The sequence below is a fragment of the Triticum aestivum genome, chromosome 4A, assembly GCF_018294505.1.
Source record: "Triticum aestivum cultivar Chinese Spring chromosome 4A, IWGSC CS RefSeq v2.1, whole genome shotgun sequence".
In the NCBI taxonomy this organism is placed as follows: Eukaryota; Viridiplantae; Streptophyta; class Magnoliopsida; order Poales; family Poaceae; genus Triticum; species Triticum aestivum.
The window spans coordinates 123,615,886-123,687,974 of NC_057803.1; the positions used below are offsets into that span (position 1 = coordinate 123,615,886).

Below are 72,089 nucleotides of genomic sequence, written 5' to 3' on the forward strand. Positions count from 1 at the left end.
CAGGCATCCAGCAGCCGCCTCACCAGCCCGAAGTAGCTCCTAGGCAGAGCCTCTCCAGGCCAAAGCCGAACTACGAGGCCCTTTATGGCCTGTTCGGCCACCTTGTGGAGCTCGACCATTTGCTTTAGCTGGTCACTCAAAGGCACTGGGTGTCCGGCCTCAGCATACTGAGACCAAAACACCTTCTCCGTCGAGCTCCCCTCCTCGGATCGGTAGTAGGCGGCGGCATCAGACGCACTACGGGGCAAATCTGCAAATGCTCCTAGAGAGTTCCGGACTCGGGTAAGTAACAAGTAATTCACTTTCACGTGCTTGCTTTGCATAATGAATGCCTTACCCGCCGCTATCTTCTTCATCGCTTCAATTTCTTGGAGGGCTTTCTGGGCTTCGGCCTTGGCAGACTTCACACTTTCGAGGGTTGCCGCAAGCTCGGACGCTTGCGTCCTTGAGTCAAGCTCCAAACTCTCATGTTTTTTCACGAGAGCCTGGAGCTCTTTCTGCACCTCCTCCACCCGCGCCTCCTGCTTCCCTCTCTCTATGCGCTCCGCGACCACTCTATTTTAGGCCTCGGACAGCGCTTTCTTAAGGGTTGCCACCTCGATCGTGCCCCTATAATAGCACGTTGATCCTCTCATTTTTTGCAACCACATCTTCTCTATATACTTGCGCAAGGTATTACTTACCTTCCTTCTCCTCGAGTTGCCTCTTGGCATGGCCGAGCTCGTTCTCGGACCGCGCGAGGTTTTGCTTCAGCGTATCCACCTCCATAGTCAGTGCGGCGGAGGCCAGCAGCGAAGCCTGCATATGCATATTGACCTGATTATGTTAGACTCCTGCGAATGTTATTAGATCCTCTCTTCGGCTTTTCTTTCCGAACGCCGAACAGAGCATCAGGGGCTACTGTCTATGCGGTAATATTTTTACATATTCTTTACTTACCTCAAAGCCTGTTAGAAGGCTGGCACAGGCTTCAGTCAGTCCGCTCTTGGTGGACTGAACCTTCTAGATCACCACACTCATAATAGTGCGGTGCTCCTCGTCGATGGAGGTGCCGTTAAGCACCTCCAGCAAATTGTCCGGTGCCTCCGGTTGGACGGAGGTCGCCGGCTCGGTAGCTTGTGTGGGATCGAAAGTATGTCTAGAGGGGGGTGATTAGACTACTTGACCAAATAAAAACTTAACCTTTTCCCAATTTTAGTTCTTGGTAGATTTTAGCTAATTTAGGACAAGTCAAGCAATCATCACATAATTCAAGCAAGCATGCAAAGAGTATATAGGCAGCGGAAAGTAAAGCATGCAACTTGCAAGAATGTAAAGGGAAGGGTTTGGAGAATTCAAACGCAATTGGAGACAGGGATGTTTTTCCCGTGGTTCGGATAGGTGGTGCTATCCTACATCCACGTTGATGGAGACTTCAACCCACGAAGGGTAACTGTTGCGCGAGTCCACACAGGGCTCCACCCAAGGGTAATGGTTGCGCGAGTCCACACAGGGCTCCACCCACGAAGGGTCCACGAAGAAGCAACCACCCACAAAGGGTCCACGAAGAAGCAACCTTGTCTATCCCACCATGGCCATCGCCCACACAGGACTTGCCTCACTAGCGGTAGATCTTCACGAAGTAGGCGATCTCCTTGCCCTTACAAACTCCTTGGTTCAACTCCACAATCTTGTCGGAGGCTCCCAAGTGACACCTAGCCAATCTAGGAGACACCACTCTCCAAGAAGTAACAAATGGTGTGTAGGTAATGAACTCCTTGCTCTTGTGCTTCAAATGATAGTCTCCCCAACACTCAACTCTCTCTCATAGGATTTGGATTTGGTGGAAAGAAGATTTGAGTGGAAAGCAACTTGGGAAGGCTAGAGATCAAGATTCATATGGTAGGAATGGAATGTCTTGGTCTCAACACATGAGTAGGTGGTTCTCTCTCAGAACATATGAGTTGGAATGGTGTGTGTGTTCTGATGGCTCTCTCCTCGAATGAGAAGGAGGTGGAGGGGTATATATAGCCTCCACACAAAATCCAACCGTTACACAGTTTTCCAATCTCGGTGGGACCGAATCAATAAACTCGGTCGGACCGAAAATGTAAACCTAGTGACCGTTAGAGATTTTCGGTGGGACTGACATGCAACTCGGTAGGACCGATATGGTTAGGGTTTGGGCATAACGTAATCTCGGTGAGACCGATTACACAAACTCGGTGAGACCGAATTTGGTAATTAGCTAACCAGAGAGTTGGTCAGGCAAACTCGGTGGGACCGATTTGCTCTTTCGGTGAGACCGAGTGGAACTCGGTGAGACCGAAAAGTTACAAAGGGGAAACACTGAGTTTACATTGCAATCTCGGTGGGACCGATTCGCTCTTTCGGTGAGACCGAAAAGTTACGAAAGGGAAACAGAGAGTTTGCAACCCCATCTCGGTGAGACCGAGATCCCTATCGGTAGGACCGAATTGCTAGGGTTTGGCAGTGGCTAATGACAAGTGAAACTCGGTGGCGCCGGATAGGAAGAATCGGTAGGACCGAGTTTGGCTTAGGGTTTAGGTCATATGTGGATATGGGAAAGTAGTTGAGGGTTTTGGAGCATATCACTAAGCACATGAAGCAAGAGGCTCATTAAGCAACACCTCATCCCTCCTTGATAGTATTGGCTTTTCCTAAAGACTCAATGTGATCTTGGATCACTAAAATATAAAATGAAGAGTCTTGAGCTTTTGAGCTTGAGCCAATCCTTTGTCCTTAGCATTTTGAGGGTTCCACTTTCACATCCATGCCATGCCAATCATTGAGCTTTCCTGAAATAATCATCTTGGAATAGCATTATCTCAATGAGCTATATGTTGTTATGAATTACCAAAACCACCTAGGGATAGTTGCACTTTCAATCTCCCCCTTTTTGGTAATTGATGAAAACATATAGATCAAAGCTTCGACAAATGATAATAAGCAAGAAATATATCGTCGCTTTGAGAAGTATGTGATAAGTAAGAGCTCCCCCTAAATTTGTGCATATTTAAAATTTGCTTTGGACTGCAAATGCACAAAGAGTTAGAGTCATGGGTTACTCTTCCATGTCACATACATCTTGGTGGAGCGCTCAAAATGATAAGAATGAAATACATGCACTCATCACCAAGAAAAGTGAATGATCACACAAGATTGATAGTATAATAGCAATAAGCAAGCATTATGTGTAGCTTATGATCAAACACATGATCATCAATGTCTCACAAATAATGACGTAGTATCTCAAGCACTCAAAAGAAAACAAGTTCGAAAAACCACCAAATAAAGCAAGAGAGAAAAGCAACACTCTCTCGAAGCCTATGATCTATACATCTTCATCTTCTCCCCCTTTGGCAACAAGTTACCAAAAAGTTCCTAGAAAATGCATAGTGCTAAATCGACGCTCAGGCTTGATCTTCTGGTGGTGGTGGAGTCCGGATCACTCCAAGGACGAAGGCTTCGGTAGATGCTGAAGTAGACGCTGGAGTTGGAGCTGAAGTAGACGCTGGAGCTGAGGCTGTAGCTGGTGCTGAAGTGGTGGCTCTGGTGTCAGCAACCGGCACGGCAGATGACCTGGGGCCTCGTGGCACTCTGGAAAAGGCATGAGTGGTAGTCCTGCCTCTCCTCTCCTGCATGTCCTCCTGGAGCTGCTCCACTGCAGACTGAACTTCCGTTACCTTGACATCCAAGTCATAGAACTTCTGTTCCATGATTCTCTCTAGGCTCTGCTGATTCTGAGTGAGGGTGGCCAGACTTTGCTCAATCCTCAGCGTGGATGCAATCAAGTAACCAAGCTGCTCTTGTTTAGTCTTCAAGAAATACACAGATGCCTCCTCTTGAGTAGGCATCTTGGCAGCTTTCTCCTTCCTCGCCTTCTCCTTCTTTGCATATGCTTGGGCAGATGATGGCTCGTTCTCAGTCATGACAACTTGATTGTCCTCGAAATCTAGACGGATGGGCAGGTGTTCCTTGTCCAATAGATATATGCCCGTGCCCATCTTGGAGTTGATGAGCTCCTGAATTTGAGGGGCATATCCGCAGCTCCTCTTCTGATCTGCTGCAGTCCTCTTGATTGTTTCCACTATGAGGCTCATCACCTTGAACTTCTGAGGCACATCAAACACATGTAGCAAGTTGATAGCATGGCCTCTGATCATCTTGTGATCTCCAGACTTGGGCAGTAAGGTGTGCCTTAGTATCCAACTAATCATAGGCAGTCCTGATAGAAGGTAATGCACAGACCCAAATTTGAAGATGTCAAGAGCTTCATTGGGAATTTCCTTGTACATATTGGACATGGAGTTATGGTCCATCTTCTTCTTGGCATAGATATCCAAGTCATCATCTTGCTCCTCTGGGGCATTAATGATCTGTGCCCACTCAGCAACTGTGGATTGGTACCTCGTACCCTCAGACATCCATGTGATCCTCCCATCTGGATAAAAGTGTGCCGTGGAGTAGAACTGCATGATAAGCTCCTCGTTCCACTTTGTGAGCTTCTGTCCAACAAAGTCAGCTACTCCACAAGCTATGAAGCTGTCTTGCACTCCAGGATAGTGCTCCTCGTTTTCCTTGATATATTCTCAGTCGACCCATCTCATATCACATACAATGGGCTTCTTATCTAGCAGCACAGTCTCATAGAAATCTTGCTGCTCCTTGGTGTGAAATCTGTAGTCCACTGTTGTCCTTCTCCTTGAAGCATATGGGTCTGCTTCTCTCCATTTCCTCAGCCCTGAATCTCTCCAAAGCTTCATATCCTCAGCCACAGGATGAGCATCGTTGTGGTCTGGGATCTTGGGCTTTAGCTTTCTCAGGACATTCTCTTCCTCTTCTTCAGCAACAGTCTCAGGCACTGGGGCCTTGTTCTTCTCAGCTGCAGGAATGCTCCTTGTATTTCTCTTAGGCTTTGGCTTTGGAGCTGGCTTGGCCTTGGAAGCAGCTCCCCCTGATTTTATGGCATCTCCCATTAGCTTGGGTGCCTTGGGCGCTGGTGCAGCTGCCTCTTCTTCTTCTTCCTCTTCCATGATGGAAGCTTTGCCAAGCACTCTAGCCACAGTCTTCTTCACCCTTTCCTTTCTTTTCTTGCCCTCAGCTGCAACTGGCTCTATGGGCTTCTCAGTTGACATTCTGGCCTTTGACATTGGTTGCCTGCCTGCTGGCCTTTTGATTTTCAGACCTGGCTTAGTGCCTTGAGCTGGCTCAACTCTCTTGGAAGTGGCCTCTTCCTCTGCCACATAGTCCTCATCTTCGGAATCTGAAGTCCTCTTCTTCCTCTGTCTCGTGGCAGCCTTTGGCAAATTGCTAGGAGTGCTCCTGCTGCCTTCATCAGAAGAACTGGAGGGACTAGTGCCCTCACTCATCACCACTTGCTGCTCTGACATATTTTGGCTATCACTTTGATCAGACATGCTGCAAACTGACTGCTGACCCTGTGAATAGATTATAGAAGAGATAGAAGGATGAGCATCACAAAATGCAGAGATTTTTGCAAAAGAATGATCCAAAAACTTAGTTTTAGTTTCCCACTGAAATCATCTCGGATCTACCGATTTTCAAACTCGGTGATACCGAAGCAGTTTTGGAACCTAAACTAGTGAACTCGGTAGGACCGAGTCACAGTTCGGTGGCACCGAGACTGCTAGGGTTTCACTGAGTTCAAAAATCGGTCACACCGATAAGTAATTCTCGGTCAGACCGAGTCTCACTTGTGCAATGGCATAAGCCAAATCGGTGGGACCGAGTTTTTCAACTCGGTGGGTCCGAGATAGTTTCGGCGGAAACCTAAACCTAGAATTTTCGAATCAAACCTAATCTATGAGCGTTTTGACTGGATAGGAGTGTTTCAATCGTGGCTAGAATCAATATGATCACAATGTGCTAGGAATCAGATTGGGGAATAGCACAAAGATCAAGTCCATACCCTAGTTCGGCGGGGACTTGCTACGGCGGCAACGGCGGGGCAGAATTCCCGTTGACGGCGACGGAGACCAGCGACTGGAGGCTGCTGGCGGCGAGAAGACGATCGGAGACCACGAGGGCAGAGCAGGCTATCGCGCGGGCGAAGGGGTTCGGAGAAATTTCCAAAAATTTTCCCGTGACTATATATAGCCCGACCCTGTCGGTGTGACCGAGTGGAACAACTCGGTGGCACCGAGATTCATAACTGCAAGCAGTTACTGAAACTCGGTGTGACCGAAATGTTCAAATCGGTTGCACCGAGATCGAAAACCTAGATCAACTTAATGATCTCGGTAGGACCGAAAGTGGAGTATCGGTCAGACCGAGAATCATAAAGAGGTTTTGGAATTTTAAGTCTATGACGAATCGGGGACTCCGAGCGCTCCTCACACAGAGTGGTTCGAATCTGACTTGATCAAATTTTGTGATGCAGCATGAATAGAGTTTGAGACGAGAAAAGCATAGATAGCTAGAGGAGGTTCTTAGGCATTCTTGTCCATCCACTTGGCAAAAGAAGATAAAACCAAACAATCAAAACAACAAGTGGATGTCCTCGAATGAGTAAAATATGCAACCAGCATGCTCACACAATAAGATGGCAAATGAAATATGTGGCAAGGCATGCACAACCAATTCTAGCATCTATCAAGCAATTTGCGATGACTAGGTCATCTATATATGAGTATATTGACTTAGGAGTCAAGTGAGAACACTTGATCATAGGTCATACTCATCGTTTAAGCTCAAGTGGGGTTACCACTTTTACATAAAGCATTGTTTTGTTCACATCTTTAGAGTTGCTTTAGCTCAAGTCTTAGAGTAAAGCTCCCCCTAGATGTGATATCCCCCCTAAGAGGGATGAACTAACCTTGGGTTTTGTCGATGATGACTTCATGTAGATATTGAAGATGTGGATGCTCAATGTTGATGTAGATCTCTTGGAGCTATCCATTTGAGTGAATTGCACTTTCAATACCTACATGGGTTAGTCCCACAAGGAACAAACAAGGATATCCATAGACATAGAGTGATGCACACAAAGATGATGTCCATGAAAACTTTTAGGTTACCTTGTCCCTTGTCTTACCAACAAGAGGGTTTGTGACTCCTTGAACTAGTGCAAGATGTGGAAGTTGATTGCACTTGTTCTTGCCAAAATGATAAGAGTGAAGTATGTTGGCGGAGTCACCCTCAAGAACTCTCTAGTTCTTCTTCTTTTGGATCCACACCATCTTGATGGGAATCCTTGGAGTTGTAGTCGTACTTGATGAAGTGGAACTTGAAGTAGTCTTGGGAATCCACTTGACTAAGGTCTTTGGAGCTTCTTCAAATGCATCAATTTCCTCTTGAAGCTTGTCCTTGCCTTTTTGCTTGTAGTCTTGTGGTGGAAGATCATCTTGAGCTTGTGTCCCCTTGAAAGAAGTATACTTCTCTTGTTGAGGGACAAACTTTGTCTTGGGGTATTGATCTTCTTCCCACTCAACTCCATTGGCATTGAACTTTCGTTCAAAACCAATACCTTGATTATTCCGGTGCATTCCTTGCTTGCGCACAATTTCCTCGAATTGCTTACTCCCGGCAAGGCTTTTGTACACTCCTTTCTCTATAATTCCCTTCAATAAGCTATTTTCTTGCTCAAGTGTAACTTGGCTAAGAGAATCATTAGTGGAATCAAGAGAACTACTAGAAGCAACAATATTGGATTTAGCATGATCATTGTTACTACTAGAGGAAGAATCTTTCTTGTTACTAGACTTGACTTGAGGCATGTAAGTGGATAGGAGTAAATGCTTGGCAATGTAAGAAGAACTTTTCTTGCGGAGATCATCATTGATTGCCTTTAAGAACTCATGCTCTTGCTCAAGATTGAGCTTTTCAAAGCGTAATTTCTCATGAGCTCTTAAAAGTTCTCGATGATCTTCGAAGATGGTTTCATGAGCTAACTTAAGAGTGTTTAGTTCTTTAGTTAGGGCCTCAATCTTCTCCTTATCATTGTCATTCGTTTTATCTTGATTAGCATGTTTAATTGGCATTTCATCATAGTATTCATCACTAGAGTTGTCACCAAGCAAATCATCACCTAACAAGTCATCTTCATCACTATTGAAATCAACATACTCGGGGTGTGTTACCTTAGGACCTTTGGCCATGAAGCATCTTCCAATTCCTTCATTTGGTGAGTCAAATATGTCGTAGGAGTTGGTTGACACAAGTGCTAGACCGGCAACACCTTCATCTTGAGTATCTTCGGAGTCGGAGTAATAACTTCTCTCGGAGTGGCTGTCGGAGTCGGAGCCGGATACCCATTCACCAACATGAGCTTGATGTCTTCGTCTTGTGTAGCTCCTTGATGATTTTTCCTTCCTTTCCGAATCCTTGCTTCTCCGTGAGTATCTTCGTTCATAACGATCATCTCTACTCCTTCTCTCTCTTGGTGGTGATCCTTTGCTTCTTCTTTTTGGAGAATCTTCTCTTCTCTTGTAGGGAGCCGTACACTCATTGGAATAGTGTCCGGGTCTTCCACAATTGTAGCAGTTTCGCTCTCGACTAGAAGATCTTTTGTCATTGTAGGACCTTGACTTGGAGCTTCTATCTTTGCTTCTACTCTTGTAGAACTTGTTGAAGTTCTTCACCATTAAGCTCAATTCTTCATTGAAGTCTTGTTTCTCACTTGATGATGTAGGGGCTTCACATGAGGCTTTATAGGCACCACTTGATTTGTTGTGAAGTTCCTCTTTATCCTTAAGTGACATCTCATGAGCAACAATTCTTCCAATCACCTCCGTTGGCTTGAGATCTTTGTAATTGGGCATCATTTGGATCAATGTGCACACGGTATCATATTTTCCATCCAAGGCTCTTAGAATCTTCTTGATGATGAATTTATCGGTCATCTCTTCACTTCCTAAGCCGGCAATCTCATTTGTGATGAGAGCAAGCCTAGAGTACATTTCAGCGACACCTTCACCATCCTTCATCTTGAACTTGTCAAGTTGGCTTTGAAGCACATCCAACTTGGATTCCTTGACGGAGTCGGTACCTTCGTGCATATCAATCAAAGTGTCCCAAATTTCCTTCGCATTCTCAAGGCGGCTGATTTTGTTGAATTCTTCGGGGCACAATCCGTTGAAGAGAATATCACAAGCTTGAGCATTGTATTGCAACATCTTCAACTCATCCGCGGTAGCTTCACGGTTCGGTTCTCTCCCATCAAAGAAGTCACCTTGCAAACCAACACACACAATAGCCCAAACGGCGGGGTTATGTCCAAGAATATGCATTTTCATTTTATGCTTCCAACTAGCAAAATTAGTACCATCAAAGTAAGGACCTCTACGGTGATAATTTCCCTCGCTAGACGCCATACTCTCCTAGGTTGTGAAACCAAGGCTATGACCACCAAAAGCTATGGAGATCAAAGCAAATGGAGACCAAAGCTCTGATACCACTTGTAGGATCGAAAGTATGTCTAGAGGGGGGGTGATTAGACTACTTGACCAAATAAAAACTTAACCTTTTCCCAATTTTAGTTCTTGGCAGATTTTAGCTAATTTAGGACAAGTCAAGCAATCATCACATAATTCAAGCAAGCATGCAAAGAGTATATAGGCAGCGGAAAGTAAAGCATGCAACTTGCAAGAATGTAAAGGGAAGGGTTTGGAGAATTCAAACGCAATTGGAGACACGGATGTTTTTCCCGTGGTTCGGATAGGTGGTGCTATCCTACATCCACGTTGATGGAGACTTCAACCCACGAAGGGTAACGGTTGCGCGAGTCCACACAGGGCTCCACCCAAGGGTAACGGTTGCGCGAGTCCACACAGGGCTCCACCCACGAAGGGTCCACGAAGAAGCAACCACCCACAAAGGGTCCACGAAGAAGCAACCTTGTCTATCCCACCATGGCCATCGCCCACACAGGACTTGCCTCACTAGCGGTAGATCTTCACGAAGTAGGCGATCTCCTTGCCCTTACAAACTCCTTGGTTCAACTCCACAATCTTGTCGGAGGCTCCCAAGTGACACCTAGCCAATCTAGGAGACACCACTCTCCAAGAAGTAACAAATGGTGTGTAGGTAATGAACTCCTTGCTCTTGTGCTTCAAATGATAGTCTCCCCAACACTCAACTCTCTCTCATAGGATTTGGATTTGGTGGAAAGAAGATTTGAGTGGAAAGCAACTTGGGAAGGCTAGAGATCAAGATTCATATGGTAGGAATGGAATGTCTTGGTCTCAACACATGAGTAGGTGGTTCTCTCTCAGAACATATGAGTTGGAATGGTGTGTGTGTTCTGATGGCTCTCTCCTCGAATGAGAAGAAGGTGGAGGGGTATATATAGCCTCCACACAAAATCCAACCGTTACACAGTTTTCCAATCTCGGTGGGACCGAATCAATAAACTCGGTCGGACCGAAAATGTAAACCTAGTGACCGTTAGAGATTTTCGGTGGGACTGACATGCAACTCGGTAGGACCGATATGGTTAGGGTTTGGGCATAACGTAATCTCGGTGAGACCGATTACACAAACTCGGTGAGACCGAATTTGGTAATTAGCTAACCAGAGAGTTGGTCAGGCAAACTCGGTGGGACCGATTTGCTCTTTCGGTGAGACCGAGTGGAACTCGGTGAGACCGAAAAGTTACAAAGGGGAAACACTGAGTTTACATTGCAATCTCGGTGGGACCGATTCGCTCTTTCGGTGAGACCGAAAAGTTACGAAAGGGAAACAGAGAGTTTGCAACCCCATCTCGGTGAGACCGAGATCCCTATCGGTAGGACCGAATTGCTAGGGTTTGGCAGTGGCTAATGACAAGTGAAACTCGGTGGCGCCGGATAGGAAGAATCGGTAGGACCGAGTTTGGCTTAGGGTTTAGGTCATATGTGGATATGGGAAAGTAGTTGAGGGTTTTGGAGCATATCACTAAGCACATGAAGCAAGAGGCTCATTAAGCAACACCTCATCCCTCCTTGATAGTATTGGCTTTTCCTAAAGACTCAATGTGATCTTGGATCACTAAAATATAAAATGAAGAGTCTTGAGCTTTTGAGCTTGAGCCAATCCTTTGTCCTTAGCATTTTGAGGGTTCCACTTTCACATCCATGCCATGCCAATCATTGAGCTTTCCTGAAATAATCATCTTGGAATAGCATTAGCTCAATGAGCTATATGTTGTTATGAATTACCAAAACCACCTAGGGATAGTTGCAACTTTTCAGGCTTGCCCCTTCTTACGACGGAACCATTAAAGGTTGCGGTGTCCGATCAAGGAGCGTACGGGCTCCGGAGGTCTATCTTTCGTTAGGTCCAACTGCCTTACGGCGCCTCCGGCCAGTCTCCTAGATTGGAACCTGTGGGGACGCCACCGCGGCGTCTCCTTAGATGGTAGAGTAGTAGCCGTTGTCTGCGAATTCACATTCCGACGTCCACGAGTCCTCGATGACACTCGAGGCGTGTCGGGGCTGGACTCATAACACATCTAAACATGTAAGATCAAAAGCTGTGAAGGGCGAATACTATGAATCACTCTGTACACGATTCTTACAGCAATGCTGCCAGGGGCTTGCGTGGGGCGTCCTCGGATTCGCCTCATCGTCCGCTGGCTGGAGATGCCGTGAGAGGGCTCTTCCCCTTCTTGGACCCTCGGCCTCCCCAGTTGGGCGCCTTCCTTTTCTTCCCTCCCCCCACTGGAGGGGGAGAGGTCTCTTCTTCTCCTCGTCGTCTTCATGGGAGGAGTGCGCCTTAGAGTCGTTGGATGATGAATCTGAAACCTCCTGGCACCGGGCACTCTTTCGAGTCCTCGTGGCCTTCTTCTTGGCCTTCTTCTCCGGCACCACATAGGGGTGCCAGAACCAGCAGCTTCGCTAAGCGAGCGTCCACTGGGCCTTTAGGCAAAGGAGCCGGACGGTTGATCTGTCCGGACGTCTCCTGCCAATCCTGTCAAAGGTAAGGGAGCTTAGATCCCGCATGGAGTCAAACTATGAAAAACTAATACCCTGTAAAAGGTAAAAACAGCTTACCGGACGAGCGTGACGCTGCATGCTGAATCCGCGATCCTCAGTAGCGGATGCGGGGGCCTCGGCGCCCTTGAAAAGCACCTTCCAGGCATCTTCGTACATCATGTCGAAGAGCCTGCTCAGAGTTCGGTGCCGCACCGAGTCGAACTCCCACGGGTTGAAAGCCCGTTGTTGACACAGGTGGATCCGGCGGATGAGCATAACCTGGACTACGTTGACAAGTTTGAGCTTCATGTCCACCAGGGTTTGGACGCATGTTTGGAGTCCGGTCAGCTCTCCTTTTATACCCCACGACAGGCTCGTCTCTTTCCAGGAGGTGAGCCGTGTAGGGGGTCCGGATCGAAACTCGGGGGCTGCGACCCATTCAGGGTCGCGCGGCTCAGTGATGTAAAACCACCCTGATTGCCACCCCTTTAGGGTCTCCATGAAGGAGCCCTCGAGCCATAGGACGTTGGGCATCTTGCCCACCATGGCGCCTCCGCACTTCGCCTGGGTGCGGCGCACCACCTTCGGCTTGACATTGAAAGTCTTGAGCCATAGGCCGAAATGGGGGCGGATGCAGAAGAAAGCCTCACACACGACGATAAACGTCGAGATGTTGAGGACAAAGTTCAGGGCCAGATCGTGGAAATCCAGGCCATAGTAGAACATGAGCCCTCGGACAAATGGCTGGAGACAGAAGCCCAGTCCGCGAAGGAAATGGGGGAGGAACACCACCCTCTCATGGGGCCTAGGGGTGGGGATGATCTGCCCCTATTCGGGAAGCCGGTGCGCAATGTCGTTAGACAAGTATCCGGCCTTCCTTAGTTTTTTAATGTGTCCCTCCGTGACGGAGGAGACCATCCACTTGCCTCCCGCTCCGGACATGGATGGAGAAGGTTGAGGTAGGGTGTGCGGACTTGGGCGTTGGAGCTCGAGTGCGTGGAAATGGATAGACAAAGGAGGAAGAAGGCGTGGATGAAAAGGTGGATCCTTATCCCCTTATATGGGCAGACGCGACTATGCGTCCCCACCAGCCTGGTAAAACTCGCTTATCTCCCCAGCACGGTAATCAATGGCGCGGTTGGGTTACCCACGCCATATTGATGAGAATCCCGGAATAAGGGGACACGATCTCTGCTTTGACAAGACGTGCCAAGGAAACTGCCTCGCTAAACGCACTGAGGTGGGACAGTAAAACGATTCGAATAAAGACTTGGCCGTGGTGTGATGTCACGCTACGGAATACGTCAGCAGATTAGATTTGTGTAAATATTATTCTCTCTATGGCAATATGTGGAAACTTATTTTGCAGAGCCGGACACTACCTTTGTGTTCAAAATATTCTATGAAGTACTTGGAGGAGGAACCCGCCTTGCAATGCCGAAGACAATCTGCACACCGGTTCAGGGGCTACTGTGGGAGTCCTGGATTAGGGGGTGTCCGGATAGCTGGACTATACCTTTGGCCGGACTCCTGGACTATGAAGATACAAGATTGAAGACTTCGTCCCGTGTCCGGAAGGGACTTTCCTTGGCGTGGAAGGCAAGCTTGGCGATACGGATATGTAGATCTCCTACCATTGTAACCGACTCTGTGTAACCCTAGCCCTCTTCGATGTCTATATAAACCGGAGGGTTTTAGTCCGTAGGACAACATACAATCATACCATAGGCTAGCTTCTAGGGTTTAGCCTCTCTGATCTCGTGCTAGATCTACTCTTGTACTACTCATATCATCAATATTAATCAGGCAGGACGTAGGGTTTTACCTCCATCGAGAGGGCCCGAACCTGGGTAAAAACATCACGTCCCTCGTCTCCTATTACCATCCGCCTAGACGCACACTTTGGTACCCCCTACCCAAGATCCGCCGGTTTTGACACCGAAAGCTATCACCAGATTCGAATTCGTGAGCAAGATATCCCCAAGATGGCATTCAGAACAAGCTATGGTTCATATGAATACACTGTCATGTCTTTTGGCCTCGTCAGCGCTCCTCCGACATTCTCTCGCATGATGAACTTCATATTCAACCCCTACACAAATGACTTCGTCTTGGTCTACCTCCATGACATTTTGGTCTTTTCCAAGAACAAGGAAGATCATGCCAAGCACTTGCGTTTGGTGCTGGATAAGCTCAGAGAACATCAGTTCTATGCCAAGTTTTCAAAGTGCGAGTTTTGGCTCGATGAGGTTCTCTACCTTGGGCATATCATTTCTGCCAAGCGCATAGCGGTGAATCCTGAGAAGGTGTCTGCAATTGTGAATTGGGAACCACCTCAGAACGTGAAGCAACTCCGCAGCTTCCTTGGTCTCGCAAGCTACTGTCGAAGGTTCGTTGAGAACTTCTCAAAGATCGTGAAGCCTCTTTCCAACCTTCTCCAGAAACACGTCAAGTACGTTTGGTCTCCTGAATGTGACATCACTTTCAACACCTTGAAAGAGAAATTAGTCACTGCTCCAGTTCTGACTCCTCCTGATGAATCCAAACCGTTCGAGGTCTTCTGTGATGCCTCTCTTCAAGGTCTTGGTGCAGTGTTGATGCAAGAGAAGAAAGTTGTGGCTTATACCTCTCGCCAGTTGAAGCCCAATGAAAAGAACTACCCCACTCATGACCTCGAGTTGGCGGCAGTTGTGCATGCTCTTTTGACTTGGAGACATCTCTTATTGGGAAGAAAAGTGGACATCTTCACTGACCACAAGAGTCTCAAGTACATCTTCACTCAGCCTAATCTCAACCTCAGGCAGACTCGTTGGGTCGAAATGATTCAAGAGTATAATCTGAGTGTCGAATATACTCCAAGAAAGGCCAATGTAATTGCTGACGCATTGAGCAGGAAGGCTTACTGCAACAGTCTGATTCTCAAGCCTTACCAACCCGAGCTTTGTGAAGCTTTCCGCAAACTCAATCTGCAAGTTGTTCCTCAAGGTTTCCTCGCCAACCTTCAAGTCTCTCCCACTTTGGAAGATTAGATTCACGAGGCTCAACTTCTTGATGCTATGGTGAAGAAGGTGAAGATTGGGATTGCCAAGAGTCAACCTAAGTACAAGTGCTATCGCCTTGATGACAAGGATACTCTATTCTTCGAGGATCGCATTGGTGTGCCTAAAGGTGACCTTTGTAAAGTCATTATGAACGAGGCTCACAATTCACTCCTCTCTATCCACCCTGGAAGTACAAAGATGTACCCGGACCTCAAGCAGGCGTATTGGTGGACTCGAATGAAGCGTGAGATTGCTCAGTTCGTGAATGAATGTGATGTCTGTAGAAGAGTGAAGGCAGAACACCAACGACCAGCTGGTATCCTCCAACCTCTTGTCATTCCAGAATGGAAGTTTGACCACATTGAGATGGACTTCGTGACGGGATTTCCAAAGCCCAAGTGTGGCAATGATGCTATATTCGTTGTCATCGACAAACTCACTAGAGTGGCTCATTTCCTTCCTATCAAAGAGTCTATCACAGCAGCTCAATTGGCAGAGCTATATACCTCTCGGGTTTTCTCTCTGCACGGCATTCCATAGTTGATTTCTTCATATCATGGCAACATCTTCACCTCCAAGTTTTGGGATTCTTTTCAGAAGGCCATGGGCACCAACATCCGTTTCAGCACAGCTTTCCATCCCCAAACTAGCGGCCAAGTCGAGCGTGTCAATCAGATCCTTGAAGATATGCTCAGGGCTTGCGTTATCTCCTTCGGTATGAAGTGGGAAGATTGTCTTCCATATGCCGAGTTCTCCTACAACAACAGCTTCCAAGCGAGTTCGGGCAAGGCCCCATATGAAATTCTCTATGGCAGGAAGTGCCGTACTCCTCTTAACTGGTCAGAGACTGGTGAACGTCAACTTCTTGGAAATGACTTGATCACAGAGGCAGAAGAGATGTGCAAAGTCATTCGTGATAACCTCAAAGAAGCGCAATCGCGCCAGAAGAGCTACTATGATAGTAAGCATCATGATTTGGCTTTCGAGATCGGAGACCATGTTTACCTCCGCGTTTCTCCAAAGAAAGGTACTTGTCGCTTCTGTATCCAAGGGAAGCTTGCCCCTAGATACGTGGGTCCTTTCAAGATCGTCAGCAAGAGAGGCGATCTCGCCTATCAACTTGAGCTTCCCTCCAACTTCGCAAACGTGCACGACGTGTTCCATGTCTCTCAGCTCCGCAAGTTCTTTAAGACCCCTGACTGCACTGTCAACTTCGAAGACATTGATCTCCAAGAAGACCTTTCTTATCGTGAGCATCCAGTTGCTATTCTTGAAGAAACTGAGCGCAAGACTCGCAACAAGTCAATCAAATTCCTCAGAGTCAAGTGGTCACATCATTCTGACCGTGAAGCCACCTGGGAACGCGAGGATCACCTCCATTCTGAGTACCCGGAGTTTTTCTAGTCCTAGATCTCGGGACGAGATCCTTTCATAATGGTGGAGTGTTGTAACACCACGGATGTAATTTACCTTATCTGTACTCCAACTCTTGCCGTTTCCGGCACTAAGTTATTTCATTTCGTCCTTGTCGGGTTTTTGTCTCCGTGTGTTGTTGTCTTTGTCATGCATCTCATATCATGTCATCATGTGCATTGCATTCGCATACGTGTTCGTCTCATGCATCCAAGCATTTTCCCCGTTGTCCGTTTTGCATTCCGGCGCTCCTATGTCACCCGGTGCCCCTTTCTACCTCTTTTCGTGTGTGGGGGTTAAACATTTCCGGATTGGACCTAGACTTGCCATGCAGCCTTGGTTTACTACCGGTAGATCGCCTGTCAAGTTTCGTGTCATTTGGTCTTCGTTTGATACTCCAACGGTTAACCGAGGGACCGAAAAGGCCTCGTGTGTGTTGCAGCCCAACACCCTTCCAATTTGGCCCAAAATCCACCGAAAACCCCTCCATTGTCTAGAGCATTCGATCACGATCGCGCGGCCGAAAACCGCACTCCATTTGGAGCTTCCTAGCTCCCTCTACCTCTATATATAGATCCCTTCCCCGAAATCCGGACGAAACCCTAGTCTCCTCCCTCTCCACGCGCCGCCGGACGAGAACCCGGCCGGCCGGACACGTCCGCCCAGCCCCGCCGCCGCCATGTGTCACCACCTTATTCGCCGCCTCCCAGTCCCTAGATCGTTGCGCCGCCCGGGCCCGGGAAGCCCATCACCGGCCCCCGAGGCCCATCCGGGTCGCGCGCCACCGGCCGCTTCGTCGCCCACGCCCCGCCGCCTCCTTCCGCCGTCTCCGCCGCCAAGATCGTCGGCGGCCGCCGCCGACCTCGCTGCCTCGTCGCCGGCAGGCTCCGGGAAGCCGCCGCCACCTCGACTCGCTCCTCCGACGCCGCCCCGGACCGCCGCCTCCTCCGGTGCCACCCTCGCCGCCCGCCGACGCCGGCAAGCTCCGGCCCAGCGACCTCTCCTCCCTCCTCCTCGACTCCGGCAACCTGCTCCGACGTGAGAGCTACAGTGCGTCGGGCTAGATCTAGATCTGTTTTCAACTCGGTTGACTTTTCATCCCGTAACCCTAATTTTTAGGCCTTTTCATCATGCCATAACTCTGCATCCATAGCTCTGATTCGTGCGTGTAGCATATCAAAATGTTCGTCTCGTCAAGTACATCATTTTCATTTGAGCTCATCTTGATGCCCGAAATGCTGTTGGAAGAGGGCTATGTGGTGAATTTGCCAGATCTGTTTCAGCAAATAGCCTTTTGTCATTTTTGCCATGATTAATGTGTGCATGCTATGATCCTGAGCTCTACATGTGTTTTGTTATATGTCATGTCATCTTTACAGAGGTGCTTGCCATGTATTTTTTGATATTTTTGGTGACTAGCACAAGCTTGCAAAGTAGCGTAATCAGTAATGCTGATTTCAGGGACTTAGAATTTCACTAAGTCCTTGTCCTGATTTTGTTGTTATGCCATATGTTCATGTTGTTTCCTAGTGATCCGTGCCTCTTTTGAGGATGATCAGTAGGGATGTTTTATGAAAATAGTGGTGCTCTATCCATCCATGTCTTTGTTTGCATTTATGTAGCAACCTAGCTTGAGTCAATCGAGCTCTACTTTTGCTATAAAACGATCCTGGCAGATTGTTGACATATTTAGCGATTTTGCCGAGGATGTTGCTATTGATCCGTGCATGCTATGATGCTATTCTTGCCATGTATAGCTCCTATACCATGTCTTCTTGATGGGTGTATTCTTAGTTTGTCATGCCATGCTCTGTAGTGAGTGCATCAAGCTCGTAAACATGCCTACTCGTTAATTGTTTTGCATGCTCCAGTTTTTCACTAAGTATGAATCTGTTTTTGTTTTTGCCATGTTCACATGCTTGCAATTTTCTTTTCTGATCCCTTTTGGCTCAAGGTCACTAAGGGACTTTTGTTAAGTGCTTTGAGTAGCTTCATGCCATGCTTTGATTTGCCATGTTAAGATCCTATAGCTTGTAGTTTTCATGCTCTAAAGTGTGCTTCCTGGTGATAAATTCCAGACTTGTGTTAATTTCACTAAGTCTGAAACCTGTTATCATTTGCTCTTTTGCCATGCTTGTTTGAACCTGTTAATGGATGAATTAGCCGTAGCTCAGTGTTCATCTTTTGTCAAGCATCATGAGTGGATCCCTGTCATGTATTTTTTTTGTCATGTTTGAGTGCTGTAGCATATTTATCTTGATGCATTTAGTTGGTCACTTGCTGATTATCGCAGACCGGTGCCATATTTGTTTTGCTTGCCATTTCCAAACCGTGCATCCGATTCCGGTGATCTTTATATCGATTTCAACCGAAATCACCTCACCTTTCCAGTGGAACTCTTGGATTTCCATGTTGAGGTCAGGTTCAATCATTCCTTATCAAATCTTGCATATGCATCATATACCGCATCCCGCATATTGTACCATGTTTGCATCATGTTGTTTGAGCATTGCACATGGTTGATTGTGTTCCTTTGTGCTTGTTGTTCTTGTTTGGGTAGATATGGGAGACGAGTTCGTGAACGAGGAGCCCGTTGAGTTCGCTTGTGAGGATCAAGTCAACTCTGACAACTTTGCAGGTAAGATGACCATACCCTTGAAATCACTTCCATCTTTGCTTGCTAGATGCTCGCTCTTTTGTTATGCCTATGCTACGATACCTACCACTTGCTTATCATGCCTCCCAAATTACCATGTCAAACCTCTAACCCACCATGTCCTAGCAAATCGTTATTTGGCTATGTTACCGCTTTGCTTAGCCCCTCGTATAGTGTTGCTAGTTGCAGGTGAAGATTGGAGATCGTTCCTTGTTGGAATATTTGTTTATTGTTGGGATATCACCATATTATCTTGTTTATATTAAAGCATCTATATACTTGGTACAGGGTGGAAGGCGCGGCCTTTTGCCTAGTGTTTTGTTCCACTCTTGCCGCCCTAGTTTCCGTCATATCGGTGTTATGTTCCCGGATTTTGTCTTCCTTACACGGTTGGGTTATAATGGGAACCCCTTGACAGTTCGCCTTGAATAAAACTCCTCTAGCAATGCCCAACCTTGGTTTTACCATTTTCCACCTAGCCTCTTTTCCCTTGGGTTTCCGGAGCCCAAGGGTCATCTTTATTTAACCCCCCCCCCCCCACCCGGGGCCAGTGCTCCTCTGAGTGTTGGTCCAAACTAGAGCCCTGTGCAGTGCCCCCTCGAGGAAACTCGAGGTTTGGTTTTAGTTGTATGGAGCGCTCATCTGAGTGTGCCCTGAAAACGAGATATGTGCAGCTCCTATCGGGATTTGTCGGCACATTCGGGCAGTGTTGCTGGACTTGTTTTACCATTGTCAAGGATGTCTTGTAACCGGGATGCCGAGTCTGATCGGATTGTCTTGGGAGAAGGAATATCCTTCGTTGACCGTGAGAGCTTGTGATGGGCTAAGTTGGGACTCCCCTGCAGGGATTTGAACTTTCGAAAGCCGTGCCCGCGGTTATGGGCAGATGGGAATTTGTTAATGTCCGGTTGTAGATAACATGAAACTTAACTTAATTAAAATGCACCAACCGCGTGTGTTACCGTGATGGTCTCTTCTCGGCGGAGTCCGGGAAGTGAACACGGTGTTGGAGTAATGCTTGATGTAGGTTGTACTAGGATCACTTCTTGATCATAGTTGTTCGACCGTGCTTTTGCGTTCTCTTCTCGCTCTCATTTGCTTATGTTAGCCACCATATATGCTAGTCGCTTGCTGCAGCTCCACATCATACCTTGTCTTACCTATAAGCTTAAATAGTCTTGGTCGCGAGGGTGCGAGTTTGCTAAGTCCCCGTGACTCACAGATTACTTCCAAACCAGATGCATGGACCGATGATACCGCTCCAGACGATGTGCTTGAGCTCAAATGGGAGTTCGATGAAGACTCTCGCCGTTACTATGTGTCTTTCCCAGATGATCAGTAGTGGTGCCCAGTTGGGGCGATCAGGGACTTTGTCGCGTGTGGGGGTTGATCTTTATTTTGGTACCGTAGTCGGACCATGAGTGTATTGGATGAATGTAATGTTATTCATGTATTTGTGTGACGTGGAGAGTGTAAGCCAACTACGTACCTTTTCCCCTTTTATCTATTTACATGGGTTGTTGTGAAGATTACCTTACTTGTGACATTGCTTTCAATGCGGTTATGCCTCTAAGTCGTGCTTCGACACGTAGGAGATAGCCGCATCGAGGGCGTTACAATACCGTAACATATATAATAAATGTTATACTACTTTGTGTCATGCATGGCCATAAATACGGTCATCTATGATATATACTACTCTATGATACTATATATGCACTATGAAGGTACGTATGTAGTATCATACACTAGTATCATATGCATGATACTATATATAGTATATGATACTCCCCACTATATAAGGCAGGCCATAGTGGTGGTATCATAGCCGACAATATCATGCACTCGGAAATAGCAAGTATGTTGATGTGACAAAGAATTAAATATATAGAGAGAGGGTTAGAGTAACATATAGGTAGATACCATATCATGTTAAATGCGATGCTAATTTGTGTCATGCATGGCAATAAATATGATCTATGATACTATACTCTATGTATTATACTATGCGCTATATTAAGGACAGTATAACTGCACCTAAAGCAAGCCCTCTCAGCGCTTCACATTTCTGACCATCGGATTTCTTGCCCAGATCATCCTCAGTCGTCTGATGCGTCTGCCCTCGAGCGTGGGTTGTTCCTAGGCCGGATATCCTGAGGGGCCGCTATTCCCGAAGCCGAATCGGAGCCTTCTCATTAGTCCATGCAAATTAACATACGATCACGGACGGACAGTCATGATCGGCGTTAGGTATTTCCTCCGGTTCCACAAGTTTCAGTTTCACTCCCCCTCCCAACCGTGTATTACGCATCTCCCGTGGCGGCGCCACACATGACCATCTCCATCTCCTCCACCCGTCGGAGTTGTTGCTGTTTGAAGAGACACAACGGCTGCGCTACTGCCCGAGGGCCCCGCGGCCGAGCCCACTTCGCTCTCCACCTTCCTCCCTGTGCCGCCGTCTCAACATGCGCCTAAGCGATATTGTCGTGCAGACCACCGCAAGTCATTGTCCTACCATCGACTGCCTCACCGTGCGCACCCGGAACAAACCCTACCCTCGAATCCTCCACGAGTACGCATGCACCACCACACCGGCCCCAAGCCCGTTCAGCGCCTCCCGCGCATAGCCTGGATCCCGGTTCCTCCTGGGGCCAACGGGTACAAGGAGGGCCACTACAAGGATGGCACTGAACCGTCCAACTCTGCTGCTGCGAGGGCGGCGGCTAGGTTCCCAGTAGTCACGAACCTAGCGTCTACAAGTCGGACAACAGTGGGCACGATGCTTCCAGCAGGCTCATTTTCTCAACCAAACTCTCTTCCCGGTTAAGTTATCATATCCCTTATTTCATAAAACATTCCAGGCATTGATTTCCTTAACAGTTTACATGTCATGTGTTTGATACAATGGACATGATGAACTATTGTGCTAAATGGTCTTTAATTTCCCTGTGTGAGAGCATCTCTAACAACCGCACAAAAATTTCGCACCCAATAAAAGTTATAGCGCGCCACTATACCACTTTTAATGCGTTGGGACCAACATTGCTTTAGCAGACGCCCAAAAACACGCGCCCAAGAAAGCACGGAGTGCAAATTTCGAAGCGCCCGCAATCCTGAGCCCAAAATATGCTATGCGCGATAGCGTTTTTCAGCGCGTGCCCAAAATTTTTTTGTGGGCGCAATATTTTACAGCACCTATTGGAGCTGTTCAGCACCCAAAATACGATATTTTTTAGCGCACTCGACGAAAGAAAGGGAGACTTGGTGAAGTCAGAGGTGGTTTTCCTTCCCTAAATTCATGGAAGGACTTTTTGAAGTTTGAGTGAGGAGGGAAAGTAAGGAAAGTGGGAAAGGTTCGATACAAAGGAAATGGTTGCGAGGCTTAACGATTTAGAATATAGTTGTTGAGGTGGCACCTTGGAGCTCTTTTTAGGCGCCTGTTGGAGATGCTCCGAGGGGTACACCATTGACTCACTATACTTATGCAATTAACCTCCATAGTTCATTCTTCAAATAATGTTCATTTGAAACTTACCATATATCAGGTAGAAAATGTGTTGGTTCAAGATCATGGGGAGTGTTTACCATCATGATTTCCTTCCTCATATGCCATGGACAATCAGGAACTACTTTTTTGTTGTTTCTAGTATTGTTGCTACAGGTGTACGTATAGGATTTCTTCCATGGAGCAGGGAGTCATTTCGCTAGCCGGAGTCCAGCAGTTCGTGGAACCGGGCAGTTGATGAATGAGGCCTTATAGTATGGAAAACATGTTGGTTGTTGTAATCAAATAATTACTCATGTGGAATGTCTTGTTTTCCTTTCACCACACAAGTTTCTTCTAAGTCAGGAAATGATACTAGATTAGAGATCGTTTCCCTTTTGTCAAGTATAGATATTGGATCACATTTCATTTGGGAGTTTTGTTTTGCATCATTTGTTTGAGTGAGCTTCATTTCTAACATGGTGTTGTAATTGATAAAACACAGTTTTTTATGTGTACAGCATCTTATAAGACTACAACATTACAATTGGAAAATCTGCAATGACTAGCGAATTGCAATTTCCTTTTCTATGTACAAACATTCATGTTGCTCAAACGGTGTTTGGTCACTTCTTTGATAGTGCACAAAAAAAATCCTTTTTTAGTTAGTCCCTTGTTGATGAAAATTTTATCTAACACTTTGTGTAGACCAGGTTATTCCTGTGATCTTGAACTTATCGGTTCTTCTATTTCACCAGTTGCACTTCTGAGCATATAGATCAACATTATGCGAATATGTAGCTGTTAATTTAACTCTATTTTACGAGAAAACTTTGACTTTGTGTGCATTATTTAATGTGAAAGTAAAATTTGTTCATTAGAATTCATAAATATGTAAGGTCTGCTAGAACTTTCTTTTTATTAGTCCTCATCACTTGTCCATAGATGAAGCACAAGGATAGATGAAGTGAGACATGTTGTTGTTGGATAAGATTTATTACTTTCTTAAACAAATAACATGGTGATATATGGGGCATGAAGAATAGATCCAATTACTAGATGGATCTTAAGGTATATGATGACACTAAAGAGAACAAGCCCAGTTCTGCATCCTCGTTGCCGATCGTGTAAGCTATTCTATGCTCGAAGTACTACTCCAAAAATCATAGATCCGTAGTAACAAAATTATTGGTATGAATTCATCATAAGTCTTTGTTTGCCTTGTCCAATAATTTTAAGTATTGAGAACTATTTTTGTTTTATGCTCTAGGATGTACAAGCCGTGTATTTTTATTTGTGTGCTAAATCCAATTTTTATTGTTTATGCTACAGCCACTGTCGAAGCTAGGGTAATGGAGATGGTGTGCCAACATAGGCAAGAGCGATAGCCTTTTTACTCTACGACCTTCTTTCTTTTTCCTTTCCTTTTCTAAATTGATTTTTTTGGAATATATGAGGCATTTGAATTAAGAGATGAAGGATTTAATTACGTTGCAAAAGGCGGTCTCAAGTTTAATTCACTAATTAGCCATCTTTTCTATTTAGAGTGAAGTTATACTACAATTGTTTGGTTACACACTTTAAGTTGATACTTGCTACAAGTATGTTTGACAATATGTTAATTAGACTGGCATCTTGAGTACTGTTTCTGGTTAATATGTATGAATTCGGTGAATTATAGGTGTCGTGTTGTGATTTGAACCACCACAGATTTATTTATTCGTTTAGACCTGGGTAGTGATCATGCCTCCAAATATTGGTAAAAATTCCTATCATTTGATTGAAAAAATTGATGGGCGCAGCAACACGCGCCATACTTCGACACATAACTCAACGCTTAACTTGAAGCGATGCAGTAATTAACTATACTTCTTAATAAGTCTTCGCACTAGACAAAGAAATAGAAGGCATGCATACTTAGGATTCTGTCGTCACATATCAATGCAAGTGCAAATTAAACCGGGGGCACACGAACCACGACGTGCAGGTACAGGTTGTTCTTCCGTCGGACAGTGAGGCCCATCTCCTCAGTCATGTCCAGCTCATCTGGTCTCACCCCTCCTGGGAGCTCCCAGTCGAAGTGGTAGAGAAGTGCGGCCAATACAATCTCGATCCTAGCCTGCGCAAACATCATTCTAGGGAACATCCTTCGACCTGCCCCAAATGGTATGTACTCAAAGTCTGTTCCTTTGAAATCAACCATGCCAGATTCAAATCTCTCTGCTTTGAAATCCTTAGGGTATTCCCAGTGCCTAGGGTCTCTTCCGATTTCCCATGTGTTCACCAACATCGTGGTGCCCTCGGGGACATCATACCCGAGGATTTTGCAAGTATCACTTGCCTCCCTAGGGAGAAGCAATGGTGCAGCTGAATGAAGCCTCATTGTCTCCTTGATGACGAGTCTGAGGTACTTGAGATTGATCAAGTCAGCCTCGATCACCTTCGGCTTTCCTTGGAGGTTCTTGCATACTTTGGCTTGTGCCTTCTGCATCACATTTGGGGACCTCATGAGCTCTGACATGGCCCATTGAAGAGTTATAGTTGATGTCTTGCTTCCGGCACCAAACAGATCCTGCAATTTGCCGATTTGATGAAATTTGGAATTGCTACGTATTCTAGGAAGTTTTGGATTGTCACCCATATGCAGTGAGATATCATGTAGCAAATCCTCGAATAATAGCGAGTATAAAATATAACAAGTCTTCGATTATGTGTGAACTCAAGAAAAATAAAATGAATTAAGAGACACTTGTGTCTTGCAAGCTACTCTCTCGTTTCGAAATACTTGACCCTTTTTGTTTTGTTGTAACTACTCCATCATTTTTAAGTACTTGAACTTTTTAATTATATGTTGGTCAATTGTTTTGGTTTGACTCAAATTATGAAACAATTTTAACATTGACAACAACATATTGATAATAAACAGAATCAATCACAAAATGAACTATCAAAAAATGTATAATTAGTTTTGTTTAATACTACATCAATTGCGAGGTGGCGTGGTGACTCGTGCTTAATCCCCAAATCATTCCAATTTAAAAAAACACGGCATATTTCTTACGGAACTCTGTGGCCAAAGTATAACTGCTAGAAGAGGGAAGGCAGAAGCAAAGAAATTGTTGCACTTACAAGTATAACTGCTTTGATCATTCCCATGGTAAGGGGCATGTCGAGGCCACATTCCTTGCGTATCCTCAAGAGCGCGTCCACAAGGTCCTCTCCTTCCTCCACGGCACCGCTTGCCGAGGTGGTGGTTGCCCTCTGCTCTCGTGTTGCTTGATCGCGTACTCCATGAGCTCGAAGCTCTTCTGGTGGTACTCCTCAGCCCGCCGTGTCATGCCACTGATGAATCTCTCTGAACCCGCTGGCGATCTTGACACCATCCTTGAGAGTCTGCAAGAACTCCTCATGCCTCCTGAATCTTTCCCCGATTGATACGTCTCCAACGTATCTATAATTTTTGATAGTTCCATGCTGTTATATTATCAATCTTGGATGTTTTATAATCATTTTATATCATTTTTTGGTACTAACCTAATGACATAGTGCCAAGTGCCAGTTCATGTTTTTCCGTGTTTTTTACATCGCAGAAAATCAATATCAGACAGAGTCCAGATGCCACGAAACTTTATGGTGATTTTTTATGGACCAGAAGGAACATGGTGGGACCTGGTTGCACCTGGGGGAGTCCCGAGGAGGGGACAACCCACCAGGGTGCGCCAGGAAGCCCAGGCATGCCCTGGTGGGTTGTGCCCACCTCAGGTGCCCCTCGGACTGCCTCTTTGGTCTATAAATAGCCCCAAAATACCGGAACCCTAGAAGCGTCGACGAAATATTCATCCAGCCGCCACAGAGTCCAGAACCACCAGATCCAATCTATACACCATCTCAGATGGGGTTCACCACCTCCACTGGTGCCTCTCCGATGATGTGTGAGTAGTTCTTTGTAGACCTTCAGGTCTGTAGTTAGTAGCTAGATGGCTTTCTCTCTCTCGCTGAATTCTCAATACAATGGTCTCTTGGAGATCCATATGATGTAACTCTTTTTGCGGTGTATTTGTTGGGATCTGATGAACTTTTAGTTTATGATCAGTCATATCTTTTTATATCCATGAAAGTTATTTGAGTTTCTTTGATCTCTTATATGCATGATCTCTTATAGCCTCGTATTTCTTCTCCGATATTTGGGTTTTGTTTTGCCAACGTGATCTATTTATCTTGCAATGGGAAGAGGTGCCCGCTAGTGGGTTCGATCTTACGGTGCTTGATCCCAGTGACAGAAAGGGAACCGACATGTATGTATCGTTGCTACTAAGGATAAAAAGATGGGATCTATATCTACGCAATAGATAAACAGATCTTGTCTACATCATGTCATCGTTCTTATTGCATTACTCCCTTTTTCCATGAACTTAATACACTAGAGGCATGTTGGATAGCGGTCGATGTGTGGAGTAATAGTAGTAGATGCAGGCAGGAGTCGGTCTACTAATCTTGGACGTGATGCCTATGTAATGATCATTGCCTGGATATCTTCATAATTATTTGAGGTTCTATCGATTGCCCAACAGTAATTTGTTCACCCACTATTTGCTATCTTTCTCGAGAGAAGCCACTAGTGAAACATACGCCCCCCGGGTCTTCTTTCTCATATATTTGCTTGCGATCTACTTTTCCTTTGCATTTTTATTCAGATCTGTTGAACCAAAAATACAAAAATATTTTCCTGCACTTTATATTATTTACGATCTATTATTTCAATCTACTACAAATTTTTGGCACCGTTACCCGAAAGGGATTGACAACCCCTTTAACATGTCGGGTTGCGAGGTGTTGTTATTTGTGTGCAGGTGCTATTTACGTTGTGTTGCGTGGTTCTCCTACTGGTTCGATAACCTTGGTTTCATCACTAAGGGAAATACCTACCTTTGATGTGCTACATCATCCCTTCCTCTTTGGGGAAATACCGACCTAATCCTAGCAGACAGGAGTTTTCTGGCGCTATAGTCAGGAAGCAATCAAAAGGAATTTCTGGCGTCGTTGCCGGGGAGGATCTTCAACATAACCAGGTTCCTAATAACAAATCTCATCTCCTCGCAATTTACATTATTTGCCATTTGCCTCTCGTTTTTGTCACACCCTGATTTTCATGCCACAACACTTAAGCTAATAAATCTTGATAAAGTGTGGTTTGACAAAAACTTTTGCATTATTTGGCTTTTATTTGGAGTTCGTTTTCTCTCTGTGTTTTCAAGTGTTCTTTAAAGTTAACACAACTCCACCTTCTATACTTCATCTCCTTGCCCCAAACTTCTGCCCAATGATCATGCCATGTGTATAGAGCAATATAGTATTTTCTTACAAAAATAATTTGGCCAAAAAGTATTTTCAAAAGTTAGTTTTCCAAAAACCCCTGGATTGAGGTTTGCACTGCAAGTACCTGATTTGGGGTATGAAAAATATTTCAAAAGGTATATTTGAAACCTATTAGATGTAGGATTCCCATAAACCCCAAAAATATAATTTTAAAAGTTATTTTCCTATTTTATTTAAAAGCTTTTTCTAAAGGCCAGAAATGGTCTTTAATAGGGAAAAATTATTTTATTATTTTAAAAATATTTGACAAAAATCAGGGAACCTCAGTGGACATATATTTTCCATATATAAGAGTTTCAACACATGGTCATGTTCAAAATATTGAACAAAACCTCCCAAAACCATTTCTGCCCATTTCAAGGATTTGAAATATTTCTACAGGAAATATTTCCATAAAAATCCAAGAAAAATCCAGCAAGTCACAAATGCATATTGTGATGATCTTGAAAATCCTCACTTCAATCAAGGTCATTATGGTCCACCAAAATGCCCCATAACCCTTTCTGTTCAGAACCTAATTTGAGCAAGTTTGTACTACCAACTTTCTCCCCTTAACCCCAACTTTTGTGAGCATGTTCACATGACCAAATGAGGCCACTACACCAAGTAGTGCATCAAGGAGAAGTGTTATGCTCAACTAGATCTACACAAGTCTATTTCTGCTCATTTCTAGGGTTTACAAAAGTTTCATTGGCAACTTTGCCCAAATCAGCTCCAGATTGGTAGAAGGCCCTAATTATATGTTTCCCTTCACCCTGTGGAGTCTCATGGCAGTAGGAAAAAAACAGCTGGCCCAAACCATCATCAAACACCTTCTGCCATTTTTCCAAAAACACCATTTTGACCCCTTCCACTAATCTCCTTGAGCTCAACTTTTTACCACAGCTCCTCCTAGTCTTCTCCTACCTGCAGTAACTCTCCCCTGGTCATTGCTCAATTATTGGAGGGGTAAAACCCCATTTTCTCTCTCTGGACAGCCCATTTCCCTCTCTCCCTCAACCTCTCTCCTCTCCTACTGGCTGTCCAGGGCATCCAAGGCCCTCTCCCCTTTGTTTACTCCTCCCTAAACAACATAGACACAAGTGGCCACGCCCTACAAGCCAAAGGCATGCCCTGACATGCAATTGGCGTGCTCCAGAACACGCTACGGTGCACACCCGCACTGTAGCCGCCCCCTTCCAACCGCCTCCGGCCACCTAGGGCCTCCCCCTCGTGTCCCCCGAGGTCACCTCGACGTCCGCAGCACGCTACACTGTTGTCCCCCTCCTCTCTCTCCCTCTCCGGCTCTCCTCGCGTGCGGACAGAGCACCGCCCGAGCGCGCCAGTCGCTGGCCGCGGCGGGGACCCGCTTTGACGCATTCCCCGCTCCCTCTCTTCTCCCCCTGGGCGTAGTCCACCTCCACGAAGTCCCTAGACTCGGCGCAGCACCTTCCCAAGGCCCGTAGCGACGAGCACGAGCTCGCTGGCGCACGATCCCATGGTGCACCATCGCCCCGCTATAAAAGGCCACCCCCGGGCCCTTTCTGGCCTCTGTTCGCTCTCTCTCCCTCCCAGCGACCCCCTGGACCAACCCTCCCCTCCTCGCGCTCTCCATCCGCCACCATGGCCGGAGCCTTGCTGTCGGCCTCCGCCTAAATTCGCACCCACCACTCCTCCTCCTCCCCTCTAGACCGCACTAGAGCACCTACACCGTCACCGCGAGCCCCTCCCGTGCTTCTCCCCCTCCTCCCCGTGGCTGTTCCATCAAGCTGCATCACCACCGTCAGCCTCGTCCACCGCGGTCGACGCCTTGCTCAACCCGGTGCCCCTAGGCGACCGTGCCACCCACGGTTGGACGTGGCTGGGTCCCCTGAGCACGCCGGTGGGCAGAACATCGCCGGAGACGCCCTGTAGCGCCGGCGACCGGCGTCGAGAACCTCCTCTGTCTCCTGTCACACCCGCGCGGGAGGTGGAGGACGAACCTGACAGGAGGGCCCCGCCTCGTTAAGTGGACACGGGCTCTGCCCGCTGACGCCTTCGCTCGGGGAAGGCGTATTTCCCCCGAGTACGCCTCCTGCGTCGACCGCCCGCGCGTAGCCGTGCAGCTGGGCCGGCCCATGCCTATCTCTCGCCCAGTGCACAGAATAAGGGTATAGTCTTTTTCTTATTTTCTTTTCCCAGATAATTGGTAAAATCTCCCAAATATTCATATTACCTCCAAATTTGATGATTCAAATTTCTAGTAGTTTCTAAAATCATGCCCTATCTCATGGTGCTATTTGCACATTTTCCACAAGTATCTATTTCACAAATATTTATCAAAATCCTATTTTTTTCCATTTCTGTGATAAACTTTAGAAAATCACAGAGAGCCCATTTTTGATCCAAATTCCATGATTCAAAATCCTATATGTCTATAAGTTCAAAACTTAGTTTTTGAACATTTTTACTAATACTTTCTGCATCACCTCAAATAATGGTCTATTTCTTCATATATAGCCAACTTTGCAAATTCATAGAGAAATCATTTGAACTCCAAAACCAGTGAAACCAACTCCTAGATGCTTCCAAAATCATGCCTTGTTAAATGGCTATCCTTGCTCATTTTTCAAAATAATATTTTTGTACACCTCTTGCAAATCCGTAAACCCCTTGATTCCATCATATCCAAATGTTTAGAAATATCCACTGACCCAATTCCAATGAAACCACTCTGTTTAATTTTCATATAACCAGAGATGTCCTAGAAAAGTCAAATTAATATTTTTAGAGCACTTTCATTTCCTGCCTTGTTGTGTTGCTTATTATGGTTGCTTTCGACGATAGTTGACAAAGTAGACGAAATGCTTGGAGTTGGACCAGAGATATTTGAAGACCTCGAAGACTTTGTTAAAACAGGCAAGCAGCCCTTTGACCATATTTATGAATCCCTTTTTATGCGTGTCATATAGCACTTTATTAGTGTTGCATCGGAATCATGATGAGATGGTAACCACTTTGATGGGTTGCCTCTGTTACCTCCTCGTTGATACTTGCATTGTGCATGACCCTACCTCCTTATGAGGGTTATGCCGGTGGGAGTAGATAGGATGCTAAGTAGTGCTACGCAAAAGGGATGGGAATATGCATGGTGATGGAGACAAAGTATTTTCAAAGGACTTTTCGAAAACCCCGTCGGGTGCCACTTATGCCCGAGGGAGATGATGAGTTGGGTAACCACTTGATGACGAAGTGGTGTACCGAGGCAAGTGTGTGTGTTGTTTTTCAAAACGGATTGGTTTAAGTTGCGACCGTTATTCCAACCTTACATGCGCAACCACTCTACCCTTGTATGGGAAAGGGCGTTATTGATTACCTAGGCCGATACTAGCTTGGAGCCCGCATTACTAGTGACGGGGGAGAGTTGGTGCTCTCTCTCGGGACGGGGTCGTGCCAGGTAGGGCGGCCAAGAACATTTTTATGGGGCACCGGACACACCATTGGTACCCCGTGCCAGTGGTATGTGATGAATATGGGAGCGAGGCTCCACAATTTTAAGTTGTGAAATGTTGGGCACGGGGGTTACTACCAATCGAGTGGACTCCATGTTAGTGTCGTCTAGGGAAATATAGTGATCGGGTGCTTACCCGGGTACTTGAGGTACCGTGGGTCGTGGATGACACAGAAGTTCCCCGGATCTTGTGGGTAAAGTGTGCAACCTCTGCAGAGTGTAAAACTATTCGAATAGCCGTGTCCACGGTCAAGGACAGTTGGGTAACCGCTCTTGGGCTACGTCCACTTGTTTACAAACCAGTGTGTGTGGGAAGAACTACTTGGGTCAAGTCAAAGGACTTGACATGGATGAGTTGGGTTGGAGCCCACTCCCTTTGTGTTGATATATGTAACCTGTCCTCTTGGTTACTTGAATTCTCCTGATGCATGTCTTACAAGTTGTTGAACATGTCATTGCACTCAAAAACTAGCTTTCCGCAAAAAAAATTTACCTATATCATGCATTGTTGTATCTTGAACCGAAACATGGGTTTCTTGCGAGTACATTCAAAGTACTCATTGGCTTGCCACTGGTTATTTTATTGGCCAGGCATGAAAGAACATGATATGAAGAAGAGTACCTCGGTGACGAACATGCGATCTAGGACGCTTCCCAGTCAGAATGACTGTAGGGTTAAGGCAGATGGCATGGGTCCAAGTTATCGACAAAGACTTCCGCTGCGATGTTATACTCAAGACTTGACCATAATGGTCCTACTTGTGTAATACGGTATGTATGGATGTAAGACTCTTGTTATTCAGCTTCTGTGTGTTCAGTGAGCATTGATCTCTGGGATCACTGTACACGTGCATTCGGTGATCACGACTTATGAGTCGGGGTCCCCACAGAGCTGGTATCAGAGCCATCCTAACTGTAGGAAGCCTTAGTTAGCATGGTCGTTAGTTAGGGTAAAACTATTTCCAAAACTACTACTTGTTTTCAAAACTATCTATACTTCTCTTCCCTTCTTAGTTTTTAGAGAACTAAGGTATACTTTCCCTATCGATCTCTTCCCCTTCAAAACCTTTGGTCGCTAGAACCCTTATGCCTCTAACCACTGGATTCCTTGTAATCCTCGTGGATAATCTAGAAGGAAGATGCCTTGCCAGACATTCACCCACATCTCTTGAACACAAGATTGGCGACATCACAACAAGACGATACCAACAGAAGATACATCCTTAAGGAATGAGGACCTGTAGACCCAGGAGATGGTGACACCCTTGACACTGCCCCAAGATGATGCAACCTTAGCCTACGATGATCAGGGCATAGAATATGCAAGACCATGATAGACATCGCTAATAGAGCAATCATGTCCTTACCGTTGTTGTATCGGCAACCACCGGTGGATGAGAACCTTGCCATTTGGCCCGCCTCACTATCGTGAGTAGGAAAATGGTTCTCTTCATCCCCCACTCTTGGTGTCGATGTTTTCATCAACATAACCGACGTGTTGGACCTCTACTATGCCTTGTTAATATCATTGCATAAGGGATTACCTACCTGGTACCGTCGACGCCTTAGAAGGCAAAAGGGGTCGTCATGATTAAGAAGACAACAGAAGACCGAGTCAATGCCAGCTACGAGGAGCCACCATCACCCCATCACTTCGAAAGGCGAGAAGTTGTTGAAGAATCTTCAGGCTCAACCCAGATCATTTCATCGAACAACTACAAGAGACGTAGCAACACCTGAGGAAAACTCAGAAGACTGCACGAGGCACAAGGCATGGTTACTGAGTCTGAGAACCCCTAGGGTAGGATGAGTCGTGTACCCCTATGCACAGTCGAGTACGTATGATGGTTCGAATAGAACCATGATTGTGTCTTGCTTGTTTTTATTTGTTTGTGTTTTGATATAGGTCGCACTTTTGCCCTAGGCAACAAGTATGCGACTATATCACCTTCCTTACCTTGTTTCTTTTGTTTGGCCCTTTTTGCCACCCGTTGTTTGCACCTGCACTATAGAACCCCCCTTTAGGCATCCCCCTTTATGCTACTTATCCCTCTCATCTCTCTCCTCAACTGAAGACATGTAGGATCGAAAGTATGTCTATAGGGAGGGTGATTAGACTACTTGACCAAATAAAAACTTAACCTTTTCCCAATTTTAGTTCTTGGCAGATTTTAGCTAATTTAGGACAAGTCAAGCAATCATCACATAATTCAAGCAAGCATGCACAGAGTATATAGGCAGCGGAAAGTAAAGCATGCAACTTGCAAGAATGTAAAGGGAAGGGTTTGGAGAATTCAAACGCTATTGGAGACACGGATGTTTTTCCCGTGGTTCGAATAGGTGGTGCTATCCTACATCCACGTTGATGGAGACTTCAACCCACGAAGGGTAACGGTTGCGCGAGTCCACACAGGGCTCCACCCAAGGGTAACGGTTGCGCGAGTCCACACAGGGCTCCACCCACGAAGGGTCCACGAAGAAGCAACCACCCACAAAGGGTCCACGAAGAAGCAACCTTGTCTATCCCACCATGGCCATCGCCCACACAGGACTTGCCTCACTAGCGGTAGATCTTCACGAAGTAGGCGATCTCCTTGCCCTTACAAACTCCTTGGTTCAACTCCACAATCTTGTCGGAGGCTCCCAAGTGACACCTAGCCAATCTAGGAGACACCACTCTCCAAGAAGTAACAAATGGTGTGTAGGTAATGAACTCCTTGCTCTTGTGCTTCAAATGATAGTCTCCCCAACACTCAACTCTCTCTCATAGGATTTGGATTTGGTGGAAAGAAGATTTGAGTGGAAAGCAACTTGGGAAGGCTAGAGATCAAGATTCATATGGTAGGAATGGAATGTCTTGGTCTCAACACATGAGTAGGTGGTTCTCTCTCAGAACATATGAGTTGGAATGGTGTGTGTGTTCTGATGGCTCTCACATCGAATGAGAAGAAGGTGGAGGGGTATATATAGCCTCCACACAAAATCCAACCGTTACACAGTTTTCCAATCTCGGTGGGACCGAATCAATAAACTCGGTCGGACCGAAAATGTAAACCTAGTGACCGTTAGAGATTTTCGGTGGGACTGACATGCAACTCGGTAGGACCGATATGGTTAGGGTTTGGGCATAACGTAATCTCGGTGAGACCGATTACACAAACTCGGTGAGACCGAATTTGGTAATTAGCTAACCAGAGAGTTGGTCAGGCAAACTCGGTGGGACCGATTTGCTCTTTCGGTGAGACCGAGTGGAACTCGGTGAGACCGAAAAGTTACAAAGGGGAAACACTGAGTTTACATTGCAATCTCGGTGGGACCGATTCGCTCTTTCGGTGAGACCGAAAAGTTACGAAAGGGAAACAGAGAGTTTGCAACCCCATCTCGGTGAGACCGAGATCCCTATCGGTAGGACCGAATTGCTAGGGTTTGGCAGTGGCTAATGACAAGTGAAACTCGGTGGCGCCGGATAGGAAGAATCGGTAGGACCGAGTTTGGCTTAGGGTTTAGGTCATATGTGGATATGGGAAAGTAGTTGAGGGTTTTGGAGCATATCACTAAGCACATGAAGCAAGAGGCTCATTAAGCAACACCTCATCCCTCCTTGATAGTATTGGCTTTTCCTAAAGACTCAATGTGATCTTGGATCACTAAAATATAAAATGAAGAGTCTTGAGCTTTTGAGCTTGAGCCAATCCTTTGTCCTTAGCATTTTGAGGGTTCCACTTTCACATCCATGCCATGCCAATCATTGAGCTTTCCTGAAATAATCATCTTGGAATAGCATTAGCTCAATGAGCTATATGTTGTTATGAATTACCAAAACCACCTAGGGATAGTTGCACTTTCAATCTCCCCCTTTTTGGTAATTGATGACAACATATAGATCAAAGCTTCGACAAATGATAATAAGCATGAAATATATCGTCGCTTTGAGAAGTATGTGATAAGTAAGAGCTCCCCCTAAATTTGTGCATATTTAAAATTTGCTTTGGACTGCAAATGCACAAAGAGTTAGAGTCATGGGTTACTCTTCCATGTCACATACATCTTGGTGGAGCGCTCAAAATGATAAGAATGAAATACATGCACTCATCACCAAGAAAAGTGAATGATCACACAAGATAGATAGGATAATAGCATTAAGCAAGCATTAAGTGTAGCTTATGATCAAACACATGATCATCAATGTCTCACAAATAATGACGTAGTATCTCAAGCACTCAAAAGCAAACAAGTTCGAAAAACCACCAAATAAAGCAAGAGAGAAAAGCAACACTCTCTCTCTCGAAGCCTATGATCTATACATCTTCTCCCCCTTTGGCAACAAGTTACCAAAAAGTTCCTAGAAAATGCATAGTGCTAAATCGACGCTCAGGCTTGATCTTCTGGTGGTGGTGGAGTCCGGATCACTCCAAGGACGAAGGCTTCGGTAGATGCTGAAGTAGACGCTGGAGTTGGAGCTGAAGTAGACGAAGGAGCTAAGACTGTAGCTGGTGCTGAAGTGATGGCTCTGGTGTCAGCAACTGGCACGGCAGGTGACCTCGGGCCTCATGGCACTCTGGAAAAGGCATGAGTGGTAGTCCTGCCTCTCCTCTCCTGCATGTCCTCCTGGAGCTGCTCCACTGCAGACTGAACTTCCGTTACTTTGACATCCAAGTCATAGAACTTTTGTTCCATGATTCTCTCTAGGCTCTACTGATTCTGAGTGAGGGTGGCCAGACTTTGCTCAATCCTTGGCATGGATGCAATCAAGTAACCAAGCTGCTCTTGTTTAGTCTTCAAGAAATACACAGATGCCTCCTCTTGAGTAGGCATCTTGGCAGCTTTCTCCTTCCTTGCCTTCTCCTTCTTTGCATATGCTTGGGCAGATGATGGCTCGTTCTCAGTCATGACAACTTGATTGTCCTTGAAATCTGGACGGATGGGCAGGTGTTCCTTGTCCAATAGATATATGCCCGTGCCCATCTTGGAGTTGATGAGCTCCTGAATTTGAGGGGCATATCCGCAGCTCCTCTTCTGATCTGCTGCAGTCCTCTTGATTGTTTCCACTATGAGGCTCATCACCTTGAACTTCTGAGGCACATCAAACACATGTAGCAAGTTGATAGCATGGCCTCTGATCATCTTGTGATCTCCAGACTTGGGCAGTAAGGTGTGCCTTAGTATCCAATTGATCGTAGGCAGTCCTGACAGAAGGTAACGCACAGACCCAAATTTGAAGGTGTCAAGAGCTTCATTGGGAATTTCCTTGTACATATTGGACATGGAGTTATGGTCCATCTTCTTCTTGGCATAGATATCCAAGTCATCATCTTGCTCCTTTGGGGCATTAATGATCTGTGCCCACTCAGCAACTGTGGATTGGTACCTCGTACCCTCAGACATCCATGTGATCCTCCCATCTAGATAAAAGTGTGTCGTGGAGTAGAACTGCATGATAAGCTCCTCGTTCCACTTTGTGAGCTTCTTCCCAACAAAGTCAGCTACTCCACAAGCTATGAAGCTGTCTTGCACTCCAGGATAGTGCTCCTCGTTTTCCTTGATATATTCCCAGTTGACCCATCTCATATCACATACAATGGGCTTCTTATCTAGCAGCACAGTCTCATAGAAATCTTGTTGCTCCTTGGTGTGAAATCAGTAGTCCACTGTTGTCCTTCTCCTTGAAGCATATGGGTCTGCTTCTCTCCATTTCCTCAGCCCTGAATCTCTCCTAAGCTTCATATCCTCAGCTACAGGATGAGCATCGTTGTGGTCTGGGATCTTGGGCTTTAGCTTTCTCAGGACATTCTCTTCCTCTTCTTCAGCAACAGTCTCAGGCACTGGGGCCTTGTTCTTCTCAGCTGCAGGAATGCTCCTTGTATTTCTCTTAAGCTTTGGCTTTGGAGCTGACTTGGCCTTGGAAGCAGCTCCCCCTGATTTTATGGCATCTCCCATTAGCTTGGGTGCCTTGGGCGCTGGTGCAGCTGCCTCTTCTTCTTCTTCCTCTTCCATGATGGAAGCTTTGCCAAGCACTCTAGCCACAGTCTTCTTCACCCTTTCCTTTCTTTTCTTGCCCTCAGCTGCAACTGGCTCTATGGGCTTCTCAGTTGACATTCTGGCCTTTGACATTGGTTGCCTGCCTACTGGCCTTTTGATTTTCAGACCTGGCTTAGTGCCTTGAGCTGGCTCAATTCTCTTGGAAGTGGCCTCTTCCTCTGCCACATAGTCCTCATCTTCAGAGTCTGAAGTTCTCTTCTTCCTCTGTCTCGTGGCAGCCTTTGGCAAATTGCTAGGAGTGCTCCTGCTGCCTTCATCAGAAGAACTTGAGGGACTAGTGCCCTCACTCATCACCACTTGCTACTCTGACATATTTTGGCTATCACTTTGATCAGACATGCTGCAAACTGACTGCTGACCCTGTGAATAGATTATAGAAGAGATAGAGTGGATGAGCATCACAAAATGCAGAGATTTTTGCAAAAGAATGATCCAAAAACTTAGTTTTAGTTTCTCACTGAAATCATCTCAGATCTACCGATTTTCAAACTCGGTGATACCGAAGCAGTTTTGGAACCTAAACTAGTGAACTCGGTAGGACCGAGTCACAGTTCGGTGGCACCGAGACTGCTAGGGTTTCACTGAGTTCAAAAATCGGTCACACCGATAAGTAATTCTCGGTCAGACCGAGTCTCACTTGTGCAATGGCATAAGCCAAATCGGTGGGACCGAGTTTTTCAACTCGGTGGGTCCGAGATAGTTTCGGCGGAAACCTAAACCTAGAATTTTCGAATCAAACCTAATCTATGAGCGTTTTGACTGGATATGAGTGTTTCAATCGTGGCTAGAATCAATATGATCACAATGTGCTAGGAATCAGATTGGGGAATAGCACAAGATCAAGTCCATACCCTAGTTCGGCGGGGACTTGCTACGGCGGCAACGGCGGGGCAGAATTCCCGTTGACGGCGACGGAGACCAGCGACTGGAGGCTGCTGGCGGCGAGAAGACGATCCGGAGACCACGAGGGCAGAGCAGGCTATCGCGCGGGCGAAGGGGTTCGGAGAAATTTCCAAAATTTTGCCCGTGACTATATATAGCCCGACCCTGTCGGTGTGACCGAGTGGAACAACTCGGTGGCACCGAGATTCATAACTGCAAGCAGTTACTGAAACTCGGTGTGACCGAAATGTTCAAATCGGTTGCACCGAGATCGAAAACCTAGATCAACTTAATGATCTCGGTAGGACCGAAAGTGGAGTATCGGTCAGACCGAGAATCATAAAGAGGTTTTGGAAGTTTAAGTCTATGACGAATCGGGGACTCCGAGCGCTCCTCACACAGAGTGGTTCGAATCTGACTTGATCAAATTTTGTGATGCAGCATGAATAGAGTTTGAGACGAGAAAAGCATAGATAGCTAGAGGAGGTTCTTAGGCATTCTTGTCCATCCACTTGGCAAAAGAAGATAAAACCAAACAATCAAAACAACAAGTGGATGTCCTCGAATGAGTAAAATATGCAACCAGCATGCTCACACAATAAGATGGCAAATGAAATATGTGGCAAGGCATGCACAACCAATTCTAGCATCTATCAAGCAATTTGCGATGACTAGGTCATCTATATATGAGTATATTGACTTAGGAGTCAAGTGAGAACACTTGATCATAGGTCATACTCATCGTTTAAGCTCAAGTGGGGTTACCACTTTTACATAAAGCATTGTTTTGTTCACATCTTTAGAGTTGCTTTAGCTCAAGTCTTAGAGTAAAGCTCCCCCTAGATGTGATATCCCCCCTAAGAGGGATGAACTAACCTTGGGTTTTGTCGATGATGACTTCATGTAGATATTGAAGATGTGGATGCTCAATGTTGATGTAGATCTCTTGGAGCTATCCATTTGAGTGAATTGCACTTTCAATACCTACATGGGTTAGTCCCACAAGGAACAAACAAGGATATCCATAGACATAGAGTGATGCACACAAAAGATGATGTCCATGAAAACTTTTAGGTTACCTTGTCCCTTGTCTTACCAACAAGAGGGTTTGTGACTCCTTGAACTAGTGCAAGATGTGGAAGTTGATTGCACTTGTTCTTGCCAAAATGATAAGAGTGAAGTATGTTGGCGGAGTCACCCTCAAGAACTCTCTAGTTCTTCTTCTTTTGGATCCACACCATCTTGATGGGAATCCTTGGAGTTGTAGTCGTACTTGATGAAGTGGAACTTGAAGTAGTCTTGGGAATCCACTTGACTAAGGTCTTTGGAGCTTCTTCAAATGCATCAATTTCCTCTTGAAGCTTGTCCTTGCCTTTTTGCTTGTAGTCTTGTGGTGGAAGATCATCTTGAGCTTGTGTCCCCTTGAAAGAAGTATACTTCTCTTGTTGAGGGACAAACTTTGTCTTGGGGTATTGATCTTCTTCCCACTCAACTCCATTGGAATTGAACTTTCGTTCAAAACCAACACCTTGATTCTTCCGGTGCCATCCTTGCTTGCGCACAATTTCCTCGAATTGCTTACTCCCGGCAAGGCTTTTGTACACTCCTTTCTCTATAATTCCCTTCAATAAGCTATTTTCTTGCTCAAGTGTAACTTGGCTAAGAGAATCATTAGTGGAATCAAGAGAACTACTAGAAGCAACAATATTGGATTTAGCATGATTATTGTTACTACTAGAGGAAGAATCTTTCTTGTTCTTGTTACTAGACTTGACTTGAGGCATGTAAGTGGATAAGAGTAAACGCTTGGCAATGTAAGAAGAACTTTTCTTGCGGAGATCATCATTGATTGCTTTTAAGAACTCATGCTCTTGCTCAAGATTGAGCTTTTCAAAGCGTAATTTCTCATGAGCTCTTAAAAGTTCTCGATGATCTTCGAAGATAGTTTCATGAGCTAACTTAAGAGTGTTTAGTTCTTTAGTTAGAGAATCAATCTTCTCCTTATCATTGTCATTCGTTTTATCTTGGTTAGCATGATTAATTGATGTTTCATCACAGTATTCATCAATAGAGTTGTCAACAAGTAAATCATCATCACCTAACAAGTCATCTTCATCACTATTGAAATCAACATACTCGGGGTGTGATACCTTTGGGCCTTTAGCCATGAATCATGTTCCAACTCCTTCATTTGGTGAGTCAAATATGTCGTAGGAGTTGGTTGTCACAAGTGCTAGACCGGCAACACCTTCATCTTGAGTATATTCGGAGTCAGAGTGATAGCTTCTCTCGGAGTGGTTGTCGGAGTCGGAGCCGGATACCCATTCACCAACATGAGCTTGATGTCTTCGTTTTGTGTAGCTCCTTGATGACGTGTCCTTTCTTTCTAAATCCTTGCTTCTCCATGAGGGTCTTCGTTCATAACGATCATCTCTACTCCTTCTTTCTCTTGGTGGTGATTCTTTGCTTCTTCTTTTTGGAGAATCTTCTCTTCTCTTGTAGGGAGCCGTACACTCATTGGAATAGTGTCCGGGTCTTCCACAATTGTAGCAGTTTCGCTCTCGACTAGAAGATCTTTTGTCATTGTAGGACCTTGACTTGGAGCTTCTCTCTTTGCTTCTACTCCTGTAGAACTTGTTGAAGTTCTTCACCATTAAGCTCAATTCTTCATTGAAGTCTTGTTTCTCACTTGATGATGTAGGGGCTTCACATGAGGCTTTATAGGCACCACTTGATTTGTTGTGAAGTTCCTCTTTATCCTTAAGTGACATCTCATGAGCAACAATTCTTCCAATCACCTCCGTTGGCTTGAGATCTTTGTAATTGGGCATCATTTGGATCAATGTGCACACGGTATCATATTTTCCATCCAAGGCTCTTAGAATCTTCTTGATGATGAATTTATCGGTCATCTCTTCACTTCCTAAGCCGGCAATCTCATTTGTGATGAGAGCAAGCCTAGAGTACATTTCAGCGACACCTTCACCATCCTTCATCTTGAACTTGTCAAGTTGGCTTTGAAGCACATCCAACTTGGATTCCTTGACGGAGTCGGTACCTTCGTGCATATCAATCAAAGTGTCCCAAATTTCCTTTGCATTCTCAAGGCGGCTGATTTTGTTGAATTCTTCGGGGCACAATCCGTTGAAGAGAATATCACAAGCTTGAGCATTGTATTGCAACATCTTCAACTCATCCGCGGTAGCTTCACGGTTTGGTTCTCTCCCATCAAAGAAGTCACCTTGCAAACCAACACACACAATAGCCCAAACGGCGGGGTTATGTCCAAGAATATGCATTTTCATTTTATGCTTCCAACTAGCAAAATTAGTACCATCAAAGTAAGGACCTCTACGGTGATAATTTCCCTCGCTAGACGCCATACTCTCCTAGGTTGTGAAACCAAGGCTATGACCACCAAAAGCTATGGAGATCAAAGCAAATGGAGACCAAAGCTCTGATACCACTTGTAGGATCGAAAGTATGTCTAGAGGGGGGGTGATTAGACTACTTGACCAAATAAAAACTTAACCTTTTCCCAATTTTAGTTCTTGGCAGATTTTAGCTAATTTAGGACAAGTCAAGCAATCATCACATAATTCAAGCAAGCATGCAAAGAGTATATAGGCAGCGGAAAGTAAAGCATGCAACTTGCAAGAATGTAAAGGGAAGGGTTTGGAGAATTCAAACGCTATTGGAGACACGGATGTTTTTCCCGTGGTTCGGATAGGTGGTGCTATCCTACATCCACGTTGATGGAGACTTCAACCCACGAAGGGTAACGGTTGCGCGAGTCCACACAGGGCTCCACCCAAGGGTAACGGTTGCGCGAGTCCACACAGGGCTCCACCCACGAAGGGTCCACGAAGAAGCAACCACCCACAAAGGGTCCACGAAGAAGCAACCTTGTCTATCCCACCATGGCCATCGCCCACACAGGACTTGCCTCACTAGCGGTAGATCTTCACGAAGTAGGCGATCTCCTTGCCCTTACAAACTCCTTGGTTCAACTCCACAATCTTGTCGGAGGCTCCCAAGTGACACCTAGCCAATCTAGGAGACACCACTCTCCAAGAAGTAACAAATGGTGTGTAGGTAATGAACTCCTTGCTCTTGTGCTTCAAATGATAGTCTCCCCAACACTCAACTCTCTCTCATAGGATTTGGATTTGGTGGAAAGAAGATTTGAGTGGAAAGCAACTTGGGAAGGCTAGAGATCAAGATTCATATGGTAGGAATGGAATATCTTGGTCTCAACACATGAGTAGGTGGTTCTCTCTCAGAACATATGAGTTGGAATGGTGTGTGTGTTCTGATGGCTCTCTCATCGAATGAGAAGAAGGTGGAGGGGTATATATAGCCTCCACACAAAATCCAACCGTTACACAGTTTTCCAATCTCGGTGGGACCGAATCAATAAACTCGGTCGGACCGAAAATGTAAACCTAGTGACCGTTAGAGATTTTCGGTGGGACTGACATGCAACTCGGTAGGACCGATATGGTTAGGGTTTGGGCATAACGTAATCTCGGTGAGACCGATTACACAAACTCGGTGAGACCGAATTTGGTAATTAGCTAACCAGAGAGTTGGTCAGGCAAACTCGGTGGGACCGATTTGCTCTTTCGGTGAGACCGAGTGGAACTCGGTGAGACCGAAAAGTTACAAAGGGGAAACACTGAGTTTACATTGCAATCTCGGTGGGACCGATTCGCTCTTTCGGTGAGACCGAAAAGTTACGAAAGGGAAACAGAGAGTTTGCAACCCCATCTCGGTGAGACCGAGATCCCTTATCGGTAGGACCGAATTGCTAGGGTTTGGCAGTGGCTAATGACAAGTGAAACTCGGTGGCGCCGGATAGGAAGAATCGGTAGGACCGAGTTTGGCTTAGGGTTTAGGTCATATGTGGATATGGGAAAGTAGTTGAGGGTTTTGGAGCATATCACTAAGCACATGAAGCAAGAGGCTCATTAAGCAACACCTCATCCCTCCTTGATAGTATTGGCTTTTCCTAAAGACTCAATGTGATCTTGGATCACTAAAATATAAAATGAAGAGTCTTGAGCTTTTGATCTTGAGCCAATCCTTTGTCCTTAGCATTTTGAGGGTTCCACTTTCACATCCATGCCATGCCAATCATTGAGCTTTCCTGAAATAATCATCTTGGAATAGCATTAGTTCAATGAGCTATATGTTGTTATGAATTACCAAAACCACCTAGGGATATTTGCACTTTCAAGACCAGCAAGACAAGATGCACAAAGGAGTCTACTTCGACGACCAACTAGCACTGAAGAACTTTTCTACAGCCTCCTCGACCAAGTAAAACCCCGTAGAGTCATGTTTAACCCCCCAGACTAGAAACCCATTCTTAGACCCTTCGAGACTTCACGAGATACCCCAGCTCGAGTCCTTAACCATGTGCTTAACCCATAGAATTGCAAGAGAACCAGTTAAGCCTCTATAACCTTGCACAGCACTGGGTTCATTATGGAACTAGTGGACATAGTGAACAAGCACATTATCATCCTAATATAGCACAAGAGTTGATGCTTTCGGTGGTATAAGGTTATTTGTTTAAAGGACTAGATAGAACAACCGGCATCTCAGGAACCGTGCTTAAGGATAAGGTGACAAACGTTCGCTCGCACACTAGATCCTTGAAACCCTTACGCCTTACCAAGCCACAACATGGTCGGATCCTGACCTTGGGCTTTGGCTCTAGATCGATAAGACCTTGGCCAATGCTCAACCGTGACCATCACCAATGCCTCAGCCCACCTTACGTACCCCATAGACTTCATGGAGTGCTTGGACAAGTTAGTTGCCATCCTTCCTTGATGACATACTTGTCTACCCGAAGATGGAAGAAGAGCCATTCGGCTAGTCAAGGAACATTTGAAGACCGCCATGTCAAGGAGGAAGAACTACACCAACCACCATCGTCAAGGAGTGAAATTTCTCATCAAAGACCAGGTGTATCTGCAAGCCACTTCTCTCAAAGGAACCAAGCATTTCCATGTCAAAGGGAAGCTCACACAAAGATTTATTGGCCCTCTCCAAGATCACTGCAAGGTGAAGAATAGACGGCTACCAGCTAGAGTTATCACCTGAGTCACCCACTTTGCACAACGTTTTTCCACACGACACCACTCCGGAAACGTTTCCAACTTCCTAACTAGCCCGACCTCTACAAGGACATCGATCACCGAGCCATCGACCTCCAACCCAATATGACCTACACGGGAGACCCCAATTGAAATCTGGATCAAGCAGGACGACGAACACGAAGCCACGCCATCGAGTACTTCAGGGTTCAGTGGAGCACCAAACGGAAGCAGAAGCAGTATGAGGACGTGAAGACTACCCCAAATCCAAGTTTCCGTATTCCTTTCCGCGCCTAGTCTGGGAATCTCGGGGACGAGATTCTTGTAAGGGGGGTAGGTCTGTCACACCCTGATTTTCATGCCACAACACTTAAGCTAATAAATCTTGATAAAGTGTGGTTTGACAAAAACTTTTGCATTATTTGGCTTTTATTTGGAGTTGGTTTTCTCTCTGTGTTTTCAAGTGCTCTTTAAAGTCAACACAACTCCACCTTCTATACTTCATCTCCTTGCCCCAAACTTCTGCCCAATGATCATGCCATGTGTATAGAGCAATATAGTATTTTCTTACAAAAATAATTTGGCCAAAAAGTATTTCCAAAAATTAGTTTTCCAAAAACCCCTGGATTGAGGTTTCCACTGCAAGTACCTGATTTGGGGTATGAAAAATATTTCAAAAGGTATATTTGAAACCTATTAGATATAGGATTCCCATAAACCCCAAAAATATAATTTTAAAAGTTATTTTCCTATTTTATTTAAAAGCTTTTTCTAAAGGCCAGAAATGGTCTTTAATAGGGAAAAATTATTTTATTATTTTAAAAATATTTGACAAAAATCAGGGAACCTCAGTGGACATATATTTTTCATATATAAGAGTTTCAACACATGGTCATGTTCAAAATATTGAACAAAACCTCCCAAAACCATTTCTGCCCATTTCAAGGATTTGAAATATTTCTACAGGAAATATTTCCATAAAAATCCAAGAAAAATCCAGTAAGTCACAAATGCATATTGTGATGATCTTGCAAAGCCTCACTTCAATCAAGGTCATTATGGTCCACCAAAATGCCCCATAACCCTTTCTGTTCAGAACCTAATTTGAGCAAGTTTGTACTACCAACTTTCTCCCCTTAACCCCAACTTTTGTGAGCATGTTCACATGACCAAATGAGGCCACTACACCAAGTAGTGCATCAAGGAGAAGTGTTATGCTCAACTAGATCTACACAAGTCTATTTCTGCTCATTTCTAAAGTTTACAAAAGTTGCATTGGCAACTTTGCCCAAATCAGCTCCAGATTGGTAGAAGGCCCTAATTATATGTTTTCCTTCAACCTGTGGAGTCTCATGGCAGTAGGAAATCATCTGTTGGCCCAAACCATCATCAAACACCTTCTGCCATTTTTCCAAAAACACCATTTTGACCCCTTCCACTAATCTCCTTGAGCTCAACTTTTTACCACAGCTCCTCCTAGTCTTCTCCTACCTGCAGTAACTCTCCCCTGGTCATTGCTCAATTATTGGAGGGGTAAAACCCCATTTTCTCTCTCTGGACAGCCCATTTCCCTCTCTCCCTCAACCTCTCTCCTCTCCTACTGGCTGTCCAGGGCATCCAAGGCCCTCTCCCCTTTGTTTACTCCTCCCTAAACAACATAGACACAAGTGGCCACGCACTACAAGCCAAAGGCATGCCCTGACATGCAATTGGCGTGCTCCAGAACACGCTACGGTGCACACCCGCACTGTAGCCGCCCCCTTCCAACCGCCTCCGGCCACCTAGGGCCTCCCCCTCGTGTCCCCCAAGGTCACCTCGACGTCCGCAGGTCGCTACACTATCGTCCCCCTCCTCTCTCTCCCCCTCCGACTCTCCTCGCATGCGGACAGAGCGCCGCCCGAGCACGCCAGTCGCTGGCCGCGGCGGGGACCCGCTTTGACGCATTCCCCGCTCCCTCTCTTCTCCCCCTGGGCGTAGTCCACCTCCACGAAGTCCCTAGACTCGGCGCAGCACCTTCCCAAGGCCCGTAGCGATGAGCACGAGCTCGCCGGCGCACGAGCCCACGGTGCACCATCGCCCCGCCATAAAAGGCCACCCCCGGGCCCTTTCTGGCCTCCGTTCGCTCTCTCTCCCTCCCAGCGACCCCCTGGACCAACCCACTCCCCTCCTCGTGCTCTCCATCCGCCACCATGGGCGGAGCCTTGCCGTCGGCCTCCGCCTAAATTCGCACCCACCACTCCTCCTCCTCCCCTCTAGACCGCACTAGAGCACCTACACCGTCACCGCGAGCCCCTCCCGTGCTTCTCCCCCTCCTCCCTGTGGCTGTTCCATCGAGCTGCATCACCACCGCCAGCCTCGTCCGCCGCAGTCGACGCCTTGCTTGACCCGGTGCCCCTGGGCGACCGTGCCACCCACGGTTGGACGCGGTCGGGTCCCCTGAGCACGCCGGTGGGCAGAACATCGCCGGAGATGCCCTGTAGCACCGGCGACCGGCGTCGAGAGCCTCCTCTATCTCCTGCCACACCCGCGCGGGAGGTGGAGGACGAACCTGATAGGAGGGCCCCACCTCGTTAAGTGGACACGGGCTCTGCCCGCTGACGCCTTCGCTCGAGGAAGGCGTATTTCCCTCGAGTACACCTCCTGCGTCGACCGCCCGCGCGTAGCCGTGCAGCTGGGCCGGCCCATGCCTATCTCTCGCCCAGTGCGTAGAATAAGGGTATAGTCTTTTTCTTATTTTGTTTTCCCAGATAATTTGTAAAATCTCCCAAATATTCATATTACCTCCAAATTTGATGATTCAAATTTCTAGTAGTTTCTAAAATCATGCCCTATCTCATGGTGCCATTTGCACATTTTTCCACAAGTGTCTATTTCACAAATATTTATCAAAATCCTATTTTTTCCATTTCTGTGATAAACTTTAGAAAATCACAGAGAGCCCATTTTTGATCCAAATTCCATGATTCAAAATCCTAGATGTCTATAAGTTCAAAACTTAGTTTTTGAACATTTTTACTAATACTTTCTGTATCACCTCAAATAATGGTCTATTTCTTCATATATAGCCAACTTTGCAAATTCATAGAGAAATCATTTGAACTCCAAAACCAGTGAAAGCAACTCCTAGATGCTTCTAAAATCATGCCTTGTTAAATGGGTATCCTTGCTCATTTTTCAAAATAATATTTCTGTACACCTCTTGCAAATCCGTAAACCCCTTGATTCCATCATATCCAAATGTTTAGAAATATCCACTGACCCAATTCCAATGAAACCACTCTGGTTAATTTTCATATAACCAGAGATGTCCTAGAAAAGTCAAATTAATATTTTTAGAGCACTTTAATTCCCTGCCTTGTTGTGTTGCTTATTATGGTTGCTTTCAACGATAGTTGACGAAGTAGACGAAATGCTTGGAGTTAGACCAGAGATATTTGAAGACCTCGAAGACTTTGTTAAAACAGGTAAGCTGCCCTTTAACCATATTTATGAATCCCTTTTTATGCGTGTCATATAGCACTTTATTAGTGTTGCATCGGAATCATGATGAGATGGTAACCACTTTGATGGGTTGCCTCTGTTACCTCCTCGTTGATACTTGCATTGTGCATGACCCTACCTCCTTATGAGGGTTATGCCGGTGGGAGTAGATAGGATGCTAAGTAGTGCTACGCAAAAGGGATGGGGATATGCATGGTGATGGAGACAAAGTATTTTCAAAGGACTTTTCGAAAACCCCGTCGGGTGCCACTTATGCCTGAGGGAGATGATGAGTTGGGTAACCACTTGATGACAAAGTGGTGTACCGAGGCAAGTGTGTGTGTTGTTTTTCAAAATGGATTGGTTTAAGTTGCGACCGTTATTCCAACCTTACATGCGCAACCACTCTACCCTTGTATGGGAAAGGGCATTATTGATTACCTAGGCCGATACTAGCTTGGAGCCCGCATTACTAGTGACGGGGGAGAGTTGGTGCTCTCTCTCGGGACGGGGTCGTGCCAAGTAGGGCGTCCAAGAACATTTTTATGGGGCACCGGACACACCGTTGGTACCCCGTGCTAGTGGTATGTGATGAATATGGGAGCGAGGCTCCATAATTTTAAGTTGTGAAATGTTGGGCACGGGGGTTACTACCAATCGAGTGGACTCCATGTTAGTGTCGTCTAGGGAAAGATAGTGATCGGGTGCTTACCCCGGGTACTTGAGGTACCGCGGGTTGTGGATGACACGGAAGTTCCCCGGATCTTGTGGGTAAAGTGTGCAACCTCTGCAGAGTGTAAAACTATTCGAATAGCCGTGTCCACGGTCAAGGACAGTTGGGTAACCTCTCTTGGGCTACGTCCACTTGTTTACAAACCAGTGTGTGTGGGAAGAACTACTTGGGTCAAGTCAAAGGACAGTTGGGTAACCGCTCTTGGGCTACGTCCACTTGTTTACAAACCAGTGTGTGTGGGAAGAACTACTTGGGTCAAGTCAAAGGACTTGACATGGATGAGTTGGGTTGGAGCCCACTCCCTTTGTGTTGATATCTGTAACCTGTCCTCTTGGTTACTTGAATTCTCCTGATGCATGTCTTACAAGTTGTTGAACATGTCATTGCACTCAAAAACTAGCTTTCCGCAAAAAAATTACCTATATCATGCATTGTTGTATCTTGAACCAAAACATGGGTTGCTTGCGAGTACATTCAAAGTACTCATTGGCTTGCCACTGGTATTTTATTGGCCAGGCATGAAAGAACATGATATGAAGAAGAGTACCTCGGTGACGAACATGCGAGCTAGGACGCTTCCCAGTCAGAATGCCTGTAGGGTTAAGGCAGATGGCATGGGTCCAAGTTATCGATGAAGATTTCCGCTGTGATGTTATACTCAAGACTTGACCATAATGGTCCTACTTGTGTAATACGGTATGTATGGATGTAAGACTCTTGTTATTCAGCTTCTGTGTGTTCAGTGAGCATTGATCTCTGGGATCACTGTACACGTGCATTCGGTGATCACGACTTATGAGTCGGGGTCCCCACAGTTTTCCTCTCCCCCACTTCACAAAAATTTGTCGTTTTATTCGTCCCTCTTTTTCCATTTGCCGTTTTCTTGCCGGATCTGTTTTTGCGTGCATCCTTGTTTGCTGTTATGGATAGTTCTTCCTCTATTGCTTGCACTCCCGGGGACGAGGTTCTCAACTTTAAACAAAGGGGAGGAGAAAATTTGAAAGATGTTTGCTATAGAATTTGCAATGCTCATAGTAGATCAGCCCGTAAGCAATCTACCGTTGTGCTTCTGCATTGTTTTTATGTTGGAATCACCACTTGGTATAGATTCATCCTTGATATGATAACCGGTAGAAATTTCTTAGTGAGTCCTCCTTGTGATACTCTTAATGCTATGGGAAATTTAGTGGGCTCACCACCTCTTATGGTTAATGAAACAATTTTGACTCTTGAGCATGTCATGGAAAGACTAGATGCTATAGAAAATAAAATGCTCACCGAAGATCATATGGAAATTATACATAAAAAGGTGCATAATTTTGCTACTAATTTTGGGTCAAAAGCGGGCGATATTTTGAAGTTGTTAAAAGAGAGGGGTACCTTATTCCATGAAAGAATAGAAGAAAGCCCGTCTTGGATCGATAAATTGGAAGAAATCTTTAGTAATCTAAGCACGGATTTCAACACCACTAAAATTATTGCGGAAACTCCCATAAATAGTAGGAGATCTAGGAACAAGGGTGCATCTTCTAGTAATAATGATAAGGGAGACCTTAAGATGATTAGCATCCATCCAGACTTTGTTAAAGTGATAAGAGATCCTTTTTGTAAGAATGAAATATTTAAATTTAATCCAAGGAGTATTGTTATTTAAGGTCTTTATGATAAATCTTTGACGGATTCTAAGTGTTTGATTGAAGAGTTGGACAAAGATGACAAAACTTAGATCCTTGCTTTATGCCTAGCTAAGGGCGTAAAACTATAGCACTTGTTGGGAGGCAACCCAATGAATAAATTTTATTTTTGCTTTTTACTTCCTGTTTTTGTGTGTTAGCACAATTATGCTACTGTTATGATTGTGTTTTTAATGTTTTAATTAGTGTTTGTGCCAAGTAAAGCCTTTAGGATCTTCTTGGGTGATAGTTGTTTGATCTTGCTAAAAAATAGAAACTTTTACGCTCATGAAATTAATTTTCAATTTTTACCAGGGAGCGATAAAATACCCATTCCACTTGGAGTAGATCAATATACAAATTGTTCAGGGCGTCCTAATTTTTCAGAATTTTTGGCGTAACCGAAGTATTTGAAATAGTCAGATTGCTACAGACTGTTCTGTTTTGACAGATTCTGTTTTCTTTGTGTTGTGTGCTTATTTTGATGGCTCTATGGTTTTCTTTGATGATTTTTTGCCATAGAAAAGTTGGAATATAGTAGATATAATACAAAAACAAAATATGAATTAGTTTGATACAATACTTATAGTAGTGATTTATTATTCTTATACTAATGGATCTCACGAAGGTTTTGTTGAGTTTTGTGTGATTGAAGTTTTCAAGTTTTGGGTTATCTTAAGACGGATGAAGGAAGGATGGAAGAGCCTAAGTTTGGGTATGGCCCAGCATCCCAAGCTATTATCTAAGAATGAGCAACCAACTAATCTTGGGGATGCCCCCGAGTGGCATCCCCGCTTTCTTCCAACGATCATCGGTATTTTACTTGAAACTATATTTTTATTCGTCACATGATATGTGTTTTTCTTGGAGCGTCTTGTATGATATGAGTCTGTGCTTGTTTTATTTTTTGTTTTAAGTCATCAATCCTTGCTGGACACACCTATTTGAGAGGGCCAAAATTATGTCATTACTTGTTAGAATTGCTCTCTATGCTTCACTTCAATCTTTTAGGAGCTAGGACTTGCTCTAGTGCTTCACTTATATCTTTTTGAGCACGATGTGCTTAGTATTTTTGAAGAAATGCTCTCTTGATTCACTTAGATTTATTTGAGAGTTAATAAATTTTTGAAGAAATTCTCTCTTGCTTCACTTAAATTATTTTGAGAGAAAGAAAATTTGTTATGCTCATGATCTTCACTTATATTTGTTTGAGCTTATGAAAAGCAACACAAGAAAATTAGTCCCAAAGTGATAGATATCCAAGAAGGATAAAGAAAAAGAAAAAAATGTCATGAAGATCATTGGACAAAATAAACTTGATTCTTAGTAATAGTTTCGAGATATGATGATGTGATATGTGAGTTATTTTGATGTGTAATTGTGCTCTAGTAGGAATATTGGTGTTAAGGTTTGTGATTCCCGAAGCATGCACATATAGTCTCTCGTTATGCTATGATGTTGGAGAATGATTTATTTTTTATTGTCTTCCTTAAGAGTGGCGGTCGGAGACAAGCGATGGTATTTTTTTACCAATCTATCCCCCTAGGGGCATGCGTAGTAGTACTTTGCTTCGAGGGCTAATAAACTTTTTCAATAAGTATATGAGTTCTTTATGACTAATGTGAGTCCATGGATTATACACACTCTTACCTTTTCGCAATTTGCTAGCCTCTACGGTACCGTGCATTGCCCTTTCTCACATCGAGATGTGGTGCAATCTCCGCAGGTGCATCCAAACCCCGTGATATGATACGCTCTATCACACATAAGCCTTATTATATCTTCCTCAAAACAACCACCATACCTACCTATTATGGCTTTTCCATGGCCATTCCGAGATATATTGCCATGCAACTTCCACCGCTTCCGTTTGATGACTTGAGCATTCATTATCATATTGCTTTGCATGATCATATAACTGACATAGTAGTTATGGCTCAGCCACCGTTCATCATTTTTCATACATGTTACGCTAGATCATTGCACATCCTGGTACATGCCAGAGGCATTCGTATAGAGTCATACTTTGTCATAGGTATCGAGTTGTAGTTTTTATTTCTTTTGAGTTATAAGTAAATAGAAGTGTGATGATCATCATTATTCATTTTTAGAGCAGTGCCCCAGTGAGGAAAGGATGATGGATACTATGATTCCCCCACAAGTCAGGATGAGGCTCCGGACAATGAGAAAAAAAGGGGGATGAAAAAGAAAAAAAAGAAAAATATATAAATAAACAAAGAGAGAAGGGGCATTGTTAATATCCTTTACCACACTTGTGCTTCAAAGTAGCACCATGTTTTTCATATGGAGAGTCTTCTATGTTGTCACTTTCATATACTAGTGGGAATTTTTCATTATAGGATTAGATGCACACCCACTTAGTTTTCATATTGAGCTTTCATACACTTATAGCTCTTAGTGCATTCGTTGCATGGAAATCCCTACTCCTCACGTTGATATCGATTGATGGGCATCTCCATCGCCCGTTGGTTAGCCGCATCAATGTGAGACTTTCTTACTTTTTTGCCTTCTCTATATTTACCCCTATCGTCATACTCTATTCCACCCGTAGTGCTATATCCACGGCTTGCGCTCATGTATTGCGTAAGAGTTGAAAAAGATAAAGCATGTTAAAAAGTATGAACCAATTGCTCGGCTTGTCGTCGGGGTTGTGCATGATAAATACTTTGTGTTAAGAAGACAGAGCATGACAAGACTATATGATTTTCTAGGGATAACTTATTTTAGCATCGATATTTTGAAACACATGGTTGCTTGTTGATATGCTTGAGTATCTAAATTATTATGTCAAAACTAGACTATTGCTTTGAATCACATAAAAAGTCCAAATGCCCATGGTATAAAGAAAAGAATATGATATGGCATATTGAACAGCACTCCACATCAAAAATTCTATTTTCATCATTTACCTACTCGAGGACGATTAGGAGTTAAGCTTGGGGATGCTGATACGTCTCCAACGTATCTATAATTTTTTATTGTTCCATGCTGTTATATTATCAATCTTGGATGTTTTATAATCATTTTATATCATTTTCGCATACTAACCTATTGACATAGTGCCAAGTGACAGTTCCTGTTTTTTTCCTGTTTTTTTACATAACAGAAAATCAATATCAGACGGAGTCCAAATGCCACAAAACTTTACGGAGACTTTTTATGGACCAGAAGGAACATTTTTGGGCCCTGGTTGCACATGGGGGATTCCCGAGGAGGGGACAACCCACCAGGGCATGCCAGGAGGCCCAGGCCCGCCCTGGTGGGTTGTGCCCACCTCGGGTGCCCCCGGGACCACCTCTTTGCTCTGTAAATACCCCCAAAATACCAGAACCCTAGAAGCATCGACGAAATATTCATCCAGCCGCCGCAAAGTCCAGAACCACCAGATCCAATCTAGACACCATCTCGGATGGGGTTCACCACCTCCATTGGTGCCTCTCCGATGATGCGTGAGTGGTTCTTTGTAGACCTTCGGGTCCGTAGTTAGTAGCTAGATGGCTTTCTCTCTCTCACTGAATTCTCAATACAATGGTCTCTTCGAGATCCATATGATGTAACTCTTTTTGCGGTGTGTTTGTTGGGATCTGATGAACTTTGGGTTTATGATCAGTCATATCTTTTTATATCCATGAAAGTTATTTGAGTTTCTTTGATACCTTATACGCATGATCTCTTATAGCCTCGTATTTCTTCTCCAATATTTGGGTTTTGTTTGGCCAACTTGATCTATTTATCTTGCAATTGGAAGAGGTGCCCGGTAGTGGGTTCGATCTTACGGTGCTTGATCCTAGTGAAAGAAAGGGAACCGACACGTATGTATCGTTGCTACTAAGGATAAAACGATGGGATATATATCTACGCAATAGATAAATGGATCTTATCTACATCATGTCATCATTCTTATTGCATTACTCTGTTTTTTCATGAACTTAATACACTAGATGCATGTTGGATAGCGGTCGATGTGTGGAGTAATAGTAGTAGATGCAGGCATGAGTTGGTCTAGTAATCTTGGACGTGATGCTTATGTAATGATCATTTCCTGGATATCGTCATAATTATTTGAGGTTCTATCAATTGCCCAACAGTAATTTCTTCACCCACTGTTTGCTATCTTTCTCGAGAGAAGCCACTAGTGAAACCTACGGCTCCCGGGTCTTCTTTCTCATATATTTGCTTGCGATCTACTTTTCCTTTGTATTTTTATTCAGATCTATTAAACCAAAAATACAAAAATACTTTGTTGCACTTTATTTTATTTACGATCTATTATTTCAATCTACTACAGATTTCTGGCATCATTACCCGAAAGGGATTGACAACCCCTTTAACACGTCGGGTTGCAAGGTGCTGTTATTTGTGTGCATGTGTTGTTTACATTGTGTTGCTTGGTTCTCCTACTGGTTCGATAACCTTGGTTTCATCACAGAGGGAAATACCTACCTTCGCTGTGCTACATCATCCCTTCCTTTTTGGGGAAATACCGACGTAGTCCTAGCAGACAGGAGTGTTCTGGTGCTATAGTTAGGGAGCAATCACCGATCATGGCACGAACCGCTGAATCTTTGATGAGGATGTCAATTCGCTCACCCACATTCACGAGCTTCATGGGCGGTGCCGTCATGACGGCGGCCACGAGTCGGCAGACCTCATCCTCTCGGATGTGGCGGAACGACTACACGCGGCGCACACTGAGAAGCTCGAGGATGCAAATCTTGCGAAGCTGCCGCCACAAGGCGCCATAGGGAGCGAATACCAGCCCTTCAGAGTTCATGATCTTCAATGTGGGGCTCCTTGGTCGCGTAGCGAAGACAACGTCATGTGTATGCATGATCTCGCGGGCAGCCTCCAGGGGATGTGGCCACCATCACCGGCACCTTGCCGAGCTTGAGGTACATAAGAGGCGCGTCAAGCCGGTGAGCGAGGTCGGCCATGACACGGTGCATGAGAGGGTTGCCGAAGGGGTGATGAAGACTGCCGGCGAGCGGTAGCCGCCATGGACCAGGTGGCAGACGCACGCCGCTATTGCCGCCGCTGTGTTTCTGTTGAGCTTGAAGAGAAGGAGAGGAAGGAGGAGAACCAAGAGAAGGCAAAGGTAACACGCCCACTACTCCATGGAGAGGTCTCGTGTGTTGAGCTAAGGCATAGTGTGGTAGAGTGAAGGTGATGCTGCACTTTGAGTCTCTGACTCGAGGGCCTAATCTTATATAGTACTTTCTCCGTTTCTAAATATATTTTAAAAAAAATTCTATATAGACTACATACGAAGTAAAATGAGTGAATCTACACTCTAAAATACGACTATATACATTCGTATGTAGTTCATATAGAAATCTCTAAAAAGATATTTTTAGAAATGAAGGGTATTAAGGCGCAATGAATTAACTGTTGTGTTAATTAGAGGGTGAGAAACAGAAAAGCAGCCTGTATGCAGCCAATGCATGCACGGTGACAACTTGATTATTGGCTGGGGGAGTAATGCATCATAATTGCGTGAGTAATTAGGCGCTGTGGTTTAACTACCCGTGCTATTTTTTGGTCGTGGGCAAAGGAATTTACAGGCAATCGCTAATCACACAGATCCAGAAATTGCTCATGAGCGCCGAGTAAACCGTGACAGAGCACCTAATCTCGGTCCTCTCTTATGAATTAGGCATTTCTAGCCGTTTGATTTCGTTTGTTAAATGTTAGTGGCCGTCGGATCTGAAGTAAACACTATGTTCGCCGCGAACTGGGCCTGAAGTCGCAAGGGCAGCTACTCACGTAATTGGGCCACGTCTCCTGCTCGGCCCAAGGCTAAGCCCGGTTCAGCCTTACACGACGGAATCTCCCTCCCTTCCTTCGCTACTCAGGCTGCCCCCTCCTCTCCTCGCCGTCGCGCACGACGACATCTCCTAGCTCCTCGCTTCCCTACACACCGATGTCACCGCCTATGCCTCCGCGTCCCTCGCCCGCCTCGTGGCCACCCGCGCCGATCCTCTCGCCCGTGAAGACGGATCCTCCCCTCCCCAACATCTCTCACGACCTAGGCGAATCCTCCCGACACCGTCGCCGGCAAGAGCAACCGAAGCAGCGACGCCCGGCAACTTGCCCGATGAAACTAGAGAGAGACAATGATGATGTAGGCATGACGTTATGCAGATTTTCCCGGCAGAGCTGAGGGCATGTACAATGAAGGCATCACCTTCATGCTGCCCCATGCCTTCATTTAGACTTAAAATATTAAAGCTACCATTTACATTTTTCCTCACCAACGGAGGCAACCATCAGTAGACCCCGCATTAGTGGTCCCCATCTCGGTCCTTCTCTCCTGTCTACGTCTCTACCTCCTTCGTTCTTCACCTTTTATCATACTTTTCTCACATAGTAGCTACCTCCTCTGCAAGAGACCGGTTCTTGTGCAGAGGACCATCCGAACCTGATTTGCAAACACTGAGCCGAGCTGGACCTGCCGGGTAGCACCAATGGGGCAGCCCGTTGGCCATGCCCTGAGGCCAACTCCATCGCGCGACCCTATTTTGTCCGGCCCTGTCCGTTTGGGGTAAAACGGACAAACGGGGCGGCCCAACGCGCGACGGTCCGGACCCATCTGGTCTGTTTTGTGTCCGGGCCGACCCATTTCGAGCGCAAATTTGCGCCGGGTTTGGGTCGCGGCGGACAACGAACGGACGCTTCGAACGTCCGCGTCGGGGCCGCGTGGCAGGCGGCCACCTACCTCCCACTCGCTAACATAAATGCGCACGGACGGGTGGCCCCACCTATCATCCGCACTGCGAAGGGTCGCCGTCCTTCTTAAATGGGAAGCCGTGGACCGGTCGTCGTCCATATTCCCACTCTGGCCCCTCTCTACCCCCTCGAAACCCTAGCCGCTCCCCGTCGTTGACCTTGCCGGCCGGCCGCAGCCATGGGCCTTTGGAAGCATGACCGCAAGGGGAAGCACGACCGCGAGGCCGACTCCTCCTCGGGACGCCGCCGTGGCTCCGTCAAGAAGGAGGAGCCCGCATCACCACCGCACTCCTCCATTCGAGCCCCCGCGCCTGCCCCCTTCACTATCGCGCCTGCCCCCTTCACTATCGCGCCTAGGGCCACCGACGAGCGCGATCGGCGGTACCTGGCCGTCGATGTGTGCTGGCGGTACTGGGAGACGAGGACGCCGGTCTCGTGGAGCGACGTGCACCTCCCCAACAACTGGCACCTCTCTGCGGACCGGGTCCCCGTCCCACCGGTGCCAGCGAGCGGCCGTGCCAGGCACAATGAGATCGAGCGCCGCCGCCTCCTCCTCCCCAACGACCTATTCCACGACGAGAGGTACGCCCCCGACTCCGTATTATGTGACACTTGGCTCCAGGACGAGCACGACGTGCGACGCGCGTCGTACTTCGCCGGCACGGTGTCGGGGCCGCGGCGGCCACGTCGGGAGGTGCGCGGGCGTACTTGGGTGCGCGGCCTGACACCCATGCCGTCGCCTTCCCCATCGCCACCTCCTCCTCCTCGCATGACAGCGGAGGAGGAGGCCCGGATCATGGCGCGTGTCATGGACGACTCCATGTACACGCACAATGAGCGCCAATGGTCGGGCCTCGAGGAGACGATGGCCCTCTCTGCGGCCGGCGACGTCGCCATCCCCGAGCCGAAGGAGGAGGTGATGGAGGAGCCGCCGGTGGTCGCTTTCCACCAGGGCCTGGTGGGCCTGGGGTGGACCTGGTCGTGCACGGCGGAGCAGATGGCGGCCGCCGTGGGGGGCAACTGGTGCCCCACGCCGCCGAGGTTGCCGGAGCGCGATGCCTCGCCTCGGGAGGAGGTGGTGCACGCACCGGCCACCTTCCAGCCCGCCGCCCCCGTGCACTGCGGACCGCCGGCCCATCTCTGGACGCGCCGGACTACGTCAACCTCTGCAGCGACTACGACGACACCGGCGGCCACCGAAGACGGCGACGGCGACGGCCAGGGCATGGATGGGCGTGGCAACAGCGCGTGGGCGGCTTTTTTATTTTGTTTTTATGTTAATTATGAAACCGGGCCGTTTAAGTGCGGCGTAAAACTGGGCCGTTTTGTGGCCGTGATCTTTATATATATATATATATATATATTAAGTTTTTTTAAGTGCGTTTATTTACTTTTTTTAGACATTTTATTTAAGTGTTTTGTTTTTTTTAATCACGTCCCAGCGGACAAACGCGACATGCGCGACCGCATCGCCACTTCAAAGGGACAAAATCCGGCCAAATCGAACGTTTATTTGGGATCGCGTGATGGAGTTGGCCTGAGAAGAGGCGAAGAAAACGGTGGACATGATGCTGCTGCGCGTGGAGCTCCTCTGCACCACTCCACCACCCATCTTTTCACTGCTAGTCGTCCGGTAAACAAGCCCGTGACCACTTTGCCGCAGGTACGTTCGCACCTCCTTCCCTTACGGTCGCGCCACCGCTACCTGACGTGTGGATGTGTGGCATCTGATTTTTGGGGCGCCGGTTAGGCGGACACGATGCTACTCGGTGCACAACCCGCAGTGGGCACTGAAGGTGTTCCGAAGAGCAATGGAGGGGCTCGATCCGGCGCACGTCACGGTGTTCTTCAGTCAGCCTCGCTGACCAGTTGCAGGCACACCGTGACATGTCGCTCGAGGAGTACCAGGATAATCAATTTGTGGGTAATACAAGGTCCACGCCTCCCTGACAATTCGTATTCTCGATGTATGCATGTGCTAGGATTTGTCTTGCCTTGATCTGATTTTGATGGCTTGCAGTCAAGTGTCTATTCTCGAGATTGGATTGACTCTCATTCCAACATTTTCCCTGTGGTTGTTCTTGGGCTACTATTAAATGAGTGGTATATGCTTGCTGTTCGTTCTTTTATGTATATCGATTGAAATTTTGTCCAGGCCAACATCATGGATTGACACCATATTTACACTATTTTTATTCATGATGTTCTCTCTACTCAAAAAAATAAAAATAAAATGAATGCAAGTTCTCCAGCTTGATGGATTCAAGCTCGGTTGTGATGGATTGACCTGGTTCTGCTGGGTTGTAAGGCGAGGCACTGATTTCTACTTTAATGTTTTTTGCCAGAGAGTATTACGTTTGAATGCCCACATCATCCTTGTTGAAAGTGCAAATGACTACAATGTGACATTCTATTTTTAATAGCAAAAGTTCAAAGCTTTATAAAAGAAATTGAAACATAATTGCTTTGGCATGTTCAAAAGTATACTGCAATATTAGTAATTTCAGTGCCCATTCCAAAGTGCCACTATCTGAATGCTAAATCCGAACTATCAAACTCCAACAGGCAAAATTGGCATGACATCGATCTTTAGCAGTCTGTAGAGGCACTAGAACATGACAAGAACTTTTTCTATTTAACATTCTATTGCTCATTGTCCTACTTTTATATCCGAAGCTAACCAAATTTTGGGTGGTTGATATTTTTACCTACTCTATATTTTCTAGCTTGACAGATTTGGAAGGTGAGGTACTGATTTCTACATTATTTCATTGGTGGGGTATGTTTTGTACGGATTCATAAGATTTGTTTTCTCACCACCTGATGTTATATACTTTGTTGTACTGAGAAGCCACAATACGGAACCAAAGCTTTGAACTGTAGTTTTCCTACTTAATATTCATTGCTAAATTTCTCATTTTATCAGTAGTTGAATCTCTATTTTGTTCTTGTGTAAAAAAGGTGCTTCAGTACTACCCTTTGTATGCAATAGGGAAATGGTCTCTTTGTTCATCACGAGAAACAATGGTTTACAATTTAGAAATGCTTATGGAGATTACAATATTAGTCATGTGGTCCACATCGGATTTTTATATCATTGTTGATGCACCAAGTTGCTTTTGTGGGCAGATCAAGAATGTCTACCGCGTGTTGGGTCTAGGTGACAGAACACAATTCATCCCACTATCACTATGGGTGTATGATGGTACAGTTGTAAGTTAGGATTTATAATACATGAAAAAATTGATTGCTCGCATAAGTAAGAAATGTAATTTACAGGATATATATACTTTTACAATCATACCCTTATGCCACTTGAAAAAGGTGAAGGCAGGTGTTAATTTGATGTCGTTGTTTTGAATCCATGCAGTGAGTGATGTTCATACTTGGCATTCTTCGTCGGAATAGACGTATGAGACAAGGCTTCAAAATAAGGGAACAGAAAAGTTACAGAGTTACACGCGTGCTCAACATCGTTTGCCATTATTCATGTTAGAGATAATTCGGTGACCTTAATTAGGATAACCTTGGATAATGTCTGCCCTTTGTGTTGATTGCTATTCTTCTGCTGGTATGAAGGTGAGTGAGAGAGTTTCTCTACTGTAGTTTGTTGGAGTTACCATTCTTCAAAAATTTCTCAATGGATGTAATCAACAGTTCTTAGATGATATGTATTCTAAATCAAGACTTAGACAATATAAGTTACCATTTTTTACAAAAAAAAATAATGGATATAATACACAGTTCTTAGACAATATAAATTTAGAGAGGGTAAATTACTGAAGCAAGTTCTAAAATTCTATTATGGATATCCGCAATTGTTCACAGTGTGTTAACCACTTGATTCTACCAATATTTGTTCCATAATTAATTGGATCGTTTGTTTCTAGAAGCTTGTTACTTTCCTATTTGATTGACTCCATGAATATTTGCAATGTATCGGACAAAAACAGTGTTCCAGAGCGTTGTACTTAGATTGCCATCCAAATGAAGAGGTTGTTAATTTTAATGTTGGTAATTTATATTTTGCATGGAAGATAGCTTATACAGTGTGACTTCACAATGCATATATTTTTGATGGGATGAGAGTCAACCTGCTGTTCCATTGTTCACTTGTTAGGCATTCTTCTACTAATGCAGGTTATAGTATTTTTACAAACAACTTTGCATGTACTTGATGTCTTGAATGAGAGCAAATACAAGCTTTTAATGTTGACATACTTGCACAACATTATCTAATATTGACTGTATCCATGATGTCTTGCGATATATTGAGAAACTTCTTCCCGATTGGTAATTTGTATTTTGTCGTTAAAGTTTCAGCACATGTCTTTTGTGTATGTAAGATTATTTTAGGGAATTATTCTCAATATTTTGTGTTTGCATGTTCTATGGTCACCTAGCACAGCATTATTTCCCCGCGAACTCATTAAATTCTGCTCTTTGGTAACCAACAAATATATGTGTAACTTTATGCAAATTTAACTCCCGTGTTTTATGTGTACTTACTACATTTCTTACCATTCTATTACAAAAATTGACGGGCGCGGCAACACGCGCATTCGATGATCTAGTAATTAATTAAAGGTAATATCACACACACACGCACATCCCCCCGCCTCATACGAACCTCCCCTCGTCCCTGCCTTCCCACCCATCTGCGCACGAAAGAAAAAAAAGGTAAAACAACCCACGTCCCCACGTCCCCGTATCCCATCTCCCACTCCCTTCCCCCAAATTCCTCGGTCTCAATTCCCTGCCTCTCCAGAGAGGAATCTCCGTGGCCTCACAGAGTCCATGAGGACGGCAACGCGGGGAGGGAGCGACAACGGCAACGACGAGCGACGGCGATGCGAGGAAGGCGGCGCGTCGACAGCAACGACAACCGACGGCCGAGGTAACGCTAGCTCCACCACATCGGCCCCCATTGTTGGTCTCAAGTAGTCTCCATTGCCCCCGCACCGCGAGCCTCGCGCCAGCGGGCTGCGTGCTCCTCGCGTTCGTATATGCTCTGGGCATAGTAAGAGGGGAGCTGGAGGGGGAGCTGGAGGGGTTTGCCGCGTAGCCGGTTGCCGCATGATGCTAATCTTCGCCGCTGTTTGCCGCGTGATTTAATTTGTCTGTTTTTAGTTGGGAATCGGAACAGGTGTGGCAGAACGACATCGACCTCCTCAAGCCGTCGGCGGGTCCAGAGAAGCTCAACTCATTCCTCATTGTACGTGCGCATCAGACCACATAGGATGTGGGTGAAACATGCCTTTCCGTTCAATTGATTTTTCTCCTAGCCCCAGATTATGTGATGTCTTTGTGTTCCTTCTCTGCATGATGTCAACTTGTCAAGTGCCACGGCTGCTTCAACATGTAAGAGCATGGTCTTTTCTCTGCTTTAGTCACGTGTTCCTAAATTATTGCTTGTCAGACTTAACTACAGAGCAATATCATATTTCCTTTTGGGGTATATGTTTGTCCTAAAACATTTGATGCCTCAAATTACGAAACAAGAATAGGTATTATTAATTTGTTATATGCAAAATGGTGGCATTACCCAAATATCTTTGTCCTATAAATGACATGTGATCAACATTATTCCTGCAAACTGAGAAGCAGCTCATCTGGTCCTCTATGTATGTGATTATGTTGATAGATAATGTTACAAAGTTAGTTCAGATTATCCTGAAGCATGTCGCTCTCTGTCTGAAGTTAAGCATGGTCATCATTCGTGAACTGGTAGTATGGTTGCTTTGATTACTCTGTTAGTCTACTGTGATGCTATGTTCGTTTGCTCCACCACTGTCTTTTGCATACCATGTCCTAACTATAAGTGCACACAAGATTACATACAAGTAGATGAAAAAGTAAGATGTCAAACATTGATCAGCCGCCATGTTGCAGCAAGGGTTCATTTGATACTCTATGTGGTGATGGAAATGCTTCTTTCTTTTGTTCAATCCTTTTCTTTCCCCATTAAATTTCCATGAACTAATAATCTAACTGAACCATTGACAAAAAGTCCCGAGTTTAATGTCTTTCTTTTTAAGTTTTTAGGTGCGCTGTTAAACCTTGTCGAGGGAGGTGGTGGCGACTGGTGGTGCGAAGCCGATCCTCCACAAGGGCTTCTCCATGCTGCTACGCTCTCCCATCAGTCTCTTCTTGCCTTCGCTCAGGCAGGCGCCGACAGGGCTGACACGTCGTTGATTAGCGACAGACAGCGTGGCAACGCTGGTGTGCGAGGAGTCTCCGGCCGCTATAGGCTACAGCCTCAGGTTTGGTCTTCTATTCTACTACCTTAATCCCATAATTTTCTTCTTGGACCATTCCATTCTTGTTAGTTATCACGTGGGATCCCATCAGGCCTCATGTCTGGACAGAGATTTTCTACAATTGGCATATTAGGCAACCCGTATATGGCAAAAAGCACTGACCAATAATAGATTGTGTACACTTATTACTGATTCAATTTCCATTGTTCATATTATAATAACTTTTCTGCTTGGATTTTTGCAAGGGATGAAGCAAACACATATTGGGAGTTTCTAAAAATCTCATCACTTTGTTATAGAATCATGGTGCTGATTAAATAATCCTTGATTGATTTTGAATCTTTGCCAATAGTTCAACATCTTTTTTTAATCACAAGGTCTGAAAGGTATCATTCAAAATCTGCAGATGATCAGTAGTGTCAAACCCACATCTTCTCTGCCATCTTCTACATGAACTGCTTTGTAAAAAGTGGAAAATTGTTGCTTGTAATGTCGATGTGCAGACTACCAAATTGGGAAATTTTTGATCATGGTGAAACTACATTGTACAAAGTGAATCATATTAGTAATGTCTCCCAACTCTCAAATTGTTGCTTGTTATATTAATTTCCAAACTACCAAATTGGAAAATTTTCAATCATGATATGATTGTGAGAATTGATGCATGATTGCAGATGGCTACCAAACCGTAAAATTTCAACATTCAAAAGATGTATTTTGTACGGGCAGGTTTGATGCATGATTGCAGCTGCATGCTTTTATATGTGTAGCTTTTAATCTTTTTTTAGGTCTTCATTGTGCAGAATTACTTCTACGGTGAGTCGGAGTGTGATGTCTTCTCATGGGCTACTATCATCAATCAAGGTGGCCATCGGTCGATATCAAGCTTGACAAGTACTTCCTTAAGGCTGATGTCCGCTCCCGTCGCGTCGCTGGCCGAGGCCCCATCTCCATGGGAAGCTGCTATTTTTTCGATAGATTGGCAATGAGATGCTTGGATAGGAGAAAAGAAACCAGAAGTGCATGAGAGATAGATGTTGAGAACCTAAATAATGCACACACATTCACATATTTCATGTGATGGTAGTACGTCGTTGTAGTTTTCTTGTTGGTTGTCCTACTGAATGTTACTATCAGTCCTAACTCATCACATCACTCTCAATTTTCAGTCATGCTTGGAGGTTTTATCTATAATTCTACAAAATTAGAAAGCATTTCTAAGCCTCAACGTAATGTTGAAACTTAGAGGTGATCAAATCATATGCTTTTGGGGATGTAAGAGCTTAAACTAACTATTGCTTTTTGGGTTGTACGAGCTTAAACTAACTATTGCGGACTTCCTGGCTTTGAATTTTCAGTTTTTTTTTTGCAAAAGTTTGTATTTATCCATGGTCAAGATATGGGGCACATAGAGCTTGGTTTGTTAAGCTTCTTTATATTCTCAAGGAGGTCAGGAGTTGCTCTTGAGAGGAAGAGGATAGCCTTTAACTCAACATACCCCTTCAGAGGGAACTGCTTGAACTCAAGATGCTCCTCCCGGTCATTTGATCGATATAGAAATAACCATTTATGAGAGTGACCTAAACGTCAGATGCTTTGCATTAAACATACCTCTCTTGTAGGTCTCTTTTTCTTTGGGTTTGGGAGTAGTATATGTTGTTTGAGAGGGTCTATTTTTTTTGAGAAAATATGATTTTGTTCTTTGTTTCTATACTTACCAGAGTTCATGTTTCTTTCCAGTTAGTTATGAGACGTACTTCGTAAGTTTCCACTCAAAAAGGAGATCAAATAATATTTTGAATCGATGACATAATAAATGAAAATATAAGATTTTGAATAGGGTTTGCCCACATGGCACTGTGAAAAAGGTAAAGGAAAAAGAAGGGTGAGGAGAATAAAATGATGCAGGGGGGAGTTTTTAAAGACATACAACGATTGCCTAGAAAGAAATAAGAGAGAGAGAGAATGAATTTGTCCAGGAATTGAAACCAGCCCTATCATATCCGACACACATTTTTTAATTCAAAAAATATTTGATCATAATGTGTTTTTTTAATTCGTGACCACGTACGGGCATTCAGCTAGTATACGATAGAGCACGAGGAGATCCTCCCGAACCGGAGCGGCCAGCGCCAGACGGTAAAACAGAAAGAAAAAACGGATCTTCTCCCCCACTTCTCCCGCACCCGAGAACCGCCCACACGCCTCGATCTCCCGCCGCCGAGCCTCCTTCCCCAATCCACACGCCTCATCCGCGCCCTCCCTGGACCCCCATGCCGCTGCGCCCCCTCCCTGAGGCCCCCGCCGCCACGCCCTGTCCCCGGAGGCCCCCGCCGCCGCGCCACCTTCCCGGATCCACCCGCCGCGGCGCGCCCTCCCCGGAATCCGCACGCGCGCCGCCGGATCCTGCGGCCGCCTTACGCCTCCACCACCAACCGCCGCTGCTCTCCCCGTCCCTCACCTCCGGTCAACCCCCCACTTCTCCCCTCCGGTGAGCCTTCTCTCGCCCTCTGATTTCATCTTCTCCTTCTCTGCCTCCGAGTAACTCCCCAGGATCCTCCGGCTAGTCGCCGCCTGGTTCGTCTTGTGCGCCGCTGGAACAAGCGCGTCCTGCGCGACCCTTGGACCACCATCGCGGCCCACCCCTTCGATGGCCATTCTTGTTCTTCAAGCTCCCAGATCATGCTGATGTCGTCGTCCCCAACCCCCCTGCACGGCGTGAACGTTGTTCACCAGGACGTTTCCGATTCCTGATGGTGCAGTTGCTGTCCGCAAGGTCCTCCCTGACCCGTCGATCCATTGGTTCGATCGACCAAGTTCTTGTTGTCTGGACACTGAAGTTCACATAGAACAAGGGGTGAATAAATACAGGAAGTTTTTGCATATAAAGTTCAGAAAAAAATATGCCCTGCCACACTTTTTGTTCGTGCTAGTTTTGATATATGTGCTCAGATTTTGGTTTTGCAGAATAAGGCATGCTGTCTGGCACTTCGACTGTAGAATTAAGATACATTGATCGCTGGCAAAAATGGCTCCCCTGCGCAAGAGGCTGTGGACTTGTGCGGCGAGGAGGGATCTCAACCTCCCTTCAGATTTTGTTGCTTCCATGCCCTACGTTTCTTTTTAATGCATGTTAAAGAATGCCCTCGGCCTGACCTTTTTCTTGTGTGATTTGGTCAATATTTTCTATGATCCATTTGGTGTAGCTTCTCTGTGATTTTATGGAGCTTTGTACAAGACTTCTATCATCGTGCTATTCCATGTTGGTTGTTGAGGTGCAAGCAAAAAAAAACGTTCTTGTACATCTACAGGAAAATTCATATACGCGCAAAAGAGTGTTTTATAAATTATGTGCACGAAGTTCACTTACTCTCATCGAAGAAATGCATATGCATTTTTTTACTCAGAGAACAGTAACCTAAACAAATATAAAAACACAAAAAATACCAATCAATAAATGACTTTTTTTTCTTGTTTCTAAAAAGGACAACCAAAAAGTTCAGAATGTAAAAATAGATAAGTTCAGGAATTCAAATGGAAAATATATTTTTTCAGTTCTAAAAAACAAAACCCAAGAAGTCCAAAATTAAAAAATAGAGGGGTGTCTTTCATGAAGTTCAGCTTGAGTGCGAGAGGAAAATGATTTCTGAGACAGATTAGCTGCTGCTGTTGTCCTGGGTTTTTTGGTCTTAAATTATTTCCGTTTCTAGGAAGTGTATGTGTTGGTTGTGCATGAAGCACGTGCAGTGTATGTGTTTTGTTGTGCATAATTTTCTTGATTTTCAATAGCACGTTAAGTTAATGTTTCGGAAATTCTGTAGTTCACATGTACTACATACAGAAGAAATTCATCGAATGAGAAAAAGGGACCGCCTAGGCCATTTCACCAAAAGCAAAACAATGAATAGAATATCACGACAAAAAAATAAAAAGTTCACAAGATGTAACATAGTGACTTCTAGAAAAATGGAAAAAACCATAATTTTGTTTTGTATGTTTAACCATTTCAGAAGTTTCAGAGTTTACAATTACTAAAGAAATAAACCAATAAGTTCAATTGAAAATAATGAAGAAGTTCGATGTTTCTAACAGAACTCCAATTTTCACATTTCTAAAAAAATACACAAAGAAGTTCAAATAAAAAGTTAGAGAGGTTTGATGTATATAAAAAACTCGAACTTTTTCTGTTACGAAAACGAAATAGAGAGAAGTTTGGTTTGATAACTGTCAGAAGTTCATTTACTGTATTGCGTGCATTTCGTATGAGAGAAAAAAGAAATAAAAAGGCAAAGTCCAAAAAAATTGTTGCTAGAAGTTCAAGTGCTCGACCAAGAAAGTTCAAAAATTCTTGTGAGATAGGTTGAACAAAAATATGTGACAGAAGTTCAAGGTGAAAATAATGAGAAGTTCAACTAGTGCAAGGAATGCATTTCAGGTGAGAATAAAAGTATAGAAAAATAAAAGCATAAAATGTTTGTTGAAAGAAGTTCAAGTGCTCTGTCCGGGGAGGTTCAAAAATCCTTGTGAGAGAGGTTCACCTTGTATTTCCATGCTCGATTTTTTATAAAAATCGAATACAATTCTTTAATCAAAAATATAAAAAGGTGAAGTTCAAAATGAAAAGACACAGAAGTTCAGAGTTTATTAAAACCTAGGATTTATATGTTCAAAAAATTAAAAAACACAACGCCATTTTTTGCACTTTTAAAACAACTCATAAACGAAAAAAAAATGGTTGCTAGAAGTTCAAGTGCTCGACGAGGAAAAGTTCAAAAAATTCTTGTGAGAGAGGTCCACCATGTATTTAGATGTCCAAAATACATAAAAATGTAGTTTTTTGTGTTTTAAAATAATTCTCTCAAACCAGAGAGAGGTTCAAAGTGATAACAATCGGAAGTTCACGTGCTACATGGTGTGTATTTCATATAAGAAAAATACAATAAAGTGAAACAGAGTGAAGTTCAAACAGACATGCCCCAGAAGTTCAACTACTTCATGCGGTGCAAAAAGCAACACGTCAAAAAACAGCACATCAAAAACAGAGTGAAGTTCAAACAAACATGCCCCAGAAGTTCAACTACTTCACATAGTGCATTTTCGTTCGCGATGAACGCATAAATCATGATCTCGCCATTTTCTAATTTACCTCAAAACGACAGGAATATCATTTGTGTAAGTTCAAGTCCTCGGTCGGAGAAAGTTAAAAAAATTTATTGTGAGAGACGTTTGCACAAAAGGAATATTATTTGTGTAACACTAACGAATGGATGAGAAAATTACAAACAAAAATACGCCACAGAAGTTCAAAGTGAAAACATCAGGAAGTTCAACTACTACGCTGAATGAATTTTAGATGAAAAACTTTTAAAATCGCCGCGAGTATGAAAAGATGATCAACACGGGAAACTTGCGTGTTTACAGTAGCTTTCCATCGGTATATCACTCGTTGAATTCCGGCGAGTGGATGGAGAACTACGAGTAGTGGATGGAGATCTACGAGCAAAAAAAGCACGTCGAAAACAGAGAGAAGTTCAGGTAGACATGCTGAGAAGTTCAGGTTCTTCACGCGGTGCATTTTCGAAGAATCTGTTTCGCGATAGAGGCAGAACGAATGATCCCACCGTTTTCGAAATTACTTGAAAATGGCTAAGAATCAGAGAAAACCATCAACATGAAAAAGTTTCGCATTTTCCGTAGCTTTTCAATGGTATATTATTTGCCCAATTCCGATAAAGTTTGTAGAAATTACGGCGAAAATACGTTTTTCGCCATTTTCAAAACTGACTTAAAACCGTAAAGAATTGGGAGAAACAATACATACCAAAAAGTTTCTTATTTGTTCAAGCTTTTCAACGCCATATCATTTGCTGCATTCGGACGCACGATTAAAAAATTAGCTCGAAAATACGAACTCGGTAGGACTTGGAACATTTTCTAAATTACTCTTAAACCATTGAAAATTAGAAAAAAAAACCTTCAAGATGAAAATGTAGTGCATTTTCATAAGCTTTCCAATGCCATATCATATGCCTCCATTGGATTAGCCGTTTAGAAATGACATCGAAAAAACGAACTCAGCTGTTTGGTTTACAAAATTTTACGTTTTTTAACTTACTCTTTAACCATAGGGAATTAGAGAAAACTTTCAACATGTGGAAGGAGCGGTTTTGCAGCAACTTTCCAACGCCATATTATATGCCTCATTCCGATAAACGATTTAAAAATGCGATCAAAAATACAATTCACGTTTTTTTCCAAAGAAAAAACGGTTTTTAAAACTGCTCTTAAACCGCTTATATTTGGCCAAAAATTTAAGTTGGGTCATGATATTGGGGTCCATAGCTTTCCAACGGTATATCGCAAGCCCCATTTGGGCAATGTTGGTGGAAGTTCAACCTAGTTCACACGGAAGTTCAACGTACTACTAGCGGGGCAGGTCAGGTTGTGATCAGAATATTATTCTGATCCCGTGATCAGAATAGTGTTTATATATATATATATATATATATATATATATATATATGATACTAGTATATGACACTCTTCACTATGAGTAGGCTAAGTATATATAACCTAACCAAAACACCCACATGTAGTTCTAGTAGAGTTTTTGACTTTAATTAATTATATGCACTAAAATGCAATGCAAGGTAAGTGCAAAGATTGACTTAAACATAGCACACGACCTGAAATGGGCCAGAACGATGTAGGTAGTAACTGATGATCTGTAGTCCAAAGTGCTGCATCTCCTTTTGAAAACTATGATCCCTCTTGTGAGATGCTCCGGTATGGAAGGTGCGAGCACCAAAACTTGTGTCAAACTTTACCAAATTTTTTCCATGCGATCATGAGAGCACACGACAGTGATACAATGATTTTCGTTATTTTTCGGACTCTATATGCATTTCCTGAAATTAAAATACCAACAAGGCCTACACCTCTGGCCGCACCCTGCGGCCGAACTATTTGAAGTTTATTCCCGTTTCTCACACAATGAATGAAAACTCGCAAAACGACACACAAATGATCTTGCTAATTAACACGCACGTGTAGTTGCGACTATATATATACATACAAACGAGATCTCTTTTTTTGCATATTCAAAGTTTGAGATTGCTAGCGAGGCGCCTGGTAAAATGTACCTACCAGAAACCATAGGGTACAATCGTGATTTCTTATCATGGAAAAAAATGGAGGCGAAACGATGAACTCATGTTTTCATTCAAACAAAAATATTAATGTTAGGTAATGTAAATATTTTCAAATAGCACACGGTTCACTCACGAAAGCCATGTGTCCACTAAACCATGGCCGATGCCTCCCCTGTGCCACACGCGTGATCTAAGTTGTGTGTTCTGATTGGCTAGAACCCAAACCCCACGGATCATACGCCTGCACCGTTGGATTCTCCTTGATCGAACAACGACCCTCATCCCTTTCGATAGCACATGCAGTTCCGGTTGTGATTTTATTTATATCCACAAATTGCACGTTAAATTCAAAAAATGCCTTAAATATAGCAAACGATTCTTGAAATACGCCTCTAGCCGCACCCTGCGACCGAATTGTTTGAATTTTTTCTATTTCTCGAACAATGAATGAAAACTCCCAAAGCGACACACAAATGATTTTGCTAGCTAGCTAGCACCCACGTGTAGTTGAGACTATAGCAAACGACTCAAATATAGCAAACGATACCTTAAATGCACGATAAAATCAAACCATAGGGTACAGTGGTGATTTCTTACCGTGGAAAACAATTTGGAGGCAAAACGATGAACTCTTGTTTTCATTCAAATGAAAATGTGCTGTTAGTTCATGCAAATGTTTTCAAATAGCCCCTTACAAAAAATGTTTTCAAATAGCACACGGTTAACTTACGAAAGTTGTGTGCCTACCAAAACGTGGCCGATCTCCCCCCTTTGATGCGCGCGCGATCTGAGTCATGCACTCTGATTGGCCAGAACCCAAACCCCACGGATCGTACGTCTACATCGTTGGATGCTCCCAGATCGAACGACAATCCTCATCTCTTTCGACAGGAAATGCAGTCCGGCTATGAATTGATTTATATGCCAAAATGCATGGTAAATTCCAAAAAAATGTCATACATATAGCACACGAGACCTGAAATGCACCAGCAAATCAAACCCGTGGTACAATTGTGATTGCTTTACATGGGAAAAATTTAGAGGCGAAATGATGAACTCATGTCTTTATTTCAAAATTAGTACGTCTTCATTTCAAACGAAATTATTCTCTTTGTGCACACGAGCGCTTAGAGGCAACCGTTTGCATAGGCCTTTCCGCACGGCGACCGGTGATATTTTTCACCCTTTTCACCTAGGCCGCCAACACCCTCCCACCGCCCGCCCACATTTCACTCAATTAGTCCACCCAATCTCCATCGCTAGCTCCCCCCTCGCCCAGATCCACAGCAAAACCCTCTCCGGTACCGCCGTGCTCACCCCGACCATGTGCCCGCTCTTCGGCGTCAAGCCTATCTCCATTGCCGTTCCCAACACGCGGCGGCCCTCGTCTCGCCGTCTTCGTTTGCTCGCCAGCCACCCTCGAGCATATCGATGTTGTAACCCTCGCCTCTCCTGTGGTCTGGACGGGTTTGCATTAAGAAGCCTGTTAGTTACTGCTCTCCATCGCGGTGAGGCATATTTCCTTGCAATCCCTCTTCCTATTTCAATCTGTATATTCCCAAATTGGCTATAAAATAGCGAAGAGCATATATATGTTCATTATCTATCTTCCTTACTACATATAAGTTGTATTTGTTCCAATAAGTTACTGCCTATTTACAGG

The 72,089-nt window shown here is 44.8% G+C and overlaps 1 long non-coding RNA gene and 1 pseudogene across 1 annotated transcript; one reads left to right on the top strand and one right to left on the bottom strand.

Annotated features, from left to right (window-relative positions):
- Positions 1 to 24,463: 24,463 nt before the first annotated feature.
- On the bottom strand, positions 24,464 to 55,223 carry LOC123081852 (desmethyl-deoxy-podophyllotoxin synthase-like; annotated as a pseudogene).
- Positions 55,224 to 65,406: 10,183 nt separating this feature from the next.
- On the top strand, positions 65,407 to 66,644 carry LOC123081853 (uncharacterized). Its single transcript, XR_006438818.1, has 2 exons — positions 65,407 to 65,766; positions 66,228 to 66,644. It is a non-coding gene; the product is annotated as an uncharacterized lncRNA (long non-coding RNA).
- The last annotated feature ends 5,445 nt before the right edge of the window (positions 66,645 to 72,089 follow it).